The sequence below is a fragment of the Triticum urartu genome, chromosome 1, assembly GCF_003073215.2.
Source record: "Triticum urartu cultivar G1812 chromosome 1, Tu2.1, whole genome shotgun sequence".
Taxonomy (NCBI): domain Eukaryota; kingdom Viridiplantae; phylum Streptophyta; class Magnoliopsida; order Poales; family Poaceae; genus Triticum; species Triticum urartu.
In genome coordinates this window covers 216,223,336-216,295,424 of record NC_053022.1, presented here as the reverse complement: position 1 = coordinate 216,295,424, position 72,089 = coordinate 216,223,336, and the positions used below count along the sequence as shown (strand labels likewise).

Here is a 72,089-nt window from a genome sequence, read left to right as displayed (position 1 = left end):
GAGGAAACGGCTTTGTGTTCGACCGGCCACGTTCGAAACGGGATTCTGTTCATTGGGAGGGGTCTCGCGTACCGCAAAATGGAGGAAACGGACCACCTATGGTCAAAACGGGGTCCTGTTGATCGGGAGGGGTGTGGCGTACCGCAAAACGGAGGAAACAGACTTGTGTTGGAGCGCTACGGTCGAAACAGGGGTCCTGTTCATCGGGAGGGGTGTGGCGTACCGAAAACGGGACTCCACGGGATACTGTTCATCTCCACCGTCGACCCCCTCCAGCCTCCACGGGCTACTGTTCATCCACCGTCGACCTCCTCTAGCCTCCACCTGTGACTGTTCATCCACGGACTCCTGTTCATCCAGCCTCCACCACGCGCTACTCCACCGGCTACTGTTCAACCAGCCCTCTCCACGGGCTCGTGTTCAACCACCCCTCCATGGGGTCCTGTTCATCCAGCCCTCCATGGGGTCATCCTGTTCATCCAGCCCTCCATGGGGTCCTGTTCATCCAGCCCCAACCGGCTCGATCGATCAGGGTCATGTTCATCCAGAGGCAACACCACGGGGTCCTTTTCATCCACCCCACCAGGAACTGTTCATCCAACCCCCCCCTAGCAACGCTCACTGTTCATCTAGAGGCAGCATCGATCGGCTTCAGTTAGCAGCAGTAGCGAACAAATCGCTCGATCGGGTTCAGTTAACAGCCATCGATCGATCGCTCGGATTCAGTAACGCGTAGCCTGCAGTGCAATCGCTCGGGTTCAGTAGGTGAACGCCTCGCTTGGGTTCAGTTAGAGCCCAACACCTCGCACCCACGCGCGTGCGTGTACAAGAGAAACACGCAAACCTCCGTGCATCGCTCTGCCCCGACCACCCACCGTAACCGGGAACACCCTGATATTTTCCTCGCCCTCGCTTCTACCATGGTTTTTTCCGTCATGGACGGCCCAAAGAATGTCATGCAGCTGCTTCTCCGGCCTGCCCAGGACGAAAAACCCATTTTCTGTCATGATTTTTTGTCATAGAAGTAGGAGCCCACCACATCTATGATGATACCGGGTTTTGTCACAATTATCATCATAGAAGTGTCATAAGTATGACAGGAAAAAAATTCGTTCAGCCCAAAATGTCACGGATGTGTCTTTTTTTGTAGTGATTCACGGGGCAAAGAACTGCAAGGCAGTAGGCAGAAAGTATTCTCGGAACAATAGAGAGAATTTCAGGGTATCTTGTAATAACAAGATCAACTGGGAATAAAAGTAAGAACGACAAGTGTATGTATTTATCCATAGGGATATTTCGGTGGTAGGGAATTGCAAAAGACAAAGAGCACAAGGGTCTCGGGAAGCATCGAAGAGTATCTTCAAAATCTTCTGGTGAAGCAGTCGATCATCCGCGCTCTCCAGCAAGAAGTGGTTACGAGAACCTAGAGTTAGAATTATCAAAATCATTTAACCCGAATAGAAGAGAGATTAGAATCCCAGAGTATAGACGAGGAATAAAAGATCCTAATACCACCCAATGGCGAATGGGCCTGTAAGCCACACATCCATGTTAGTAAAAGTTTTGTAATGACTAGACTCGACTTCGGCCAAGGAGTTTGAAAGGGGATTCCTATAGGCAGTCGGCTCTGATACCAACTTGTGACACCCTCGATTTAATTGAACACTAATCAAACACGAAAATGTGTATGATCAAGATCAAGGACTCACAGGAAGATATCACAACACAACTCTAGACACAAATAAAATAATACAAGCTTTATATTACAAGCCAGGGGCCTCGAGGGCTCGAATACATAAGCTCGATTACACAAGAGTCAGCGGAAGCAATAATATCTGAGTACAGACATAAGTTAAACAAGTTTTCCTTAAGAAGGCTAGCACAAAAGTAGCAACGATCAAAAAGGCAAGGCCTCCTGCCTGGGACCTCCTAACTACTCCTTGAAGCCGAACTCCACGTAGAATCATCCTCGGCATCCTCTGGCTCCTGGACTTCATCATCTGGTTGCGACATCCGAGAAGAAAGGATAATGGGGAAAAGGGGGAGCAAAGCAACCGTGAGTACTCATCCAAAGTACTCGCAAGCAAGGATCTACACTACATATGCAATGATATCAATGAAATGGGTAGTATCTGTGGACTGAACTACAGAATGACAGAATAAGAGGGGGATAACTAGTCCTATCGAAGACTACGCTTCTGGCAACCTCCATCTTGAAGCATGAATAAGAGAGTAGCAAGTGCAGCATCAAGTAACATCGCATAGCATAATCCTACCCCCCGATCGTCGCCCTGTGAGAGAGCGATCACCGGGTTGTATCTGGCACTTGAAAGGGTGTGTTTTATTAAGTATCCGGTTATAGTTGTCATAAGGTCGAAATACAACTCCGGGTCGTCCTTTTACCGAGGGACACGGCTATTCGAATAGATAAACTTCCCTGTAGGGGTGCACCACATTACCCAACACGCTCGATCCCTTTGGCCGGACACACTTTCCTGGGTCATGTCCGGCCTCGGAAGATCAACACGTCGCAACCCTACCTAGGCACAACAGAAAGTCAGCACGCCGGTCTAAATCCTAAGCACGCAGGGGTCTGGGCCCATCGCCCATTGCACACATGCACGTTGCGAACACGGCCGGTGAGCAGACCTAGCAACCACCATTACAAAGGAAGTTGCGTTACACGGTCCAACCCGGCGCGCGCCGCTCAGTCGCTCATGTCACGAAGGCTTCAGCTGATACCATGACGTCGAGTGCCCATAACTGTTCCCACGTAGTTTGTTAGTGCGTATAGGCCAGTGGCCAGACTTGGATCAAATATCCAGATCTCATTAAGCGTGTTATTTGAAGTATCCACGGACGCCGACCTGGGACCAGGCCCACCTGTCTGCTAGGTGGTCGCAACCTGCCCTGTCGCTCCGCCACAAAGTAACCATCAGGGGGCTGCCGGGAACCCAGGCCCACCACTACCTTGGTGGAACCACCTGCCCCTTCAGCCCCCATCTCCGAACAGTAACATAAGTAATGTAATAGTATATAGTATATGTACCCGTGATCACCTCCCGAAATGATCACGGCCCAGTAGTATAGCATGGCAGACGGACAAGAGTGTAAGGCCACTGATGGTAAACTAGCAACCTATACTAAGCATTTAGGATTGCAGATAAAGGTATCAACAGTAGTAACAAGCACTGGTGCGCGTCGGTCCTAAACAAATGGTTTAGAACCCCTTTCCGCAATGGCATTTGAAACCGTCACTAAGTGAGTGTGGGCGATAGGGGGGTCCTTCCCACACGACCCAGAAACCGTCGGGGATATGCCCTCCTGGCACACACGTTCAGCAAAATGAGGTCGTGTGCGACTGGCGAGCACTCAAATACGGAAATACATACAGTAGAGCTAAAAAATACAATTATACAACGAAATTGTTTCCGATCGCAAGTACATCCCACACAGTCAGTCCCCGCTAAACGTTTCTGTTCGTATGCACATCCCACACAGTCGCTCCAAGGAAAATGCTTCCGTTCACAGGTACATCACACACAATTTTTCCCGTTAAATCATTTGCGTTATTGGATGTATCACACACGTCCGTAGAAGAAACTATGTGGCAAAGGTTGTCTATCACACATAGTTTTTATGTGGTAAACGTTTACGCAAGGTGGCCTAACGCAAACATTTTTCAAGAGAAAGTCGTGTGTGATTGTTCATTGATCCAACACGGTTTATTCCTAGAAACTGTGTGCGTTGCCTGAGGTCATCGCCCATGGTATTTTTTCAACAATTGTTTGCAATAGCAAAACACAATTAGCAGGCTAATTATCTGATCATTCATAATCCATTTATTAATCTAATTGACATTTCATAGTAAGCACACAATATATTTCATTTCCATATTAAGGAAGCAGAATTTCATAATTTAAATACATCAGAGTACAACATGATATAGCTTCAGCACTCAGCTACCCATGACACAACTGCACCAACAGCAAGTTCCACATGCAACATGTAGAACCTTTCGAAATTAGCATCATAGATGGTATATAGACAGATGCATCTCATCTGGAAAACTGCTGAAGCAGAAGGCGAATATTGAGCCTTCATTCATATTGAAGGTCTTTGCAACTTTAGGCCAGTGTCTGTCGATGATTGACCGTCCGTCCTTCGTCCTCTTCAGGAACACTTCAAGATTGAACCGTGGGTGTTGTATGAAAACCTTCCTCGCCTCCTGACCATAGAGGTGGTTTGAGAGGTAATCATTAGTGAACTGCTTTGGAAAGGCCTGAAAACAAGGATGTGCATAAATATCTTCTGTATATTGGAAATGGGGCAAAGGAATAAAAAAGGCAAGGTATAATAGTTAGTACCATCTTGTAGTGAACTGGTGTCTTCTTCATTGTGGAGACAAAGATCTTGTTGTTTTTTGTCACTAACTTCTTTATTCTAACAATCTTTCTAAGTTTCTTGATTTGATTAATATTCATGGACAACTCATTTGCCCATATGCAGAAAGGATCGAACAGTGGGTCAAAACCTCTGACAGCAGGACCTACATGTGCAAGACCAAATTGTTAAAAACCAAAATATTAGAATGGTTCATGGAATTGCACAATAATGTGCTATTAGACAACGGACCATGCACGTGCTAACCTCGATTGTAAACCTCGGTGCTTCCCATTGTTTCCCTGCAACGCATATAAGGTAGTTAGTCATCAGGTTAAGTAAGGGTTCGCATGCTATTAGTAAAATATGTTGATGAAAAATAATCACATTGCATATTCATCAGATTAATTGAAGCCACACGGAAAACCCATTTATCCAAACCAAGCATGATTAAGAACTAGGAAATATAGCACTTGTATATGTTTCTCATGTATTAAGTGCAGCTAAATTCGATTTATTCCTCACATGTATTAAGTTGCTATCCCCGAGGTAGATGTTGTTGCCGCCACCTGAGAAGCAACAGCGTCCGTTTGGGCTGCCTTTGCCGCCCGGTCGCAAATTGCGGCCGCGCTCATGCACCTTGTTAGCACATGCGTGGCGGCTGCGACCTCGCTCTCGCCGAAGTGGGCCACTGAAGTTGCCCTCATGACACGGGTCCACGTGCCCATCTTTCACCAGCAACGATTGAACAGTGAAATGATATTTGGGGAGCTAGCTAGTGTGCTTGAGACGCCGGTTGTGGACTATAGCTGACGCACCTTCTCGCGTAAGCCATAGGCGTACTATACACCGATGGTGCTCCAAGATATTTTGTACTACATCTGACACGGTTGCTGATAATAAACTGTGTGTGATCTACTTGATTTGAATTACATAATGGGGTCACAGCGGCAATGAACGGTGTTTGAATTGCTAGACCTTTTATCTGGAGTGAACATGCAACTATATGTGTGTCATAAAAGAATTGGAATTATTCAGGGTTCGTTTGAACATTTTATACATTAAATTGGTTTTCTAGCCATTTCAGGTGAACAATTCAAATTTGAACTACATGCACATGCTCCAGTGCATATAAATTGGTTGAAAAATCAAATATGTGTCCTGGGGTGCATGCTTAGGTCCCATGCAAGAAATGGTAATGAACTTCAAACACCAGGGCGCCATTGATTGCCGGCAAAACATTGAGATGCCTGGTCTTTAAATTCTAGTAAATCAAAAACTCGTCTAAAATTCATGAAACTTGGCATGCTATCATGGAGCGACATCAACATGTCGTGGTAAAAAATTTGTCCCATTTGGGGCAGGTTTGGGTATATGCTTCTCACAAATCGGAGCTTCTCACAACAAGCATGATTGTTTTCGTTAGGGAACGTCCCACCTTTGGGGACGAAACGATATCCATTGCCTCTTATTGTTTTCAAATTTTTTTCTCGTGTCAACATAGAACAACAGGAGTGTTGTGTGAATTTTTGTGACGTTTTGGGGTTCCTTTGGACATTTTTATGCATTAACTAAGTTTTCAATGCATTTTATGCGCATAATTCAAATTTGAACTACATGCACATGCTCCAGTGCATATAAATTGGTTGAAAAATCGAATATGCGTCCTTGGGTGCATGCTTAGGTCCCATGCAAGAAACGAAAATGAATTTCAAGCACCGGGGCACCGTTGATTGCCGGCAAAACATTGAGATGCCTAGCTTTTAAATTCTAGTAAATCAAAAACTCGTCTGAAATTCATGAAACTTGGCATGCTATCATGGAGCGGCATCAACATGCCATGGTAAAAAATTTGTCCCATTTGGGGCAGGTTTGGGTATATGCTTCTCACAAACCGGAGCTTCTCACAACAAGCATGATGGTTTTCGGTAGGGAAGGTTCCACCTTTGGGGATGAAACGATATCCATTGCCTCTTATTGCTTTCAATTTTTTTTCTCGTGTCAACATAGAACAACAGGAGTGTTGTGTGAATTTTTGTGATTTTTCAGGGTTCGTTTGGACATTTTTATGCATTAACTGAGTTTTCAATGCATTTTATGTGCATAATTCAAATTTGAACCACATGCACATGCTCCAGTGCATATAAATTGGTTGAAAAATCAAATCTATGTCCTCGGGTCCCATGCAAGAAATGGGAATGAATTTCAAACACGGAGACACCGTTGATTGCCGGCAAAACATTAAGATGCCTGATTTTTAAATTCTAGTAAATCCAAAGCTCGTCTGAAATTCATGAAACTTGGCATGCTATCATGGAGCGGCATCAACATGCCGTGGTACAAATTTTGTCATATTTGAGGCAGGTTTGGGTATATGCTCCTCACAAACAGGAGCTTCTCACAACAAGCATGATTGTTTTCGGTAGGGAACATCCCCCTTTGGGGACGAAACGATATCCATTGCCTCTTATTGCTTTCATTTTTTTTCTCGTGCCAACATAGGACGACAGGAGTGTTGTGTGAATTTTTGTGATTTTCGGGGTTCGTTTGGACATTTTTATGCGTTAACTGAGTTTTCAATGCATTTATGTGCATAATTCAAATTTGAACTACATGCACATGCTCCGGTGCATATAAATTGGTTGAAAAATCAAATGTGTGTCCTTGGGTGCATGCTTAGGTCCCATGTAAGAAATGAGAATGAATTTCAAACACTAGGGGCACCGTTGATTGCCGGCAAAACATTGAGATGCCTGGTTTTTAAATTCTAGTAAATTCAAAACTCATTTGAAATTCATGAAACTTGGCATGCTATCATAGAGCGGCATCAACATGCCGTGGTATAAATTTTGTCCCATTTGGGGTAGGTTTGGGTATATGCTTCTCACAAACCGAAGCTTCTCACAACAAGCATGATGGTTTTCAGTAGGGAACGTCCCTCCTTTGGGGACAAAACGATATCCATTGCCTCTTATTGCTTTCAATTTTTTTCTTGTGTCAACATAGAACAACAAGAGTGTTGTGTGAATTTTTGTGATTTTTCGGGGTTCGTTTGGTCATTTTTATGCATTAACTGAGTTTTCAATGCATTTATGTGCATAATTCAAATTTGAACTACATGCACATGCTCCAGTGCATACAAATTGGTTGAAAAATCAAATATGTGTCCTTGGGTGCATGCTTAGGTCTCATGCAAGAAATGGGAATGAATTTCAAACACTAGGGCACCGTTGATTGCCGGCAAAACATTGAGATGCCTGGTTTTTAAATTCTAGTAATCCAAAACTTGTCCGAAATTCATGAAACTTGGCATGCTATCATGGAGCGGCATCAACATGCCGTGATACAAATTTTGTCCCATTTGGTTCAGGTTTGGGTATATGCTTCTCACTGTAGAAGTGCATGCTCTAGCCAATGCAACCAAAAGACCGATATGAGAAAGAGGGCCGGACATTATACTCCAACACTCCCCCTCACGTCTATGCTCCTTTGGAGCTATATGACGTGGGCAGCAGAAGCGGGGGCAGGCTGCAATTATATATTGCGTTTACTGGGTTTTGAACCCTGAACCTGTTGGTTGTAAGTTTATGCACCTAACCAGTTCATCCATCAGACCGATCTGAGAGAGAGGGCCGGACATTATACGTCAACAATTAGGACAAGAACGCCTGGCACAGTGTGTGGCATAAGAGACTGGATGAACAACATGTCAAGTACGTGGCCATGGACGCGTACACAAGCTACGAGATGTACAGGCGGATCATGACATGAGGAATTGTCTTCTTCCTAACCCAGATGAGGGATCGAGCCACATAGCAGTGGCGTGAGCGTCACAAGAAGTAGATGGCTAGACGATCGTTTCTCCTACTTTAGAATGCCTGCAATTATTTATTAAGGTGTGTGCGAATGATCTGTATAGTCACTTATGTAATTGGATGCTTATTTCAATTATATATATATATATACATAAACACTATTCTGATCACGGGATCAGAATAATATTCTGATCACAACCTGACCTGCCCCACTAGTAGTATGTTGAACTTCCCTGTGAACTAGGTTGAACTTCCGCCAACATTGCCCAAATGGGGCTTGCGATATACCGTTGGAAAGCTATGGACACCAATATCATGACCCAACTTAAATTTTTGGCAAAATATAAGCGGTTTAAGAGCAGTTTTGAAAACCGTTTTTTCTTCGCATAAAAAACGTGAATCGTATTTTCGATCGCATTTCTAAACCGTTTATCGGAATGAGGCATATAATATGGTGTTGGAAAGCTGCTGCAAAACCGCTCCTTCCACATGTTGAAAGTTTTCTCTAATTCCTTATGGTTAAAGAGTAATTTGAAAAAACATAAAATTTTGTAAACCAAACAACTGAGTTCGTTTTTTGATGTCATTTCTAGACGGCTAATCCAATGGAGGCATATGATACGGCATTGGAAGGCTTATGAAAATGCGCTACTTTTTCATCTTGACAGTTTTTTTCTAATTTTGGATGGTTTAAGAGTAATTTAGAAAATGGTCCAAGTCCTACCGAGTTCGTATTTTTGAGCTAATTTTTTAACCGTGCGTCCGAATGCAGCAAATGATATGGCGTTGGAAAGCTTGAACAAATGCGAAACTTTTTGGTATGTATTGTTTCTCCCAATTCTTTACGGTTTTAAGTCAGTTTTGAAAATGGCGAAAAACGTATTTTCGCCGTAATTTCTACAAACTTTATCGGAATGGGGCAAATAATATACCGCTGAAAAGCTACGAAAAATGCGAAACTTTTTCATGTTGATGGTTTTCTCTGATTCCTAGCCGTTTTATAGTAATTTCGAAAATGGCGGGATCATGCGTTCTGCCTTTATCGCGAAACAGATTCTTCAAAAATGCACCGCGTGAAGAACCTGAACTTCTCGGCGCGTGTACCTGAACTTCACTCTGTTTTTCACGTGATTTTTTTTGCTCGTAGGTCTCCATCCACTGCTCGTAACTCTCCATGCACTCACCGGAATTGGGCAAGTGATATACCGATGGAAAGCTGTTGTAAACACGCAACTTTCCCGTGTTGATCATTTTTTCATACTCGTGACGATTTTAAAAGTTTTTTATCTGAAATTCATTCAACGTAGTAGTTGAACTTCCTGCTGTTTTCACGTTGAACGTTTGTGACGTATTTTTGTTTGTAATTTTCTCATCCATTCGTCGGTGTTACACAAATGATATTCCTTTTGTACAAACCTCTCTTAAAATAATTTTTCTAACTTTCTCCGACCGAGGACTTGAACTTATGACAACAACAAATTTGGACCTTGCCTTTTTATTCATTTTTCTCATATTAAACACACACCATGTAGTACATGAACTTTTTCCATTTTTATAATTTGAATTTTTTATTTTCTTTTTGAAATCAAATTGCTTCCAAATAATAACTGAACTTCTTTGTGGATTGAGATAATTATTTTAAAAAACAAAAAAATATTTTTTGTGTGTTTTCGAACATGGGAATATAAGGTGAACCTCTCTCGCAAGAATTTTTGAACTTCCCCGGACAGAGCACGTGAACTTCTTGCAACAAACCTTTTAAGCTTTTAGTTTTCTATTCTTATCTAAAATGCATTCCGTGTAGTAGTTGAACTTCCCGCTGTTTTCACCTTGAACTTCTGTCACGTATTTTTGTTCAACCTCTCTCACAACAATTTTTGAACTTTATCGGGCCGAGCGCTTGAACTTCTAAAAACAAAATCATTAGCCTTTGCTTTTTCATTCTTTTTTTCATACAAAAATGCACACCGTGTAGTACGTGAACTTCTGGCAGTTATCAATCTGAACTTCTCTCGGTTACATGAAAATATCTGAGTTTTTATGAATATTAATCTGAATTTCTTAATACTTTTTTATGAATTCTGAAGCGCTCTATTTTTAAAAGTTGAACTTCTTGTTATTTTATTTTTGAACTTCTTGTTTCCATTCTTTAATAATGAGGGAAATCCGAGTTTTATATAATCATTGAACTTCTCCATATTTTTAATATAGACTTCCTGGGTTTTTTTCTTAATCTTTTTTATGAATTTTGAAGCACTCTATTTTTAAAAGTTGAACTTCTTGTTATTTAATTTTTGAACTTCTTGTTTCCATTCTTTAATAACGAGGAAATCTGAGTTTCTATAATCATCGAACTTCTCCATCTTTTTAATATGAACTTCCAGTGTTGTAATAAACATTGAACTTCTCCTTCAATTAAATTTGAATCTCTAGCTTTTTGTAGAAATAGAGAAAATCCATTTTCTCACCAAATTTTAGCTCCTCTATTTTTCAAAATTGAACTTCTTCGTTTATTCTTTGGTAACGGAGAAAATCCTAACTCTGGAATATACGTCGAATCTCTTTGTTATATAAATTTGAAGTTCTAGTTTTCTTAAAAAAATTGGGATATTATATTTTAACTATGTTATTTATTATTCTTTAGTAGCGGTTAAAGTCGCTCCATTTTTTAATTTGAACTTGTTGTTTTTTGAAATTGAACTTCTTGATTTATTATTGAGAATGGTGAGATATCCGCTTGAAAGTCGCTCCATTTATTATTTGTGAGCCGCTATATTTTTTATTTAGAAACAGTGAAATATCCGCTTGAACAACTCCTTTTCTTTTTAAATTGAACTTCTAGGTTTATTATTTAGTAACAGGGAAAATATTTAGCTTTTTATTAAAGATATCAAACCATTTTGTTATTTTCATTTGAACTTCTAGATTTTTTTAAACACAGGAAATACTTTTTTTATAAGTTCTAACTACTCTCTAGTAATTGAACAACTCTATTTACTTAATTCAAAGTTATTGGTTTTGTAATACACATAAAACTTTTATGTTACTCAAATTTGAACTTCTAAGTTTTTATAGAAACGAGGAACCTTTTTTTGAAATTCTGAATTGTTCCTTCTTTCTAATTTGTACTTCTTTTTGGGTTTTTTGAATGGCATATTTTTTTTGATTTTGTGTATGTGTTCAAAAAACAAGATTTTTTTTACATGTGTTTCTGGGAGGTCAATACAAAGACATTTTTTACATTATGTTTTCATGAACTTTCAACTGATTTGTTTCTTTAAACTTCATTTCTTCCTCTTCTTCACTGTTTGAACTTCGCTAGAATTTACTTATGAAAACTTCTTGGAGTTTTACGTATTTTTTCTATGCACTTTTTTTCAAAGAGGGGTGTGCACTCCTCGAAACAAAACTATGAACTTAGCTTGTACCGCGTTGTTGAACAGTAAAAACAGTGACCAATACAATGCAGTGTATTCATAATGAACGACCTTGTACTGCATCGCTGAACGGCAGGAGGGAACGGCATGAGTGTTGCAGGTGTGGAGAGAAGCAAGAAATCAGGGGAAATGTGGAGAAATTGTGTGTATGTGTCCTTTTTTGCATGTGTAACATATGAGCTGGCATCTGTACTCTCGAAAACATATGAGCTGGCATCTGAATTCTTCTACCTCTCTGCATAATGAGTGAGTTTGTAAATATGGAAGGAGAAAAGAAAAATCTTCAAGACAACCAATCCCTCTTTTTGTCAGACTTCTCTCCATTTTTAAATAGAACTTCAGCGATCTGTCACTAGCTCCATCTGCAGATTTTGGGAGCACTGCCTGCTGTGGATTAGAATCAATTAGAGAGAGAGAGAGAAGTAGCACCACATGATAGACAAAACAAAATTGTGACAACGCACAATCAAGAGAAATTGCAGCATTAACGTGATTCCTTCCACTGTGAGATCCATCGAACTTCTACAAATTTTTCAGCGATCTCTGTTTTTCTTCAATACATAGAATTGAACTAATGCACCTAGTTAGGTTGAACTGAACTAAAGTGATGGCAGCAGGGCTCGTCACAGGTGAGCGGGATGGCAGCAGGAGGAGGTGCACTGCGCCGAGTGGCCGGACGGCGCTGTGCAGGGGAGGTACTCAGGAGAGGGGAGACGATGGGCTGCGGCGTCGGCCGGAGGGCGCTGGTCGCGTGGCATAGCTGGAGGAGGAAGCCATGATTGTGGCCTCCCTCCATGCTCCTCGTCCCGAGGCCCTCCATGGGTTGCTCACCGTGGCCAGACGGTCAAAGCGGGAGCTGGAGTTGGAGGAAGAGGTTGGGGACGACGGCGACAGTGCCGGTGGCAGTGGCAGTGGATCCGGGAGCTGGCGTCGTGGGTCGGGGGTCGTCGTGAGAGCAGGGTAGGTAGCCGGGCTACCGCAGGAGGCCGGCAGAGGGGCCGCGAGAGGAGACCAGTAGAGAGGCCACGGGAGGTGGAGGCGTGTCGGCGCTGAGATCCCTGGCGGCGGGCGGGGGAGGGGGTCCCCGCCGCGGCTGAAGCAGGGGTGGACGAGGACACAGCCGCGGTTGAAGCAGGAGAAGGACGGCGCGACGCGCGGGGAAGGCGGGGTGGGGCGGCGGCACACGGGGAAGGCGGGGTGGGGCAGCGGCGGCACGCCGAGAAGGCGAGGTGGGGCGGCTGACTCACGTCAGGATGGCCGGGTGTGGCGGAGGAATCTCATCGGTATGGCCGTGTGGGGCGGCTGGATCGGGGGAGGTTGAGGGGGACGTGGGGAGGGAGGGAGGTTGCGGGAGAGAGGATAGGATTTCATTTCTTTTGTTTTCTCGGGAGTTCGGGAACATCCCATCGTGCGTATATAGGGCAGACCATGATCCGAATAACTATTCTGATCCTAGGATCAGAATAGTGCTACTATATATATATATGTGTGTGTGTGTGTGTGTGTTATTCTACTATAGACAGAGCAATTCACACGGCTTATTAGCAGTAATCGTCTGTGTTATTATTGGTCTTCGCACACATTTTAGATTACGGACCTGTTTGCCGCGTATCACACACATCTTGTTCAGTTGAACTGTTTCCATTGTGTTGCCTAATCACACACAGTTCATCCGAGTGAACTGTATGCTGTGTATCACACACGCCTTCATCTGGATGCCCGTTTCTTTTGTGCCTCCTCATCCCAAACAGTTAATTGAGCTGAACCGTATGCCCTGCATCGCACACGCAACTAAATTTTGAACCGTGTTTGATGCATCTGTCATCGCAAACGTTTTGCACCTTTTTTGACGGGTTTTTTACACCACCGTTTGCGATTATGGCATCGCACACAGTTTCATTGAAGGGTATCTAATCGTAGTGTCGCGTTTGGACCATCCTGCAGTAGTGAAGGACATGCTATGCAGCAATGTGGGATCAAACCGATGAAACAGTAACACTACTCTAATGCAAGCAGTAGAAGGGAAGAGTAGGCGATATCGAGATGAATAAGGGGGGTTGGATTGCCTGGTTGCTCTGGCAAGGAGGGGTCGTCGTCGATGTAGTCGATCACGGGGGTATCGGCAGCGTCTCAGGGTCTACCGGAAAGAAGTAACGGAGGGGGAACACAATAAATAATAGAGCAATCAAAGCATCACAAAGCATAACATGACAATACGCGGTGCTATGGGTGACCTAACGCAGTACTAGGTGCTACTGCCGAAGGGGGAGAACATCCGGAAAATTATTCTCGATGTTTGACGTTGTTGAACAGATGAACCGAAGGTGGATTGTTGCATGTTCTCTATGCTAGGGCCGTGTGGCAGACGAACGGACTGCGTATTCGGATTTGTCTCGTCGTTCTGAGCAACTTTCATGTACAAACTATTTTCATCCGAGTTACGAATTATTTTATATGATTTTTCGAAGTTTTAAACATATTCTAAAATTATTTATTTATTTTAATTCGAAAATACAATAAACGCTATATGCTACGGGCACATAAAAGTGTACCCGAAGAAGTGCAAGTGAGACAGACAGTGGGGCCCAGCTACTGAGTCAGCATACACAGTCAACAAGTCAACAGTCAATGGTTGACCTGGTGAAAGTGTGAATAGTGGCCATGGGGCCTACTTGTCATTGACTGTTATTTTAACTTAAGTGCTAAAAAGATTTATTTAGTAAGGGGACCCACATGTCATTCACAGTAACTAATCCTGAGGTTAGTTGGTTGAACTAATTAGAGCGGGACCTAGCAGTCAACGTCTAGTTATAATAAACTAACTAATTAGATTAGCACCTAACCTAATCTAACTTAGCACTACAAGCCGGCCTCTTGGACAGAGTCAGCAACAACAACGGCGCATCAGGCAAAGCAAGCAACAGCGGCATCAGGCATAGCAAGCAGCGACAAGTTGCGCAACAGCAAGCAGCACTAGCAGCGGCAACCAGTAGCGGAGCAGCAGACATCAGCGTAATAGCGAGCAGTAGCAAGCCGAGGCAGCAGCGCGAGTCGTGGCCGGGCGAGAGCAGTAGAGACAGCGGCTGCAGGTGGCGTTGGCGCGGGCGTGGCCGGGTGCAGCGGCCACACGCGCAGGCGGGCGCGGGGCGATGCCCAGGGTGCGGCCGGCCGGAGCAGGGTGTGCGGGCGAGCGCGAGCTCACCACGAGCTATGGACGCGCCGGAGGCGGCGCCAAACGACGACGAGAAAGGGGGATGGGTGAGGAGCTCACCGCGCGACCTGACGAGCACCGGTGAGGTCGGGGGAAGTCGGAGTCGAGCGAATCGATAGCCGACAACGACGGTTGTCCGCGGAGGGGATTGACGGGAGCAACAGCACGGGGGCGTCCTAGCTCATGGCGCTCGACGTGGAAGAAGAGGACGACGGCGCACTTCTTCTGGGCTTCAACGGACGGCGAACGGTGGCCGGTGGCCACGGCAACAACGACGACGACGCAGTCACCGTGCGAGCTCTTGCGCTCGATTTCGAGCAGATGAGGAGGGGCACGATGGGGAAAAAGAGGGGATCGGGCGAGCTCGATCTAGGGTTCCCAGAGGACGTGCTTATAGGGATGGGGAGGCTCTACGGCATGCGTGGCGGCAATCGAGCTACGACGGCAACGGATGAACGACACGCACCGGTCTATGTAGGTAAGGTTGAAGAGGAGGGAGAGATGGGCTGGATTGAGTACAATTCAGGGTGGGCCAAAGTGCACTGTGCAAATAGAGCCCACTAGCACGATAGTAGTTAGGCATTTTCCCTTTTCTATTTTATTTACAGTTTTGTAGTTTCTCCAATGTTTTGCATTTACCTTTTGCTGTCGGATGATTTTTTTAATTGTGACACTTAGCACATAAATACTAGGCTATCTTACAGGGTTGTACAAAAAAGGTTTGAGGCCAATTGGGATTGTCCAAATTTATATTTGAATTAAAATGTATTTATTTAATCCCGTTGATCCACTAAAAATTCCCAGGGGCAATTTAAAGATCCATTTAATGTTGGTTCCTATATTTTAATTATTTAGTGAATATTTTCGACCCATTGAACATTTTTATTTGTCAATTTGAAGAAATGTTTTCTCACTTGCAATTTATATTGGATTTTTGGAGTTCATTTGAAATAGGTGGCAATTAGCATAGTAATCATGATGACATGGCATCATTAGCATGAGATCACTGTAGCATGATATTGGAGGTGTTACATGTGTGCAGAACTCGAAGGTGACGTACGTTCGGTGCTTGATCGGTCGGAACGAGAAGAAGTTCGACTACATCAATCATGTTATCAAACACTTTCGCTTTCGGTGTACGAGAGTACGTGGGCACACTCCCCCCCCTCTCGTTGCTATGAATCTCCTAGATAGATCTTGCGTGAGCGTAGAATTTTTTTTAAAATTGCATGCTGCGTTCCCCAACAAATTTGTAACTGGTCAAATCAAATACTAGGCATTATTTAATACTCCCACAAAAATTTTGGAGGCAAGATGATTTCATTTGAATTTTACTTAAATACAAATGGATTAAATAAGCTGTTTTGGGCACTCTTTTAAATAGGTTAGGGGCAATTTAATATTTCAAATAATATTGGTTTCTCCATGACAACTACTTGGTGATTATTTGCAATCCAACGAACATTTCTGTTGGATAGTTCGAAGTAATAGAAATTTGACTTTTAGTTTTAATTTAAATTTGAGTTTGATTTTGAGCAAGTGGCACTTAAGCTTGAAAAACATGATGACTTGGCAAGATTAGAGGGGAGATTACTATAGTATGATTCTCAGGGTGTTACAGGTTTGACACTAATAGAGGCGAGGGTCTTGATCTTTCGATGAGATGATAACTATTGATTTGGTGGAGTCGATTTTGACGATCCGACTACAAACGTGCACAACGTTGCGCCTTAGCAATCGCTAAACCAATCTCCTGAGGTTACTGACGATGCTGGAAGCTCGATCAGCCTGACCACGAAGGTCTATTCCTGCACGCAATCAAAGAACAAGCAAGAATATGATAATACAATATGAATATTGCGAATATAGATGAAGTATTAATAAAGGTGGGGATCCGAAAGAGGTCTTGGTCTGATCGTTGGACACAAACAAAGTACACGAAGTTGCGTTGGCTAACTTTTAACTAAACAAATCTCCAGGAAAAAGCTACTAGATGATCTACTTATATAGGAGCAAGGGGTGGCGGCCAAGGAGGTAGGAGGGTGTCCCAAGGCAGCCTAAAACTAACCCTAGGTCGTACAAGGCTCATGGGCCCAAGTGGAGGTGATGCAACACCTTTGGACTTGTTGTTTGACTCGGATTCTGCTGCAATGTCAGATTGTTTCGTCGATATCTCAATGCTCCAGATGAATTTGAAGGTGAATCCAATTGGGTTGGAAAGAGCACGAAATCTAGTTTCCAACAAAAAAAGAATCACCCAATTCAGAGTCCGTATGAAAAAGTTGTTGGCATTTTGAGTCAGGTATGTCTGTGCAGTCCGAATCTGAAATCTAGTTTCCAACAAAAAAAAGAATCACCCAATTCAGAGTCCGTATGAAAAAGTTGTTGGCGTTTTGAGTCAGGTATGTCTGTGCAGTCCGAATCTGAATCCAAAACGTGAGAGACTTGGACTCTATCTTCTCTTGGACCAAAAGTGATGTGAGAGAACTTTTTGAACAACAAGTAAACATCTCTTTCTCCCTTATCTTCATATGTGGATTGTAGAAATGTCCCACACACCTGCAATTAGACAAAACACAAAAGTGTGTGAAGTATTTTTGTTTTGGATAACATAAATAGATTATTGAATAGTTTGCACTAGAAATCACCTGACAAATATGCATGTATACAATATTTTTGGTCGTATCCAAGGTAGTCATGTCCTCATCATCCTCCCCTTCTTGAAAACAAAGCCGTCCTCGACGTTGCTTAATCTGAAATGTGGCTAACAAAAGAGACAAGGTGTACATGTTGTATATGTATATGTCATCCATTTTTACTTCCCTTAATTTTTGCACATATGACACATGTACACATGACTAACTTTCATAGTTCATAAAATGTATAGGCAAAATATTATCACAATTATCATAAGGCATGAAAATGTTGCAACTGAATTTGCACATATAAGTGAAGCCCTTATTCGTATCAAAAGATTGACAATGTTCATCATTAAACCATCCCAACATTGTGGAATAAACCTTATTTGCATCAAATTTACATGCTACCACATGCTTAAATAAGCAAACATGCAATAAGTCATTTGAAACAGAATCATCACCAAGATTAGAGGTCATATCAAAATGATTAAACATGGGTTCTTTTGCATCAACAGTTAATTCACTGGGTGCACTCGACATTACTGATATTGCATTTGTTTGATCACATGCCAAAGTCAAATCATCAACATAGTCCTCTAAAATAGGTGGTGTGATCAAAGTAGTGTGTAGGTCATCACATGGTGAACTGAAATTGACAAGGTATTCATCATACTCATGAGGAGGTGGAAGATCAGTACCTTTGTCATTACCTTTTATGATCAACTCAGATGATGTAGGCACTCCCGGTGGTGATGTGTCACATGGTGGAGGAGATGTAGTCCGCATAACAACGGATGTGGTTGTCATAGTATGCCTAGTAGTTGAAGGAACAATCGTATCAACTATTGGAATGTGCACCATGCGCTTGTTCTCCTTGTGGGAAACACATCGTTTTATTTTCTGTTCAGCTTTGCAAGCAAGACGAAACAAATGGTCCATGGGATAACACTCTTCATGAATTAGTATCTCTTGAATATCACAGTTTAATCCTCCCCAAAATCTATCCATAAATCATCTTCACTTTCTTCTAAAGAGGAATGCAACAAGGTAGTTTGTAAATCATCATAATATTTCGTTACAGTGTCACTACCTTGTTTTAAATGTTGCAACTTTTTAATCATGTCACGAGTATAATAAGCGGGAACGAAAGTACGTCGCATGGCAAGTTTCAAATCATCCCAAGTAGTAGGTATATAATCAGGGTGTAACCGACAATATTCACTCCACCAAACCAAAGCATAACCAGTGAAAGAACCAACTGCAACCTTAACCTTTTTATGTTCATCAAAATTATGGGAAGCAAATATATTTTTTATGTTGAACTCCCATTCAATATATAAAGCAGGTCTAAAATGGCCATTAAATGGTGGTATAGATACATTAACCTGGTCTTGTGCATTTGGATGTTTGTGCACCTCTTGTGACAGTTGTGGTATTTGCAAAGGTGGTGGCACGTCTCCCACAATCGACAAAGCCCATGAATTGACTTTGGATCCTGTCATGATTAGTAGAAACAAGAAACAGAATCCAAAAAAAATGTTCCTATGAACTACTTGAAAGTGGTGGTAAAACGCGCACAGTATAGCAAATCTCAATATCTTACAAGTTCTTACCATGCAGCAGGTGGTGATCGGCAACCAGCGGTGTCAAATAACTCTGAAGATTGAGTAAAGCGATTGCCAAGGGAACGTACGTATACACGGTGTAGAAATATGTGGAGCTGGGTTGGCTATATATGGTAGCAAAAGATTAGCAATAATCAATTCAAAGATGCAATGTTGAATAAACGCTCAACGACGATACTGTGCTGGTCCTAGGCTAGACCAAACTAGAGACGTGAGCCTAGAACACTAATGAGGTCACGCCGTAGCACAACTAGCATCAATAAAGGATATGAAGTAGCTCTGGACAGCAAGATATAAGTGAAGATCACAATAGCAGTAAAGATAATGATATGAAACAACAGCCAAGTAGGATATATCAACAACTTTCTCTCCAACTTTTTCTTTGGAAAATTTTGTGCCAATTTTTCTCAAGAATAGCACTGACTCAAGCTTTCAAACGCAAAAAGAATCACTCAATTCCGAGTTGATATGAGGAGTCAAAAAATTCTAAAACTGGCTTGAAAAACTGGAATAAGCTGTGTTCATAAATTTCGGAGGACAAAAAGACCTATTTAGAAGCCGATTTTGAGGTGCCAAATATTGAACTAGCTTCTGCAACTATTTAGATGCGGCTCGTCTCTATCTTTAATTTGAGTACTCGCGAAGCCAAAACGGACTTCGTATGAGGAAGTTATGCATATTTTACTGAACAGTGCACAAAACAAATTCCAACCGAATTCAGCTACGAGATTGAGTCTAGATAGATTCAAATTTTGTTTTTTTTTTCTCTCTTTTTTTTCCTCACACTTTTTTCTCTTTCTTTCTTTTTTTTCTCTGACTTTTTTTTTCTTTTTTTCTCTCTCCCTCTTTTCAAAACAAACTAGATAAGATGTAGATTGGATCAAGCGAAGATGGGAACGATCTCAACTATGATTATGACAATGAACGGTGGGTAGCACGTGGAAGAAATTGATGGATGGGTGGTGGACAGCGGAAGGGATAACGATGCAGTGGCGGCGTGACTAATGTGAACAGAACTCGAAACTCTAAACGAACTAGACACTAAGACCATCAACTCGACACGATGATGCAACCGATAATTCAACTATGCAAGCAATGAAAAGAAAATTGCAAAGGCTCAGACTGGCTTGGACAAAGGATGAATAGATCTAACTTTTTTGTGGCTTTCTCTTGGACAATAGGTAAGAAAATAAATCTAATATAGTAAAAACTGGAAATTTTCACCGAGCAACCTGAAAAATGATACCACTTGATAGAGGCGAGGGTCCCGATCTTTCGATGAGATGATAACTATCGATTTGGTGGAGTCGACTTTGACGATCCGACTACAAACGTGCACGGCGTTGCGCCTTAGCAATCGCTAAACCAATCTCCCGAGGTTACTGACGATGCTGGAAGCTCGATCAGCCTGACCACGAAGGTCTATTCCTGCACGCAATCGAAAAACAAGCAAGAATATGATAATGCAATCTGAATATTGCGAATATAGATGAAGTATTAATAAAGGTGGGGATCCGAAAGCGGTCTTGGTCTGGTCGTTGGACACAAACGAAGTACACGAAGTTGTGTTGGCTAACTTTTAACTAAACAAATCCCCCAGAAAAAAGCTACTAGATGGATCTACTTATATAGGAGCAAGGGGTGGCGGCCAAGGAGGTGGGAGGACGTCCCAAGGCAGCCTAAAACTAACCCTAGGTCGTACAAGGATCATGGGCCCAAGTGGAGGTGATGCAACACCTTTGGACTTGTTGTTTGACTCGGATTCTGCTGCAATGTCAGATTGTTTCATCGATATCTCAATGCTCCGGATGAATTTGAAGGTGAATCCAATTGGGTTGGAAAGAGCACGAAATCTAGTTTCCAACAAAAAAAGAATCACCCAATTCAGAGTCCGTATGAAAAAGTTGTTGGCATTTTGAGTCAGGTATGTCTGTGCAGTTCGAATCTAAATTCAGAACGTGAGAGACTTGGACTCTATCTACTCTTGGGCCGAAAGTGACGTGAGAGAACTTTTTGAATAGCAAGTAAACATCTCTTTCTCCCTTATCTTCATATGTGGATTGTAGAAATGTCCCACACACCTGCAATTAGACAAAACACAAAAGTGTGTGAAGTATTTTTGTTCTGGATAACATAAATAGACTATTGAATAGTTTGCACTAAAAATCACCTGACAAATATGCATGTATGCAATATTTTTAGTCGTATCCAAGGTAGTCATGTCCTCATCAGACACCTGAGGTGCACTCCTACCATCCCCTAAAATGGTTCGCTCATCAACGTGAAGGGAGACATGCGAAATGCACTCATCAGTCTCCATAGCTTCGACCGGGGGAGCGGAGTTTCCTTGTATGGCCCTATGCCCCTTAGGTAGCACATGCACGTGCATCACATGTGTGCCATGGAGTGGCGACGCAGGATGTCCGATAGGCGATGCCTTGGTTTGCAGCGCAAGTGCCTCGATGTCCCCACTAGGGTTACCCAGAGCAGCAGTGGCGGGGCTATGGCTGGGCCAAACCAAGCTATGGCCCGCCCAGCCCAATGAAAATTCAATGAAGAGTAGAGCTAAATTTGGGCCTAAGAACAAAATTCCAAGGTATTTCTTGTACTGGCCCGCCTAGAGTTGTGCCTGTAGCTCGGCCACTACAGGGCAGGTGGATGGTGATGAAGCTATGTACCTAGGGTAGGGTCACGGACCTGTCCTAACTGCCCTACCCAAGGACGCCTCTAGAATAAAACACCTTTCAATCGACTTGGAGGTGTTCCACTCGACAGACTCGAAGGCATTCGACCAAGAAGCAATTACTCGACCAAGATCCAACCACTCGACGGCCAGGAAACCTAAAGTCACTCCGCACGCTAACGGTCGGTCATTAAGTAGCTTTTATGGTCATCATAGCACTTTATTACTAGCGTTATCAGTAACGCCCTACCTTAATGTACATTGAACCCTTCGTAACGGGGGCTGGCCGGGGTCCTGGCGCACTCTATATAAGCCACCCCCTCCTCCGAGACAAGGGTTCGCACCTCTGTAACTCATACACACATAATCCAGTCGACCGCCTCCGGGCTCCGAGACGTAGGGCTTTTACTTCCTCCGAGAAGGGCCTGAACTCGTAAACCTTGCGTCCTTAAAACCTCTCCATAGCTAAGACCTCGCCTCTCCATACTTACCCCCCTACATCACTGTCAGAGTTAGAACCACGACAGTTGGCGCCCACCTTGGGGCTAGGAGTCTTAGCGCCTAGTTTGAGAAGTTGCGATTTTTTCCGATCTCCTTGATCATGGTTTCGAGCGGAGCTTTGGTGGAGGGCCGCGAGATCCGTCTCGGCGCGCTCACGTTCATCACCGACGACTTCGCTTGGCTTCAGGAGGCTCCACTCGACGTCGACGCGCTCCCCGTCCGCGAGGCGACGCACTTTCGCACATGCGTCCGTGGTGTCCTCCTGCGGCAGCCGTCGACCCAGTATCGGTCGGCTCCCGTGGCATCTCCCCGCCCTGTTTCACGCCGGCGCAAGCGCTTCGGTCGATCGAGGCTTCAGAGGTGGGTGAGGCATGCGGTGGCCCGCCAGTCGGCCACCCCACAAGTCGCGGCAATCGAGCCCGACGAATCCCTCTATGGCCTGTTCGACCTGTTGACTGGCTCCGCAGAGACCGCATCCGAATGCGACAGCAGTGACCCAGCTGCAGAGGTTCTGGTGATCGATGGGCCACACAGTCCTCCCGGTTTCCCTCGCGCTGACGGAGGCGCGGATGGGGGCGACCCGTCGCGTCCTCACGAGGAGTATCTCCCCGAGCCTCTCACGTCATTGCAGCGGGAGGAACTTCACCGCCGGAACATGGATGCACTCCACACTCCTATCGTTGGAGAAACCCCCGAGGCCCGAGCCTTGGAGGACGCGCGCTTGGCTAACTTGGCCGAGCACACTCGACTGGAGAATCTCCAGCGAATACTCGACGGGCGAGCGCGTCAACGGGCTCCAGAATCCAGTCGACGTCAACTATTTCCGCCCCCCAGGTATATCGTACTCCGATTCAGAATTTGGCGGCTGCGGCCCGTATAGCAGAGTCCATTCAGCCCTCCCAGTTAGAGGCTGGCAGAGGCTTGTTGCAAATCAGAGCGTTGCTCCGGGCAGCAGGAGACCAGAATTCCACTGTTTCTCAGTCACAGAACAGGATCCACAGTCGATCCGTTGCAGCGGATACAGTCCAGTCGGCTCACAGCCCAAGATCGCCTCCGAGGCGTGAGGGCGTGGAGACCGGCGTGATCGGTACAGAAGGAATGAGCAGTATGATCACCGATTCGATCGTGATGATTGATGTCGGTGCCAACCCCTCCCCCGAGGAGTGGATCTTATGTGCCTCGACAGCAGGTGGACAGACGCCCTCATAGTGTTGGGCGGAGAATTCCAGTCGACCCCAGGGAACCAGGCTTTGATGCGAGATCCATTCTCGTTCAAGGTTTGGTCGACAGGAATAGAGCTCACCGAGAAGGCCACGACAGAGATGCGCCTACCAGTAGCAGAGTACATGTTTCAGGGCCGGAGTGTTTCAGTCGAGCCATCAGAGCCGCTGTAATTCCTACCAACTTTAGGTTGGCGACTGGAGTTAATAAGTTCACCGGTGAGTCCAAGCCCGATACTTGGCTCGAAGATTACCGAGTGGCTGTCCAGATTGGCGGTGGGAACGACGAGGTAGCCATGAAACACCTGCCTCTCATGTTAGAAGGCTCGGCCAGAGCGTGGCTGAATCAGTTAGCACCCAGCAGCATTTACACTTGGGAGGATCTCTCCCGAGTGTTTGTCACCACATTTGAAGGAACATGCAAGCGACCTGCAGGCCTTACGGAATTGCGGTCTTGCGTGCAGAAACCGAATGAAACTCTGAGGGATTACATCCAGAGGTGGATCACATTGCATCACACAGTTGAAAATGTCTAGATCATCAAGCAGTTTGTGCCTTTAAAGAAGGCGTTAAGTACAGAGAATTGAATCTGAAGTTCGGTCGAACCGGAGAGATGTCTCTGAATCGGATGATGAAGATTTCCACCAAGTACGCTAATGGTGAAGATGAGGATCGACTCCGGAGTAGCAAGCATAAAGCAGTCGCCCAGGAAACCGAAGGAAATTCCAGTCAGAAACAGAAGCGGAAAGCCGAGCCAGCCGCTCCTGGGGAGGCCCTGGCCGTAACCCAGGGAAAATTTAAGGGAAAACCCAAAGGACCTTGGAACCCCAAGAAAGTTAAAGACCAAGATGGAAATGATGTTTTGGATCTACCGTGTCACATCCACACCAAGAAAGATGAAGAGGGTAAACTCATTTACCCAAAGCATACCACTTGACAGTGTCGGCTTCTGATCCAGCAGTTTCAGGGCAAGCAGTCCAAAGATAAGGAAAAGGAGTCGAACAAAGTTAAGGACAAGGAAGATAGTGACGATGGGTACCCCCAGGTCAATTCCACCCTGATGATTTTTGCTGATGTTGAGAGCAAAAGTCGACCGAAGGTTATTAACTGTGAGGTAAATATGGTTGCTCCGGCAACACCCAATTATCTGAAGTGGTCCCAGACTGCCATCACATTCGACCAGTCTGATCACCCTACGCACATTGCCACCCCTGGGAGGCAAGCTCTGGTGGTCGACCCAGTTGTCGAAGGCACTCGACTGACCAAAGTCCTGATGGATGGAGGCAGCGGTTTGAACATACTGTATGCAGAAACATTGAAAGGGATGGGCATTCCGATGTCCAGGCTCAGCACCAGTAACATGAGTTTCCATGGAGTCATTCCTGGGAAGAAAGCCGAGTCACTCGGCCAAATTGCTCTTGATGTGGTTTTCGGTGATTCCAAGAATTACCGCAAGGAAAAGTTGACATTCGAAGTTGTGGATTTCCAAAGTGCTTATCACGCTATTTTGGGCAGGCCAGCTTATGCACGCTTCATGGCTCGACCATGTTATGTGTATCTCAAATTGAAGATGCCTGGTCCCAAAGGTGTGATCACTGTTACAGGCAATCGGAAGAAAGCAGAAGAGTGTTTTTAGAAAGGCTCAAAGATTGCTGACGCTCAGATGGCGGTGGTCGAGCTGCAAGAGTATCAGAAGACTGCAGATCCGAGTGAGTTGCTACGAGCTAAGAAGCCTGCTTCAGAATCAGCTTTTCAGTCGTCCGGTGGAACGAAGGCAGTTCACATTCACCCGACCGATCCAAACGCTGCTCCGACTCACATCTCAACGACGGTCGACTCCAAATAGGAAGAAGCGCTCATCCAGTTCCTCCGTGAGAACTGGGACATCTTCGCATGGAAGCCTGCTGACATGCCTGGAGTTCCCAGGGGGCTGGCTGAGCACCGTCTACGAGTCTACCCAAAATTTAAACCTGTAAAAGAACATCTTCGACGGTCCGCCGTCCAAAAGAGGAAGGCCATTGGCGAGGAGGTGGCTCGGCTCTTAGCAGTGGAGTTCATCCGAGAAATTTACCACTCCGAGTGGCTCGCCAATGTTGTCATGGTCCCCAAGAAGGACAAGTCACTTCGCATGTGCATTGGTTTCAAGCATGTCAATCGGGCCTGCCCGAAAGATCATTTTCCTCTCCCCCGCATCGACCAGATAGTCGACTCGATTGTGGGATGTGAGCGTTTGTCTTTCCTAGACGCCTATTCCGGGTACCATCAGATCCGTCTGTACGGGCCCGACGAGATCAGAACAGCTTTCATCACTCCATTCGGGTGCTTCTGTTATGTCACCATGCCGTTCGGCCTCAAGAATGCCGGAGCCACGTTCATAAGGATGATTCAGAAGTGTTTGCTCACTCAAATCAGTCGGAATGTGGAGGCATACATGGATGATATTGTGGTCAAGTCACGGAAGGGTTCCGACCTACTGACTGACCTTGCTGAAACCTTTGCCAACCTCAGGAGGTATGATATCAAGCTCAATCCGTCAAAGTGCACGTTCGGAGTTCCAGGTGGGAAGTTACTCGGTTTTCTCGTTTCCGAACGGGGAATCGACGCCAATCCTGAAAAAATTGGTACTATACTCCGGATGAAACGTCCTGTGCGTGTGCATGACGTCCAGAAGCTTACAGGATGCTTGGCCGCTTTAAGTCGATTCATCTCTCGCCTCGGTGAAAAGGCATTGCCTCTTTACCGACTAATGAAGAAGTCCGACAAGTTCGAGTGGACTCCAGAAGCTGATGCAGCATTTACAGAGCTCAAAGCTCTGCTCTCCACCCAGCCGGTGCTTGCTGCCCCAATCAGCAAGGAGCCTTTGCTGATTTACATTGCAGCCACAGGAAAAGTTGTCAGTACAGTACTTACGGTCGAGCGGGAAGAAGAAGGAAAGGCCTTCAAAGTTCAGCGCCCAGTATATTATGTTTCTAAAGTTCTGACTCCTTCAAAGCAAAGATATCCTCATTACCAGAAGCTTGTATATGGGATTTATATGACCACGAAGAAGGTTGCACATTACTTCTCTGATCATTCCATTACAGTCGTCAGCGACGCTCCACTATCAGAGATTTTGCACAACAGAGATGCAACTGGTCAAGTGGCCAAATGGGCGATTGAACTTCTTCCCCTAGATATCAAGTTTGAGGCAAAGAAAGCTATCAAGTCCCAAGCAATTGTAGATTTCAACGCCGAGTGGATCGAACAGCAACTTCCGACTCAAGTTCACTCGGAGCACTGGACCATGTTCTTCGATGGATCTAAGATGCTAAATGGTTCCGGTGCTGGGGTAGTATTGGTTTCCCCCCGAGGAGATAAGCTCAGATATGTTCTCCAAATTCACTTTGATTCCTCCAATAGCGAAGCAGAATATGAAGCACTTTTGTATGGGTTGCGCATGGCCATTTCACTCGGCGTCCGTCGCCTCATGGTCTATGGCGACTCAGATTTGGTGGTTAATCAGGTGATGAAAGAATGGGACGTCAGAAGTCCAGCTATGACTGGTTATTGCAATGCAGTGAGAAAGTTAGAGAAGAAATTCGAGGGGTTAGAGCTTCATCACATCCCCCGACTGAAAAATCAAGCGGCTGATGATTTGGCAAAGATAGGCTCCAAGAGAGAAGCCATCCCCAGCAATGTGTTTTTGGAACACATCCACTCGCCATCAGTCCAAGAAGATCCTTTTACAGATGAAGCCCCGTAGCCAAAGAGTGCCACAGATCCGACTGAAGTTGAAATTCCGGCAGTGGTCGACCTAATCATGGAAGTTTTGGCAATCACCCCTGACTGGACGATACCGTACATTGCGTATATCCTGAGAAAGGAACTCCCGGAGGACGAAGAAGAGGCCCGACAGATCGTCCGTCGATCCAAGGCCTTTACAGCCATAAAGGGACAGTTGTATAGAGAAAGAGCGACTGGAGTCGGTCAGAAGTGTATAACACCAGAAGAAGGTCAGATAATCCTTGATGATATCCACTCGGGGACCTGTGGTCATCATGCGTCCTCTCGGACCATTGTGGCTAAAGCATACCGAGCGGGATTTTACTAGCCAAGAGCGAATGAAATGGCAAAAGAGATAGTCCACAAGTGTGAAGGGTGCCAGTTCTACTCCAACATGTCGCACAAGCCTGCATCAGCCCTGAAGACCATTCCACTCGTCTGGCCCTTCGCTGTTTGGGGACTGGACATGGTTGGCCCATTGAGAACAGGCAGGAGCGGTTTCACACATGTGCTTGTGGCAGTCGACAAGTTTACCAAATGGATTGAAGCTAAGCCTATCAAGAATCTTGATGCTTGCACTGCTATCAGTTTCGTTAGAGAGTTAACATTCAGATATGGAGTCCCGCATAGCATCATCACCGACAATGGGTCAAACTTTGATTCAGACAAGTTCAGAGCTTTTTGCGCCTCTCAAGGCACACGAGTCGACTACGCATCGGTCGCCCACCCCCAGTCGAATGGACAAGCAGAAAGGGCAAATGGTCTGATTCTCAAAGGACTAAAGCCTCGGCTGATGCGTGATCTCAAGCACGCAGCAGGCGCTTGGGTCGACGAGCTTCCGTCGGTTCTGTGGGGATTGAGGACTACCCCGAATCGGTCGACTGGAAGAACTCCATTCTTTCTAGTTTACGAAGCGGAAGCAGTCCTGCCGAGTGATCTACTTCACAATGCACCCCGAGTCGAGCTTTATACCGAAGATGAAGCAGAACAAGCCCGGCAAGACGCAGTCGACCTCCTGGAAGAAGAAAGAGAAACGGCTATGATCTAATCGACCATTTATCAGCAAGACTTGCGTCGATTCTATGCCAAAAATGTGAAGAGTCGAGCCTTCCAAGAAGGAGATTTGGTCCTCCGAGTGGATCAACAGAAACCACACAAGCTCGCTCCTACTTGGGAAGGTCCCTTCATCGTCACCAGAGTCCTCCACAATGGAGTGTATCACCTTTACAATGTCGATCGCCAGATCGATGAGCCACGAGCTTGGAATGCAGAACTGCTCCGCCCCTTTCACACTTGAATTCTCACTCGGATGAGATGTAATAAGAAAAACTTCTGTAGTCTATTTATCAAAGACAAGAGTGTTACAAATTTTCCTATAATTGTTGTTGCTTTTGTTTGCATGTGAAATCCCCCAGTGGGTGGCTTAGCTGCGAATCCGTTTTGCCTAAGTTTGTAAAAAAAATCCTACCGAGTGGTGAGCCAGACTCCCACTCGGAGGCTTAGCTGCAGCCCAGTGCTCGCTTAAGTGTTTAAAAATCCTACCGAGTGGTGAGCCAGACACCCACTCGGAGGCTTAGCTGCAGCCCAGTGCTCGCCTAAGTGTTTAAAAATCCTACCGAGTGGTGAGCCAGACTCCCACTCGGAGGCTTAGCTGCAGCTCAGTGCTCGCCTAAGTGTTTAAAAATCCTACCGAGTGGAAAGCCAGACTCCCACTCGGAGGCTTAGCTGCAGCCCAGTGCTCGCCTAAGTGTTTAAAAATCCTACCGAGTGGCGAGCCAGACTCCCACTCGGAGGCTTAGCTGCAGCCCAGTGCTCGCCTAAGTGTTTAAAAATCCTATCGAGTGGAGAGCAAACCTCCCACTCGGAGGCTTAGCTGCAGTCCAGTACTCGCCTAAGTTTGAAAAAATCCTACCGAGTGGAGAGCAGACCTCCCACTCGGGGGCTTAGCCACAGTCCAGTACTCGCCTAAGTTTGAAAAATCCTACCAAGTGGAGAGCAGACCTCCCACTCGGGGGCTTAGCCACAGTCCAGTACTCGCCTAAGTTTGAAAAAATCCTACCAAGTGGAGAGCAAACCTCCCACTCGGGGGCTTAGCTGTAGTCCAGTACTCGCCTAAGTTTTTAAAATCCTACCGAGTGGAGAGCAGACCTTCCACTCGGAGGCTTAGCTGCAGCCCAGTGCTCGCCTAAGTACGGAACACATCCCAATCCGCAAGGACGACGAGGTGCAAATCGACTGCTACCTTCTCCTTCGGAGCTACACCACAAATACAAAGTTATTTCGAGTGAAGAACAAGTTCCACTCGACAGATAATTCATGAAGATATTCAACGATAAATCAAGTTCAGATAAGATCCAAAGGTTCTAGACCGCAGATCAAAGTACTCGAGCCTCCAGCTCGACAAAGTTTAACGGTTACAAAAACCACTCGGCATTCCGAGGCAAATTTAAGGTGGGACATAAGAGTTTGTTCACTCCACGGGAGGAGGGCTGGCAGGCTCGACGAACTCATCCAGGTCGACGTCGTCGGCTATCCGAGTGGCTGCAGCGATGAAAGTCTCCATAAAGGTTCGGAAGTCATGCTTCTGGGTGTTGGCGACCTTAATTGCTGCCAGCTTGTCTTGTCGCACCTCCTTGCAGTGGACACGAACCAAGGACAGAGCCACATCAGCGCCACACCGAGCAGAAGACTTCTTCCACTCCTGCACTCAGTCAAGGATTCCGTTAAGTCGAGTCATCAGAGACTCAAGATCGTTTCGGAGCGTAGCCTCTGGCCAAAGTGCCGGGTCGATCCGTGACATGGCGACCTTCAGTCGAGCCAAGTAGTCCACGGCACCGTCGATGCGAGATTCCAGTCGGAGCAGATTCATGGCAGTTTCATCTTTCACGGGAGAGTTGATTGGATCCAAACCTGGTTCGATCCGCCCAGTCTCCTCTTCAAAGTTCTGGCAAAACTCTGCATTCACGATCCAAGGATAAGTCAATTTTCATACACTGAGTCGACACAAAAAGCCACCAGTCGGAACTGAATGTGCACCTTCAAGCTTGATGTACAACTTCTTGGCGAGGCTCCTCAAGTAGCTCTCCAGATCGTCCCTCCTGCGAGCGATGCCTTCCATCTTTTCGTTCAGGTTGAGGTTATCCTTCTTCCAACGTGTACACTCCCTGTTGGCTTCATTCAGAGCGGTCTTCAGCCTAGTATTCTCTTCTTCTAACTAGCCAACCGAAGCCAACTTCTGTTCGGCCAGAGCGGTCTTGTCGTCAGCCTCCTTACGGGCAGCAGCCAAGTCCTGATCCTTCTTCGCCAGAGCTTCTCTCAGTTTTTCTGCAAAGAAATGATGGTTGATTCGGAAATAGCAGAAGGGTACTCAAGCCTAAAAACTAACCAGTCGACAAAATCGTCTTACCTGCGGCGCCGTCTCTGACCTTTTGCAGCTCTGTCCTGGCCAGCTCCAGATCAAGGTTCAGTTGAATCTGCTGCTTCTCCAAGTCAGCAAAGCGAGCTCCAAGATCGCAAGATTTCTGAAATCAAAGGGGAGAAGTTATCGTTACAGTAAAAAAACAAAGGCAATAAATACTAAGACTACGGTCGACTGCCAGCAGTCCACCATAGTCTCGGGGACTACACCCAGTGGGTGCACTTAGCGTGCCCCCACCGGTTCTGATCCCACTCGACCGGCCCGCCGAAGTCGAGTGGAAGAGACAAACTACCAGTTTGGTTTATACATTCGGCAAAATACAAAGACTACAGTCGACTGCCAGCAGTCCACCGTAGTCTCCACTAGTCCAAAACTTCATTCGACGCACCCAATGGGTGTACAGACGCAAAGATTTTCGGAAAGAATCTTCAGATAGCCGACTGACCTGAACGTTGCTCTGGAGAGCCGAGCTAGCATCATAGGCGGCTTGGCTGGCGTCCCGCACCATCTTCATCTTCTCCATCATAATGCCCGCCTGGCGTATGGCTTCCCTAGCAGCATTCACCTCATCCTCTGGGACATGATGGGTCGCAAAAACTGAAGGTGGGTCGACAGGGGCCTGAGGAGTCGAAGAAGAAGGCAAGGCACTCGGCAGGGGCTCCGCGAAGGTAACAGAACCCCGATTGACGTCACCAGTGTCCTGAACGACTGGTTCCGCCCTCGGCATCGACTGTAGCGCCTCACTTGCAGGAGCTCGCCTACTCTTCCTCGTCAAAGACCTCTCGGGCTCTTCATCATCATCAGGGAGGTCAATAATGTTGGGAGCTGTGCAAAGTTCAAATTACCAAAATCACGTCACCCAGTGATGCACGATGTAGTTGAACCGACCAAAGAAAGATAGTATGGCGGAAATCATACCTGGATTAGAAGTGACCGCATCCTCCATCTGTTGGGGAATGTTGCAGAAAACAAAAAATTTCCTACGGTTTCACCAAGATCCATCTATGAGTTCATCTAGCAACGAGTGATCGGATGCATCTACATACCTTTGTAGATCGTGAGCGGAAGCGTTCAAAGAATGGGGATGAGGGAGTCATACTCGACGTGATCCAAATCACCAGAGATCCTAGCGCCGAACGGACGGCACCTCCGCGTTCAACACACGTACGGTCAGCGTAACGTCTCCTTCTTCTTGATCCAGCAAGGGGAAAGGAGAGGTTGAGGAAGATGGCTCCAACAGCAGCACGACGGCGTGGTGGTGGTGGAGCTGCAGTACTCCGGCAGGGCTTCGCCAAGCACTATGGAGGAGGAGGATGTGTTGGAGAGGGAAAGGAAGGCACCAAAGGCGTGGTGTGAGAGGCCCTCCTTCCCCCACTATATATAGGGAGCCTAGGGGGGCACCGGCCCTAGGAGATCCAATCTCCTAGGGGGGCGGCGGCCAAGGGAGGAATCCCTCCTCCCCAAGGCACCTAGGAGGTGCCTTCCCCCTTTGGGACTCTTCCCTTCCTTATCTCTTGGCGCATGGGCCTCTTGGGGCTAGTGCCCTTGGCCCATATGGGCCAAGGTGCACCCCCTACAGCCCATGTGGCCCCCCGGGGCAGGTGGCCCCACCCGGTGGACCCCCGGGACCCTTCCGGTGGTCCCGGTACAATACCGGTGACCCGGAAACTTGTTCCGATGGCCGAAATGGCACTTCCTATATATAATTCTTTACCTCCGGACCATTCTGGAACTCCTCGTGATGTCCTGGATCTCATCCGGGACTCCGAACAACATTCGGGCTACTGCATATACATATCCCTACAACACTAGCGTCACCGAACCTTAAGTGTGTAGACCCTACGGGTTCGGGAGACATGTAGACATGACCGAGATCGCTCTCCGGTCAATAACCAACAGCGGGATCTGGATACCCATGTTGTCTCCCACATGCTCCTCGATGATCTCATCGGATGAACCACGATGTCGAGGATTCAAGCAACCCCGTATACAATTCCCTTTGTCAATTGGTATGTTACTTGCCCGAGATCCGATCGTCGGTATCCCAATACCTCGTTTAATCTCGTTACCGGCAAGTCACTTTACTCGTACCGTAATGCATGATCCCGTGACCAGACACTTGGTCACTTTGAGCTCATTATGATGATGCATTATCGAGTGGGCCCAGTGATACCTCTCCGTCATACGGAGTGACAAATCCCAGTCTTGATCCGTGTCAACCCAACAGACACTTTCGGAGATACCCGTAGTATACCTTTATAGTCACCCAGTTACGTTGTGACGTTTGGTACACCCAAAGCACTCCTACGGTATCCGGGAGTTACACGATCTCATGGTCTAAGGAAAAGATACTTTACATTGGAAAACTCTAGCAGACGAACTATACGATCTTGTGCTATGTTTAGGATTGGGTCTTGTCCATCACATCATTCTCCTAATGATGTGATCTCGTTATCAATGACATCCAATGTCCATAGTCAGGAAACCATGACTATCTGTTGATCAACAAGCTAGTCAACTAGAGGCTTACTGGGGACATGTTGGTGTCTATTATTCACACATGTATTACGATTTCCGGATAACACAATTATAGCATGAATAAAAGATAATTATCATGAACAAGGAAATATAATAATAATGCTTTTATTATTGCCTCTAGGGCATATTTCCAACAGTCTCCCACTTGCACTAGAGTCAATAATCTAGTTACATTGTGATGAATCGAACACCCATGGAATTCTGGTGTTGATCATGTTTTGCTCTAGGGAGAGGTTTAGTCAACGGATCTGCTACATTCAGGTCCGTATGTACTTTACAAATATCTATGTCTCCATCTTGAACATTTTCACGAATGGAGTTGAAGCGACGCTTGATGTGCCTTGTCTTCTTGTGAAACCTGGGCTCCTTGGCAAGTGCAATAGCTCCAGTGTTGTCACAGAAGAGTTTGATTGGCCCCGACGCATTGGGTATGAATCCTAGGTCGGTGATGAACTCCTTCACCCAAATTGCTTCATGCGCTGCCTCCGAGGCTGCCATGTACTCCGCTTCACATGTAGATCCCGCCACGACGCTCTGCTTGCAACTACACCAGCTTACTGCCCCACCATTCAAAATATACACGTATCCGGTTTGTGACTTAGAGTCATCCAGATCTGTGTCGAAGCTAGCGTCGACGTAACCTTTTACGACGAGCTCTTCGTCACCTCCATAAACGAGAAACATTTCCTTAGTCCTTTTCAGGTACTTCAGGATATTCTTGACCGCTATCCAGTGTTCCTTGCCAGGATTACTTTGGTACCTTCCTACCAAACTTACGGCAAGGTTTACATCAGGTCTGGTACACAGCATGGCATACATAATAGAACCTATGGCTGATGCATAGGGGATGACACTCATCTCTTCTATATCTTCTGTCGTGGTCGGACATTGAGCTGAGCTCAATTTCACACCTTGCAACACAGGCAAGAACCCCTTCTTAGACTGATCCATATTAAACTTCTTCAATATCTTATCAAGGTATGTGCTTTGTGAAAGACCTATGAGGCGTCTTGATCTATCTCTATAGATCTTGATGCCTAATATATAAGCAGCTTCTCCAAGGTCCTTCATTGAAAAACTCTTATTCAAGTAGGCCTTAATGCTGTCCAAGAGTTCTATATCATTTCCCATCAAAAGTATGTCATCTACATATAATATGAGAAATGCTACAGAGCTCCCACTCACTTTCTTGTAAACGCAGGCTTCTCCATAAGTCTGCGTAAACCCAAACGCTTTGATCATCTCATCAAAGCGAATGTTCCAACTCCGAGATGCTTGCACCAGCCCATAAATCGAGCGTTGGAGCTTGCACACCTTGTCAGCATTCTTAGGATCGACAAAACCTTCCGGCTGCATCATATACAATTCTTCCTTAAGGAAACCATTAAGGAATGCCGTTTTGATGTCCATTTGCCATATCTCATAATCATAGAATGCGGCAATTGCTAACATGATTCAGACGGACTTTAGCTTCGCTACCGGTGAGAAAGTTTCATCGTAGTCAACCCCTTGAACTTGTCGATAACCCTTAGCGACAAGCCGAGCTTTATAGATGGTCACATTACCATCCGCGTCTGTCTTCTTCTTAAAGATCCATTTATTTTCTATGGCTCGCCGCTCAACGGGCAAGTCAGTCAAAGTCCATACTTTGTTTTCATACATGGATCCTATCTCGGATTTCATGGCTTCTAGCCATTTGTCGGAATCCGGGCCCGCCATCGCTTCTTCATAGTTCGAAGGTTCACCGTTGTCTAACAACATGATTTCCAAGACAGGGTTGCCGTACCACTCTAGTGCGGAACGTGTCCTTGTGGACCTACGAAGTTCAGCAGCAACTTGATCTGAAGTTTCATGATCATCATCATTAACTTCCTCTCCAGTCGGTGCAGGCACCTCAGGAACATTTTCTTGAGTTGCGCCATTTTCCGGTTCAAGAGGTAATACTTCATCAAGTTCTACTTTCCTCCCACCTACTTCTTTCGAGAGAAACTCTTTCTCTAGAAAGGATCCATTCTTGGCAACAAAGATCTTGCCTTCGGATCTGAGGTAGAAGGTATACCCAATAGTTTTTTTAGGGTATCCTATGAAGACGCATTTTTCCGACTTGGGTTCGAGCTTTTCAGGTTGAAGTTTCTTGACATAAGCATCGCATCCCCAAACTTTTAGAAATGACAGCTTAGGTTTCTTCCCAAACCATAATTCATACGGTGTCGTCTCAACGGATTTCGACGGAGCCCTATTTAAAGTGAATGCGGCAGTCTCTAAAGCATAGCCCCAAAAAGATACCGGTAAATCGGTAAGAGACATCATAGATCGACCATATCTAAGAGAGTGCGATTATGACGTTCGGACACACCATTACGCTGAGGTGTTCTAGGCGGCGTGAGTTGTGAAACTATTCCACATTTTCTTAAGTGTGTGCCAAACTCGTGACTCAAGTATTCTCCTCCACGATCTGATCGCAGGAACTTGATTTTCCTGTCACGTTGATTCTCAACCTCACTCTGAAATTCCTTGAACTTTTCGAAGGTCTCAGACTTGTGTTTCATTAAGTAGACATACCCATATCTACTCAAGTCATCAGTGAGGGTGAGAACATAACGATAGCCACCGCGAGCCTCAACACTCATTGGACCGCACACATCAATATGTATGATTTCCAATAAGTTGGTTGCTCGCTCCATTGTTCCTGAGAACGGAGTCTTGGTCATTTTACCCATGAGGCATGGTTCGCACGTGTCAAATGATTCGTAATCAAGAGACTCTAAAAGTCCATCAGCATGGAGCTTCTTCATGCGTTTGACACCTATGTGACCAAGGCGGCAGTGCCACAAGTATGTGGGACTATCATTATCAATCTTACATCTTTTGGTATTCACACTATGAATATGTGTAGCATTACGCTCGAGATTCATTAAGAACAAACCATTCACCATCGGAGCATGACCATAAAACATATCTCTCATATAAATAGAACAACCATTATTCTCGGATTTAAATGAGTAGCCCTCTCGTATTAAACGAGATCCTGATACAATGTTCATGCTCAAACTTGGCACTAAATAACAATTATTGAGGTTCAAAACTAATCCCGTAGGTAAATGTAGAGGTAGCGTGCCGACAGCGATCACATCGACCTTGGAACCATTCCCGACGTGCATCGTCACCTCGTCCTTCGCCAGTCTCCGCTTATTCTGCAGCTCCTGCTTTGAGTTACAAATGTGAGCAACTGCACCGGTATCAAATACCCATGAGCTACTACGAGTACTGGTAAGGTACACATCAATTACATGTATATCACATATACCTTTCGTTTTGCCGGCCTTCTTGTCCGCTAAGTATTTGGGGCAGTTCCACTTCCAGTGACCACTTTCCTTGCAATAAAAGCACTCAGTCTCGGGCTTGGGTCCATTCTTTGGCTTCTTCCCGGCAGCTTGCTTGCCGGGCACGGCAACTCCCTTGCCGTCCTTCTTGAAGGCTTTCTTACCCTTGCCCTTCTTGAATTTAGTGGTTTTATTCACCATCAACACTTGATGTTCCTTTTTGACTTCTACCTCTGCTGATTTCAGCATTGCAAATACTTCAGGAATGGTCTTTTCCATCCCCTGCATATTGAAGTTCATCACAAAGCTCTTGTAGCTCGGTGGAAGCGACTGAAGGATTCTGTCAATGACCGCGTCATCCGAGAGATTAACTCCTAGCCGAGTCAAGCGGTTATGCAACCCAGACATAGTGAGTATGCGCTCACTGACAGAACTGTTTTCCTCCATCTTACAGCTGAAGAACTTGTCGGAGACTTCATATCTCTCGACCCGGGCATGAGCTTGGAAAACCATTTTCAGCTCTTCAAACATCTCATATGCTCCGTGTCTCTCAAAACGTTTTTGGAGCCCCGGCTCTAAGCTGTAAAGCATGCCGCACTGAATGAGGGAGTAGTCATTGGTACGTGCCTGCCAAGCGTTCATAACGTCTTGTTCTGCAGGGAGAACAGGTGCGTCACCCAGCGGTGCTTGTAGGACATAATCTTTCTTGGCACCTATGAGGATGATCCTCAGGTTCCGGACCCAGTCCGTGTAGTTGCTGCCATCGTCTTTCAGCTTGGTTTTCTCTAGGAACGCGTTGAAGTTGAGGACTACGTTGGCCATTTGATCTACAAGACATATTGTAAATATTTTAGACTAAGTTCATGGTAATTAAGTTCATCTAATCAAATTACAATGAACTCCCACTCAGATAGACACCCCTCCAGTCATCTAAGTATAACATGATCCGAGTTAACTAGGCCGTGTCCGATCATCACGTGAGACGGACTAGTCAACGTCGGTGAACATCTTCATGTTGATCGTATCTTCTATACGACTCATGCTCGACCTTTTGGTCTTCTGTGTTCCGAGGCCATGTCTGTACATGCTAGGCTCGTCAATTCAACCTAAGTGTTTGCATGTGTAAATCTGTCTTACACCCGTTGTATGTGAACGTTAGAATCTATCACACCCGATCATCACGTGGTGCTTCGAAACAACGAACTGTCGCAACGGTGCACAGTTAGGGGGAACACTTTCTTGAAATTATTATGAGGGATCATCTTATTTACTACCGTCGTTCTAAGTAAACAAGATGCAAAAAACATGATAAACATCACATGCAATCAAATAATAATAGTGACATGATATGGCCAATATCACATAGCTCCTTTGATCTCCATCTTGGGGCTCCATGATCATCTTGTCACCGGCATGACACCATGATCTCCATCATCATGATCTCCATCATCGTGTCTCCATGAAGTTGCTCGCCAACTATTACTTCTACTACTATGGCTAACACGTTTAGCAATAAAGTAAAGTAATTTACATGGCGTTTCTCAATGACACGCAGGTCATACAAAAAATAAAGACAACTCCTATGGCTCCTGCCGGTTGTCATACTCATCGACATGCAAGTCGTGATTCCTATTACAATAGCATGAACATCTCATACATCACATATATATCATTCATCATTCATCACAACTTTGGCCATATCATATCACAAAGCACTTGCTGCAAAAACAAGTTAGACGTCCTCTAATTGTTGTTGCAAGTTTTACGTGGCTGAAGTAGGGTTCTAGCAAGAACGTTTTCTTACCTACGTGAAAGCCACAACGTGATTTGTCAACTTCTATTTACCCTTCATAAGGACCCTTTTCATCGAATCCGCTCCAACTAAAGTGGGAGAGACAGACACCCGCCAGCCACCTTATGCAACTAGTGCATGTCAGTCGGTGGAACCGGTCTCACATAAGCGTATGTGTAAGGTTGGTCCGGGCCGCTTCATCCCACAATACCGTTGAAGCAAGATAATACTAGTAGCGGCAAGAAAGTTGACAACATCAACACCCACAACAAATTGTGTTCTACTCGTGCAAAGAGAACTACGCATAGACCTAGCTCATGATGCCACTGTTGGGGAACGTTGCAGAAAACAAAAATTTTCCTACGGTTTCACCAAGATCCATCTATGAGTTCATCTAGCAACGAGTGATCGGATGCATCTACATACCTTTGTAGATCGCAAGCGGAAGCGTTCAAAGAACGGGGATGAGGGAGTCGTACTCGACGTGATCCAAATCACCGGAGATCCTAGCGCCGAACGGACGGCACCTCCACGTTCAACACACGTACGGTCAGCGTAACGTCTCCTTCTTCTTGATCCAGCAAGGGGAGAGGAGAGGTTGAGGAAGATGGCTCCAACAGCAACACGACGGCGTGGTGGTGGTGGAGCTACAGTACTCCGGCAGGGCTTCGCCAAGCACTATGGAGGAGGAGGATGTGTTGGAGAGGGAGAGGGAGGCACCAAAGGCGTGGTGTGAGAGGCCCTCCTTCCCCCACTATATATAGGGAGCCTAGGGGGGGCGCCGGCCCTAGGAGATCCAATCTCCTAGGGGGGCGGCGGCCAAGGGAGGAATCCCTCCTCCCCAAGGCACCTAGGAGGTGCCTTTCCCCTTTGGGACTCTTCCCTTCCTTATCTCTTGGCGCATGGGCCTCTTGGGGCTGGTGCCCTTGGCCCATATGGGCCAAGGCGCACCCCCTACAGCCCATGTGGCCCCCCGGGGCAGGTGGCCCCACCCGGTGGACCCCCGGGACCCTTCCGGTGGTCCCGGTACAATACCGGTGACCCCGAAACTTGTCCCGATGGCCGAAATGGCACTTCCTATATATAATTCTTTACCTCCAGACCATTCCGGAACTCCTCGTGACGTCCTGGATCTCATCCGGGACTCCGAACAACATTCGGGTTACTGCATATACATATCCCTACAACCCTAGCGTCACCGAACCTTAAGTGTGTAGACCCTACGGGTTCGGGAGACATGTAGACATGACCGAGATCGCTCTCCGGTCAATAACCAACAGCGGGATCTGGATACCCATGTTGGCTCCCACATGCTCCTCGATGATCTCATCGGATGAACCACGATGTCGAGGATTCAAGCAACCCCGTATACAATTCCCTTTGTCAATCGGTATGTTACTTGCCCGAGATCTGATCGTCGGTATCCCAATACCTCGTTCAATCTCGTTACCGGCAAGTCACTTTACTCGTACCGTAATGCATGATCCCGTGACCAGACACTTGGTCACTTTGAGCTCATTATGATGATGCATTACCGAGTGGGCCCAGTGATACCTCTCCGTCATATGGAGTGACAAATCCCAGTCTTGATCCGTGTCAACCCAACAGACACTTTCGGAGATACCCGTAGTATACCTTTATAGTCACCCAGTTACATTGTGAAGTTTGGTACACCCAAAGCACTCCTACGGTATCCGGGAGTTACACGATCTCATAGTCTAAGGAAAAGATACTTGACATTGGAAAACTCTAGCAGACGAACTATACGATCTTGTGCTATGTTTAGGATTGGGTCTTGTCCATCACATCATTCTCCTAATGATGTGATCTCGTTATCAATGACATCCAATGTCCATAGTCAGGAAACCATGACTATCTGTTGATCAACGAGCTAGTCAACTAGAGGCTTACTAGGGACATGTTGGTGTCTATTATTCACACATGTATTACGATTTCCGGATAACACAATTATAGCATGAATAAAAGACAATTATCATGAACAAGGAAATATAATAATAATGCTTTTATTATTGCCTCTAGGGCATATTTCCAACACCATCACCTCATCATCATCCCTGTAAGCTGAGGTCCCGGAAGTGGCAGCGCTAACAATTCCAAAGTTCATCCAGTTAAAACAAGAAAAACAAACAGCGCAGAGCGTCGAGTGAATACAAGGAGAGACACTCACGCGGAGGCGACAGGGATATCGATCTTGATCTTTGGCAGCGCCTTCCGAGTCTTCGGCTCTGCAACTTTGGGGTGTTTTGGCGTCTTCTCAGTCGGGGTTGGTGAAGAGACCCGAGGACGCTTCGAAGACCGGCCAGCCTGAGCAGTTGCCTTGTCGCGGGCACTCGGCCGTTCTTGGTCAAGCTTGGATCGTCTCTCTATGCGAGGAGGCGACTCGACTTCTTCCCCATCACTTGAGTCGTCACTTCCACCATCCCCTTCACCATCAGAAGTCCACTCGCCACTTTCGCCATCACTCGCCTCGCCTTCCAGAGCTTGCTCTTGCTCCCCGTTGGGCATCGAATACATTTCAGTAATGGCCTAAAAGAAAGCAGGGAGAACAAAGTCAGTCGACGCAATACAGACAGCTGCGCGAGTGAATTCGGATTACAAGCAAAAACTCAGAATCAGACCTGCTCTGGTGCACGCGACTGGTCGAATGGGAGAACTCTCCTGGCTCCTCTGGGATTGTCCTTGTTCCCGGTAATGCTCGACAGCCACTTCTCCAGCGTGTCGTCATCGACCTCCTCCGAGTAGATCCGATTGGAGTCTTTTAGACCCGAATACATCCACATCGGGTGGTCTCGGGCTTGAAGAGGCTGGATGCGCCGCTGAAGGAAGACCTCCAAGAGATCCATACCAGTGATCCCGTCACGAATGAGCTGGACCACTCGGTTGACCAACACCTTCACTTGCGCCTTCTCCTCCGGGAGCACCTTCAAAGGGGAGGGTTTTTCCACTCGGTCCATGGTAAAGGGAGGGAGGCCAGTCGATTGCCCTGGCGTCGACTGGTCCTTGCAGTAGAACCAGGTCGACTGCCATCCGTGAACTAAATCGGGAAGAATCATGGCCGGAAAGGAGCTTTTTCCCCTCGTCTGGATGCCAAGACCCCCACACATCTGGATCACTTGGGTCCTCTCGTCACTCGGATTAGCCTTTTTCACTGTCTAGGAGCGACAAGTGAAAATATGCTTGAAAAGACCCCAGTGAGGTCGACAACCCAAGAAGTTCTCACACAAGGAAATGAACGCGGCAAGATAAACGATTGAGTTGGGGGTAAAATGGTGGAGTTGAGCCCCAAAGAAGTTCAGAAACCCTCGGAAGAAAGGATGAGGAGGCAAGGAAAACCCACGGTCGACGTGGGTGGCAAGAAGAACACGCTCACCCTCCCGGAGTTGCGGCTCGGATTCCTTCCCCGGAAGCCGCACCGAGTTGTAGGGGATCAGCCCTCCCTCGGCCAGGTCGTCGAGGTCTTCTTGGGAGATCCTCGAGTGGATCCAGTCGCCCTGGATCCAACCCTTCGGCAGGCCAGTCCGCGAGGAAGATCCGCCCCGGCTCGTCGCCTTCCCCTTTGACCTCGCCGTCGCCTTCTTTGCCCGCTCCAGAGCCGCTGTCTTCTCCTTCACCATTGTCGCCGACGAGACGCGTGTGGCGCGGTGGCGCTGGAGCGAGAGCGAGCGCAGAGAAGAGGCGTGAGGAGGAAAAGAGATAATGGGGCGCACTGTTCGGGAGACTCCGGTCCAACGCCTTATATGAGGCCGCTTCCGAGTGGCTGACAGGTAGGCCTAGATGGCTTTGTCAAAACCCGTAACGACCGCACGAGTGATACGTGGCGAAAAAGGTGGCGCGGGGATCGGGGCGGCTCCGCTCTATCTCGTCCGATTACTGCGGCCTCCCCCGTCCCCCGCGCTTCCCAAAATTCGGATCCCACTAAATCTGCGGGCAGCAAATAACTTGTCAGACCAAAGATCTCCTCCGCACCGTCACTCGGAGCCTTACAAGTAAAGAAACTCACTCGGCGAAGAATTAAGAATGGATCAAGGCGACTGAAAAGGGAGTTGCTGTCATCACTCAGGTCCGTTGATCCGAAACAAGATATGCTCACGGCATAAAAAACGAGTCGGAGAAGTCCTCAACTCCTTCCCACTCAAACCTCGATCCATTCGGGGGCTAATGATGAAGCTATGTACCTAGGGTAGGGTCACGGACCTGTCTTAACTGCCCTACCCAAGGACGCCTCTAGAATAAATCACCTTTCAATCGACTTGGAGGTGTTCCACTCGACAGACTCAAAGACATTCGACCAAGAAGCAATTACTCGACCAAGATCCAACCACTCGACGGCCAGGAAACCTAAAGTCACTCCGCACGCTAACGGTCGGTCATTAAGTAGCTTTTATGGTCATCATAGCACTTTATTACTAGCGTTATCAGTAACGCCCTACCTTAATGTACATTGAACCCTTCGTAACGGGGGCTGGCCGGGGTCCTGGCGCACTCTATATAAGCCACCCCCTCCTCCGAGACAAGGGTTCGCACCTCTGTAACTCATACACACATAATCCAGTCGACCGCCTCCGGGCTCCGAGACGTAGGGCTTTTACTTCCTCCGAGAAGGGCCTGAACTTGTAAACCTTGCGTCCTTACAACCTCTTCATAGCTAAGACCTCGCCTCTCCATACTTACCCCCCTACATCACTGTCAGAGTTAGAACCATGACAGATGAGGCAACAACACCTCTTCGACCGACACATCATCTAGAGCGTCAGTGAATAGGCACCGTCCAACACCAGCAGGGTGCGGCGGCGAGCATGCTTGCCAGAAGAAATGCCTTACACTATATCTTTCGGAGAACATCCTATGTCAGAATCAAAAAGAACAGTAATCGGAACAAAAATGATCAACCTGCCTTGGGAAGAGAGCTTTATTGTTTTATCGTAAGAGCATGGTTAATAGTACAACCCACAATGGGATATGTGAAGTTAATAGCCCGCTAATACAATAGTGAGTCATATTTGTATGCTATGTCATTAATACATGGTCCACCTTTTTCTCTGACAAAAGTTGTTAAAACACATGCTACAACCAGGTGTAAGTTTATAGTCTGCTTTTTTCTCTTTCTTTCAACCAGGTAAAAAAAATCTAATATAGCATTTCTTATGGTCAGTTTATATATACTTGCTTTGAGAGAAAATTGCTTTTGGAGGTCGAGCTCCCTCGAGGCATCCCTTGTAAAATTCAAAATTCGTCAAAACTCATATTCTTTACATTTTTTTTTGAAAAATACAGATATACATAGAGGCATAACGTACATGTGTGCAAATTTTTAGGAGAAAATACGTTGAAATGAGAGTTGTGAAAAAAATATAGGGCTTTTCAACACATGATACTATTCATCCTCAAAGCCCAGAAATTTGTCTTTTTTGCACAGGTCGCATTTCAAAATATTTCATCTTGCATTTTTACACACTTATACATTTAATCCTTTTATATTGCATAATTGTTTTCAGAATCTTTTTTTAATTAGAAAGTTTGAATTTCAAAATTTTAAAAGATAAAGGGCTCCATGCATAGTTTAAAAAACCGGAGCGGACCGGCGGTCGAATCGGAAAAAACCGAGACCGGCGGCCTCAACGATTGTTTAAGCTAATAAGACCGTTCTGCAATCAGATCGGAGAAAACCGATGAAAAAACCAGGCCATTGAACCGGGAAAAAACAGGATTTTTTAATAGAAATTGGGAGAAGTGGAATTCAATCCCAGAACGTGTGAGCAGTACGCAGGAATGCCCATGGCCCAATAACCAACTCGGTTATGTTACTTTGTTGTCCACTACATGAAAATAATTTTATTTGACCATTGTTTCACACTATATTAGTACATATATTACTCAACATATATTATTTTATTGCTTAAAAACCGACAATCGAACCGGTGAACCGGCGGTCCGACCGGTAAAAACCTGAACCGACAACCTTTCTGGTTCAATTTCCGGTTTGGTTTTTTAAACTATGGCTCCATAGAGCCCCGTCACCCAAATGCCCTACTCTGCTCTGAGGATACTTTTCTCCATGCCACGAAAAGAAACGCGAGAAGTTTTACTACCTCCGCACTGGTTTCTTAGTTTTCTTCGTTTTTTGTGCCAAAATTTGATCATAGATTTAATTGACAAAATGTTAATGCATGTCATAAAAATTATATCGTTGGATTCGTATATGAACATAGTTTTTAATGATACTATTTTTTGCGACCCGCAAAAAACATTTTGTTAATTAAATCTATAGTTAAAATTTGACACAAAATACTAAGAAAACCAATAAAGGAGAAAGAACGTGACATGCACGCACGCCACACGTTGGTGGTGCCCTCGTACTCGTGGCCGGCGACTCAGCAGCTGCAAATGCTAGGAGAAAGACCCAAATTGAACAAAACCCAACTCCAAAGTCCAAAGTGAGTCCAAACACGAGGAGTAGCCAGTGAACCAGAGAAACCTCCGACCCCACCGCCTTCTTCTCCAGTCTTCCCCCTCACCTCACACCCGGAAGTTCGGATCAGCACCGAGCAGCAGCACGCTGGCAGTGAGTGGGAGCCTTCCAGTGGAAGGAGTCTTCCAATGGCGGCCACCTCCTCCTCTTTCTTCGCCCCGCCCCCCGCGGCTCTGCTTCGCCACGGCGCTTCTCCCCGTCTTACCGCCGCGGCCTCCCCCTCCTCCTCCTTCCGCTGCCACGGCCGACTCCAGCGCCCGTCTGTTCGAGTCCCCCGCCGCCGCCCAGCGATCCCAGCGGCCGCCCGACCCGTGAGCATCGCCTCTCCCCCTCCTATTCGCTTGGAACGCGTCATCAGAGCTTCTTAGTCATCTTGTTGCTCTCCGTCTACTTGGACAGCCGATTCACGACTCGGGTCAACCCTAGCTGTTCGCCGCGTTCGAGATTGATGCGATCGGTGCCTCATCGCAGTTTTTCCTTTATGGACTTCATTCATATCTCATGATATTTTCCTGCGGGAGGTGCTGAACTGCTGATTTCCTGTTCTGTGCGCTGTGTGCTTCGTAGGTGAGGTTTTGCGTCAATGGTGTCTATGGGTGGCCGGCGGTACTCAGGGGTTGGACTAAAAGGGGGTCGAGAAAGTGTTTATGCGCCGCTGGGGCACATGACGACGCTGTGAATCAAGTTGGCGAGGATGCCGACCACGACGACGACGGAGTCCGTGTTTCCAATGAGGCCCTCCGCGCCACCATCCGGAAGAGCAGAGAGGTGCTGGCGATGCACAGAGATCTACTTGATCAGGTATCCTTTGCACGTTTCGTTTCTCGAATCAAATGCATTTCTTCTTCATGCTCTCATCTGGTGGGTCACTTTAAAAAATGTTAGTATTCATTTTTTCAAAATATTGTTACCCAACATTTCTGTCTGAAGCTCTAATCCAGCTCATGGCACGGCTACAACGATTAGTGAGACTAAACTGCCTAGTGGATTTTGTTAAGGACATAGCATTATCACATCGCATGACCTTCCTTCATATATAAATGTCTTTTAGGTACATGTACGGGAGCACTTTTGTTAAAATGATAAATGCGGATATGAACGTCCTAAACTATGTCTTACTTTTAGTCCGTGGATCACCCATTAAGCTCCTCAATTACACTGAAAAATGCTAGACCTCCAAGTGAAGTCAAAATGGCATACCCTTGCCGTCCGCCGTGCCTCCCGGAAGTTGAACTAGTAACTCTTTTTAGCCTGAATTTTGAACGCTAGACTGAACCGCATGTGCATTCTAAGCAACGGTTTGTGCACAACTGGAATGGTTACAGTTCTGAGGAACATGGTTGTCAGGGGTAGCTGGTGGTAACAGCCTAACAGGGTCTGTGTTACCAGTGAGTAATTTGCACCACCACCTTTAGAAGGAAACAAGAAAGGCTGACACACAGAATCTACTGCGTAAGGTGTCAATTTAACACTCTTGCTGGAATCGGAAATGTGTCTGAATACATATTGGTTACAGATTGGAATGCACAATATCTTTGTGAATAACCTTGCGGTGTACTTTTTAACTATCCATGCTCATCATTAGCCCATTTCTGGAATTATTAGTGCTCTTACATTTATGTTTGCATGAATGATATGGAATTCACATTACATTATGTATGTGTTACTGTTTATCTACTTGAATTAAAACCATACTATGTGGAGCTCATTCATCTATGGTGTAATTTATAATTTGTGGAACCATCATGGATTGAATTGTAATACACTGCCAGCTTATTCAGATATCAGAAAAGAAGAAGCTCATCTCTGTTATTGAGGCCAGCTCCATTCATAATGGGCAAGAGCCATTCAGTGGTAGTCCCTTTTCACGCTCGGATGCAGTTTCAGAGGGTGAAGAGATTGGCTATGATCTTCAGATGTACCTTGACAGGCGTTCACAGAAATCCGAAATCCGTTCAACTCATGGAGAATCTATTAGTGTCCAGCATGAATACTATGGAAGTTTAGAAGACAAACTTTCCTACACTGATGTTAATGGATCATATAGCAAGGTCAGCTATGTTCACTATCTGTACAAAACTTTCTCTAGTGCTGCTACTAACGTATATGAACCACAATCTGTTAATGGTATGGAGCAGGATTATGAAAAGGGACACTCAGTTACTGAGGAAATAAATGACAATTCATCTTCTTCGGCCGCTGTAGATGTTATGAATATCATATTGGTAGCTGCAGAATGTGCTCCTTGGTCGAAAACAGGCAAGAACGATTTAATAAAGCTTCGTTTTTTCAAGCTTTTCTATTTGTAAAATTCCAGATTCAAACTTAGCACCTCTAGGATGGAGAACCGGAGAATGTGGCCCGAAAATAATACCCCTTTTGGTTATATTCCCGGTGCTAATTAAGTATTTCTCAGGGGTGTATAATTTCCTTTTTGGTGCAAAATGTTCTGGTTTACATATTGGAGGATATGTATTTTATGCTCTAGTTTCTCACCTTAATATTTCCACGAGTGTTACCTATTCAAGTTATATGTGTGTTCACATCTGTAGTTACTGGTAACAGCTATAATTGAGGAAGAATAGGAGAAACACGGAGGGTATGTGTGCATGCATACTAAGTTATCCTATTGCTCATCAAGACAACTGCAGTGATACCTGAAGGAACAAGAAGAACACACACACGCGCACACCCCCACACCTACTAGCTACTGGCCTACTACTATTTTAAATAGCACATCATAGCGGAAAAGGGGCCGTCGACTCATTGCCACTATTTAATGGCTGCTGTAGTCTTGATAATGTTTTGCCGTCGGAGCAGCATCACCTGAGACCTATTCGAATGGATCACTATAGAATCTTTTATTCTTGTCAGGGCCTTCCCTACAGTTTCTCTTCTAAACTACAAAATTGGAAGCAAGCTTGGCTACTTTCTGGCTGGCTCTGTCATCTTAGAAAAAATTGCGCTAGTAGCTTGTAGGTACTCCTCGCTTAGTACACCAAGTATTAGGACATGGATTTAACCATAGGAATGAATTTATTTATCATCACGTAATGTTTAGAAGAGTCACGGTTTCTACAAAACTTTTTCCTTCATAACTAGACGAATTAGATATTTGTTCTTGTCAGGCTGTCGCCCGGAGCATTGGCTTGCACTGTCCTCGTAGTCAAGTCAGACACGAAAAAAACAAAGTTTCTCAGTCATTGAGTAGGTGTTCACAGAAAGCAAGGCACGACGGATTTTGTTTGGATGTGATCTACGTGGATGCCCAGCAAATCCTTATATCTGGATAGTCTTTTCCTCTTGGTAAAAGGAGCATGCATGCTATACCTTGGAATTGGATATTCAGAAAAGCATCCGACATGTCCGATTGAAATCAACTCCTAAACCATTAACATCACAGGCCCATGTTGCTTGCACTTAAGTAGAACTACATTTCAGTTTTCCATCTAAAGAGGATTTTTTTCAGTTATTCGATAGCCCCTTCCACCCCCTCCAAAAAAAAGTTAAAGGAGCTTCACCAAATGATACCGTACTCCCAAGTGGTGCCTCATTCTTGAGTTTGGCGCCCATCCTGAGCCATAAGTTCCCGATTCATCTCTTGAGCTCCTATGCATGTTTACTTCTCCTACAAGATAAATTCAGAAGTATTTAACAAGTTAAATGGTCCATCCATGCCTTTTGTTGAAATCTATAGCTGTCCATGTTTCTCTACTTCATTGAAACCGACTCTGTAAAGGCTTATGAGGTTTTAACATGAATATCTTAAAGGGATTTCTTTGCAAGAAAAAAAGGGTTAGCTTCTGCTAATTGTTAGTACACATTGTTTTGTTTCTATTTTTGGAGGTCGTAAGAAATCTGTGCAGATGTTATCATTAAGCTGAAAATCAGTTTGGTAATCAGAAGAGTGAGCACAAATTCATTGCTCTATAGTCTATAATATACTCCCTCCGTCCCATAATATAAGATGTTATTACAACCAATATATGAGTGTATTGGTTGTAGTAACATCTTACATTATGAGACGGAGGGAGTAATAAGTATGCATAGCTGCACATGATTTCAAACCTGAAGACACTGCTAATTTTCGTTTCTAATGGCTTGCTAAGGGAGCTGTGTTAGAATAAATCCGAGGCATACCGTCGATCATCCGAGGACCAAGCAACCAGACGAGCACGACACCGAGATTTGTTAACGAGGTTCACCGATATGGCTATATCCCCGGGGCCTGACTACGGGCGCTCCTCCCCGTGACACCGTCACAATACCGCACACCGGCCACCCGGGCGCCGGCACACGCCGCCGGCTCCCCCTGCGTACCTGTGCTATTATGTTGGCATAGGTTACATCGTGTGTCTACCCTCACTATATATGAGAGGCCTAGGATACAAGTGTCCTACTTGGACACGACACCATATCCTATCTAAACACAATACAACTACAAGTCCAACTGTAACCTACCTTATACACAATATTCGACACAACTCTAACAAACTCCACCTTGGCGAATATTCTCCACCACCTTGAGTTCGTCAATGCATCAAACTTCCATGTACATTGGACTTGAGCTTATCCCATGAGCACCGCTGCTACTCCAAAGACTCCATATGACTCCACCTGCAACTTGTAGTCCCTTCTTTTCTTGACCACAGCCAATGCTCGAGCAAAATTAAGTTCCTCTTTACTCTAGTCTGTGCTCCCAACTTCCAAAGTATCCGTCCAACGCCATCACACACTGATCACTGACCTGCGTGAAAGTGAACAACTCACATATTGGGTGTCACACGTAAGAGTTACCTGAACTCAACATCACCGCTCCTTTCTTGACCGCCTGTCTGAAACTTGAAGGAATTTCACCGTTGCTTATAGTCATCCCGAGTCAAATTCGCAGTTGTCTCACCACATGTATGACCATCAGAGCCCTGGCCCGTCTCCATGCCCCGTGCATACCGCACGCCTCGCCGCTATTACCGCGTCGAGCCTCCGCTGTCCCGGTCGACTCTCAAGGGTCGCGAAACCACACCACTCAACCCCCACTGCAGAGTACCATCGATCATCACCGACCGATGACGCGTTTCACGCTTCCATCAGACCACCGGGTTCCAGTCCGAACTGCGTGTCACTCGCTTTTCCCCACTGAATAGGCTTCGATTCTTTGGTTCCTTACACCGTAGCCCCTCAATCCAGCTCCACCTTCAACATGACTCCATGGTAGATGATCGGTCCACCCTCGTGCCCCGTCGACTTCAAGCTCTCATGTGCACCGTCTTGAATCAACCCCGCGCCATAGTCTTGTCGAAACCACACAAGCCTCGGGCATGTGCACCACGTGTTTCCACGCCCAGAAGTCGGTCACCATCAGCATCACGCTCTTATGGCATCGTCGCCGATTCCACCACCGTCTTCTGTACCAACCAACATCCAAGTCGATCCGTCAGACTATCTAGTCTGACCCAGCCGAACTTGTCCGACTGCAACCATGCTCCACCCTGCATCGTGTCCGTCCGCACATCTCTACGCATTGCTTGACGCCCTGTGTTTGCATGATCCTGCCACGGCGCACTCCAGGCTCCTCCAAGCCTTATGCGTGTGCTGTCGTCCTTAACGTACACGCACCAAGCACTCTTAGCAAACATGACCCACAAGAGAAATTTCCATGCAAACCTGACCAAGTGATCCCTCCACACAATTCCTTCTCTTGTCTTGGTCCACTAATAGCTCCTCCATGCACGCACAAGAACTGCACTTTTTTTTTTCTCAAACAAATCTCACGGTATCCTTGGCTTTGCACATTCTGCAGCTTCCTGCATGCACTCGTCCACAGCTTCCTGCACGCATGCCACACACGCCGGCCTCACCAGCCGTCCCAGCCGCGTGCGCCGTGGCCTATTCCGTCGCTCGCCTTGCATCCTGCGCAGCCACACCAGCCACCTTGGGCCGCCTTAGCCACACGCCTGCAGGCCCCTCCTGGGCCTTAGCGTGCCTTGCACAAGCCAGCCCCGCCTGGCAACTTGCCGATGCCACTCGTCGCCACGGGATTCCTGCCACTGCACAGCTGATCCGCGTGTACCACGCGCCGACCGATTCGATCGAACCGATCTCGCCGAGTCCTCTCGAACATGCCGCCACCGCTTCAATCGACTGAACCGATCTAGCCGCCCGCTGATGCAACTCACCAATGCTGCCTGATGCTTATCCTGATCTCGTCGATAGCGCACCCAACGACCACCGTGGAACATCTTCCGCACATCGTCTTTGTACCGAAACTTGACGACGATCCATCCTCTAGATCAATGATCCGCGACCTCCTTGAACCTTGCTCACTTGTTAGAATAAATCCGAGGCACACCGTCGATCATCCGAGGACCAAGCAACCAGACGAGCACGACACCGAGATTTGTTAACGAGGTTCACCGATATGGCTATATCCCCGGGGCCTGACTACGGGCGCTCCTCCCCGTGACACCGTCACAATACCGCACACCGGCCACCCGGGCGCCGGCACACGCCGCCGGCTCCCCCTGCGTACCTGTGCTATTATGTTGGCATAGGTTACATCATGTGTCTACCCTCACTATATATGAGAGGCCTAGGATACAAGTGTCCTACTTGGACACGACACCATATCCTATCTAAACACAATACAACTACAAGTCCAACTGTAACCTACCTTATACACAATATTCGACACAACTCTAACAAGCTGTAACCATGTTTTTAATCTCCTGCAGGTGGACTTGGGGATGTTGCCGGAGCTTTGCCTAAGGCTTTGTCAAAGAGAGGTCATCGTGTCATGGTATGTTTCTAGAAGCCGTCTTATGATGATATTGTAAATAGAGACTCAACTAAGCTGCTGACAGTTGGTAAATGCCGCAAGTCAACATGGAAGATAAGCAGATGCTGCTTAATGTTCATGAAGTAGCATATTAATCCAGTAGATGACCTAAAATTCAAAAATTATGTCGCCAAATGACCTAGGTATCATGATGTTTGTGCCTAGTAAAATTTGAATGAATAAATATTTCATGAGTATAATCAATTGTGGCAATCATTTGATTTGGTCTTCAATGTAAAATGAGCCATTAACATAAGAGTAAATTCCATATTTTACCCCTAAGTTGCAGGTTTGTGACAGATTTTACCCCATTTAAGAGAAAGTATTCCATTTAACCAAACTCCTGCCAGTTTTTACCCTTCTAAATCTTCTAGCGCTTTCACAAGTCGGACATACATATCATTGTTTATATGGCGCGCCACGAAGATGATATATATAATATAGTTCACCGCATCTTAAATGGGGTAAATTCTGTCAAAAATATCAAACTTAGGCGTAAAAAATGGAATTAACTCTTAACAAAAAGAATGATGTATTCAGATAATTATGGTACATCTAGCATCACTTGTACACTATACCCTTCCCCACTGAGGCATGGATTAGCTTGAAGCACTAGCAAGCTGCACAACACAACTTGTTGGCATATGTCAAAATGTACTGCAGCTTAGATGACCTAAATGCTGAGCCAGTACAGAGTGGCTGTTTCAGTTGCACTGAAAAGAGATCATGTAAATCAACAGTGGGTAGCAGGTAAGGAATTAACTCAAATAGGGTAATGTAATTGGAATACATCCCTCTTTGTGTGACCTGGGGTTTATTCCTAATACATTTATTGTGGTTATGGGGTAACATAACCAAACAATTGGTCATGTATCCCCTTCACAGTAAGCAAGCATGGTACGAAATAAAGACCTTTCAACCAAACACCACCTAATTTTACATTTTCTGAGCGTCTCGATCTCCTTATAAACTACTGTCCTGTCAATTACATTTGAAGTACGTTAATACTCTTTTTCTTGGACATGCGTGGAAACCATTTCATTGGACATGAGATGGATACAAGGCCTCTTGGGTCGGGCTGCACGCAGGCAGGGGCCGGATGTCCGGGCTCAGGCCGGACTGTCTGGGGTGCAAGCCGGACATCCGGGTGCTGAAGCAGGTGCGAGGTCGGGCTGGCTGGGTGAAGGGCACGCTCCAGGTGCCGGATGTCCGGATAGCAAGGCAGACGTCCGAGTTGACGGCCGAGGCTTCTGATGCCAAGCCAGTCGTCCGGGCTGAGGCTGGACGGCTATCCAGGTGATCCTTTCGTCCGGGCTTAGCCCGGACATCGGGGTAGCAGTCCGGTCGTCCGGCTGCAAAGCAGGGGCAGCATTCTCTTCTTTTTTTTTTGCTCCTCTTCCGCCATGGCTTGGCCTTGTTCCCTTGCTTCTCCATGGTCGCGTCCTTGGTACATAGGGTCTCCGGTTGAGGTAGTAGCCATGTCTCATATGAATGTAAAGGTAGTTCAAAGAGGAGCGAGAGTTCACCTCGGTTTCAATGGCACGTGCGCGTGCTCTAGTCATCGGTCCACTTGGCACTTGGGGTGTTTGTGTAGGGTCCATGGTGATGTCCATGGGTTGCTCTGCACCAACACGCTCATGCGTTCGGTGCCGGTACTGTGCCATGTCGTGCGCCTTGAGGGGCCCACACGTGCCATGCGCCACATGCTCGCACCCCTAACCCACACATGCTTGTGTAACCATGATGGTCGTCTCTGATACCATTTTGTAACACCACCCTTTGGCTGGTAGTCATTACTCCCGGCTATCATTAGGCTCAGGATTAGCCCCACGGACCAACACGAGTCTTGCCGGCACATTTTTTCCTCACTCGTGCGCGCCCCGGGAAACTTCCAAGTCGGTCATCCATCCCCATATTGCTCTCAGCCAAGCACGCTTAACCAGAAGGTTCTTAGGAGATGAGCTTCGAGAAAAGAAGATGCATCCTTGTTACAAGAGGGCTCTTGTCTCATGCCGCCACATTGGAGGGCTCCATGGGCTACCACAACGGCGCCTCCAAGGAGAACGACGCTGTGGCGCCGCCGTCGCCGCTCAGTTTCGCTAGCCATCATCAACAATGGTTGTGGCTGGGCAAGGATTTCACCCTGGCTCTTGATCGCTGACCACAAAAGACCACCAACGCCACCATGTCCATCGGGGAGGGAGCAGGTGAGCGGGTCAGGGCAGAGACAGGGAAGCAGCTTGCTGAAGTTGTCCACCGTCGTAGACAAGGGATTAGCACACAATCACGTCTAAGGGGAGGGGAGTCACCTGCAGCACCACCAACTGGCCTGCTGCTGCCTGCCGCCTCCAGCTAGCTGCCTGCGGCTGTCAGGCCGAAGAGGTGCCCGGCAGCATGGGGGCAAGACGCCGGCCAGATCTGATGGAGCAGCGGCCACACAGATCTGGGCCACCTGTTGATCCTCGCTGGATGCTCCGCCGGGCAGCCCCGCTGGCACAGTCGACCACCCACCAAGGAGACGCAGGAGAGGACCATAGTGACACGACACAGCCAGGATACGGTGACCAAAGGATGTGGGGAAAGGCCCTGCTACGGGCTGGTACCGTCTCGCAAGTCACATTCGGCGGCTGAGCCGCTTGATCGCGGGGTGGAAGTACTTGAATGCTAAATAGACTACCTTTCAGTTGCACCTTTGGTAACTTGTTTACATGTATACATTTACAGGCGATAGTACCAATGTATGGGAACTATGAAGAACCTCGCCAAATAGGAGAACCAAAGAGGTACCAGGTCGCAGGGCAGGTGCTTTCCCCTCTTGTTCGTAATAGCTTTATCTTGTGATAGTAATAATTCCTTTTGAAAACACGTTCTTTGTACAGGATATGGAGGTAAAATATCATCATGCATACATAGATGGCGTGGATTTTGTGTTTATCCACAATCCTATCTTCCACAATGTTGAGAGTGAAATTTATGGTGGAGACCGAACAGTAAGTAATGTAATATTCTGCTTATATACTAAATTGCATATTTGCAAAAGCTGAGATGATATTTATGTTGTAGCAGCCAGTTGTCTTCTCTTTGCCTTTTGGGGTTGCTTATTATTGAGACGAGTAGGTCAATTTTTTTCTGCAGGATATCTTGAAACGAATGATCTTATTGTGCAAAGCAGCTGTAGAGGTAAATTCTCTTGCGGCTAAGCCATTTCTCTCTCCAGGCACGGACAATCCATAAGAACATGTACATTTATTTCATGGAAATAAGTACACAAACACTTAACATGTACATTAACATTGTTTTGCTCTGCTTTTTCTATGATTGGCATCTTTCTTCCTCAATATGCTAATAGAAAACGTAATGACCTTGATCTAGGCTCCATGGTGTGTTCCATGTGGTGGTTTTTGCTACGGCGATGGAAATCTTGTATTCATAGCAAATGACTGGCACACTGCATTACTGCCTGTTTATTTGAAGGCTTATTATCGTGACAATGGTTTCATGATATATGCCCGCTCTGTCCTTGTGATACACAATATAGCACATCAGGTAACGTTTCTTCCCCTTAATCTCACCTTTTATCTGATATGTATTTTAGTATTTGTCCCACACTTTTGCTATGTATTCCGTGGATTTTACATGGAAATGAGCATTCCGTGGATGTCATCAAGATGGACATGGTTTCTGGAATGCTGTTACGAGCTTTAATTTTGCCAATTCACAAACAATATATACATAGTTATTCAATAATGGAGAAATTTAAAAAATAGTCACTCATATAGCAAAACATGTAATACATCCTATCCTCACAAGGATCCAGAAAAGACGTCTTTTACTGGAGAGCACAACATATCAGTTAGTGTACATTGTCTTCATAAAAGTAGTTCCTTACAGTCACAGTTACAGATGACAACAACAGTATCAGTTACCTTATGTTGTCATTATAATTTCTTCTGTTTCCACTTTCCAGCCTTGGGTAGTTCTATAGTGTAAATTTGTAATCCTAGTCTGTTTGTTGCTTTGGTGTAACAATTGTTCTCTATCAAACATATGATCCATCAAGATGAGTTAACTTTAATTTCTGTTCCAGGGCCGTGGCCCCTTGGACGATTTCAGTTACCTGGATTTGCCCAGTAACTACTTGGACCTTTTCAAACATCACGACCCATTTGGAGGTGATCATCTAAACATATTTGCTGCTGGAATTAAAGCTGCGGACCGTTTACTTACTGTTAGCCATGGTTATGCATGGGAGCTCAAAACGCCTGAAGGTGGTTGGGGCCTTCATGGGATCATTAATGAAAGTGATTGGAAATTCCAAGGCATTGTAAATGGTATCGATACCACTGATTGGAATCCTAGGTGTGATGTCCACCTGAAATCAGATGGATACAGCAACTATTCTCTGGTAACTGTTGAAACAGGTAAAGCACAGTGTAAAGCGGCATTGCAGAAAGAGCTTGGTCTCCCGGTTCGTGGGGATGTTCCTGTGATTGCTTTCATCGGACGGCTAGACAATCAAAAAGGCGTAGACCTGATAGCAGAAGCAATGCCATGGATAGCTGGTCAAGATGTACAGGTAATACTGCTGGGTACCGGGAGGCAAGACCTTGAAGACACACTGAGGAGGCTTGAAAGCCAGCACTACGACCGTGTTAGGGGTTGGGTTGGTTTCTCTGTCAGGTTGGCTCATCGTATGACCGCAGGAACTGATATACTGTTGATGCCGTCAAGGTTCGAGCCTTGCGGGTTGAACCAGCTCTATGCAATGATGTATGGGACCGTGCCGGTGGTGCATGCGGTGGGTGGCCTTCGAGACACCGTCCAGCACTACAATCCATATGAGGAGGCTGGGCTTGGTTGGACTTTTGAAAATGCGGAAGCAAACAGGATGATCGATGCGCTGGGGCACTGCCTGAACACGTACAGGAACTACAAGTCTAGCTGGGAGGGACTCCGGAGGAGAGGGATGATGCAGGACCTAAGCTGGGACACTGCTGCTAAACGCTATGAGGAGGTTCTTGTTGCTGCCAAGTATCAGTGGTGACTGGGGAGTGGATCCACGAGCCTACTGATGGTTGTCATTCACAGACTGGAAGACACTCTTGTTGTGTGTTTGCCCAGTGTCTCAAGTTGAGCATGTTGGTTGAAACTGGAAGACGAAATCTTTCCTGTCAGAGCAACTGTTCTTTTTAGGGGCAACAATGCAACTGTTAGCCTACTTCCTAGGCGAAAGCTGCTGAAGAGGTGCTTCTTTGGAGGAGGTTTAAGCGGCACATAGAAGATTCAGCGGACAGCGGCAAACATCCTCCCTTTTGAAGGATGCATTTCTGAAGCAGCCTCTGTTTCCACAGGATGAGCTCAGTTAGATGCTTTATTTAGCTCAGTAGAGTACCTACCAGCTAGCTCGGGAATCATTGCTTGGTTTATTTGATTGATTAGCTGGGTTGTACATCCCGTCTAGGAGTTTGCTGTTGGGTTGGTCATTTCTTAGAGCAAAGTCATGTAGATAGACAGTTGTAGCATGAGGTTACCTGGTTTTGAGCGTTCCATGTAATTAGTACGTACTCCCTCCGTCCCACAATAAGTGACTCAACTTTGTACTAATTTTCTACTAAAACTATTACAAAGTTGAGTCACTTATTTTTTGGGCGGAGGGAGTACTATTTTAGTTTTTCGTTTATTCACCCTTCCCGGTGGTCTGGGTTTTGTGATGCTGCTTTATACCATGCTTGAGTCTGTAATGTTGGTCAGGGTCAGGGTCAGCCGGTGGCTTGCGTCCCGGGACATGCATGCTTCAGTTGAGGGATGTCCGTCCAATCGTCACATGCAGCGATCGTGCGTGTTGGCAAGCCCATGGGAGATGCGATGCGGGAGAAGAAGTGGTCCAGAACAGGATACAAGGTATCACCACCTGACAAGTTCCTTCTCTACTGTGAAGGGAAAGGGTTTCTAACTCCCCCGCCTCTAGGACACGCCAGCTCAAGTGTCCAACCATATAAATGTATAGGCACGTAGCCTCTGCAACCAAGCAGTGCATACTCGCCAGCTACATTCCTCAGCGACCCAACACGTTATTCAACAGGAATCAGTGATGGCCGCCCCCGCTGCCGCCCCCGGCCGCGCGTACGAGGACTTCGTGCCGCCGCACAACATGGTCACCGAGCCGGCGACCCACACCCTCTCCGTCGATCTCACCGCCGCAGGCACGCACCGCACCCCCCTACATATTAGTACCATCGCATGAGTTGTATATGCCGGGATCAGCTTGTGTTGATTTAGTTACGAGGTGCCGATTGCAGGGTACAAGAAGGAGCACATCAGGGTGCAGCTGGTCCGCAGCCACGGGCTAGTGGTCGTGCGCGGCGAGCGCGCCGTCGCGGGCAACCGCTGGAGCCGCTTCCGGCTGGAGTTCCGCGTGCCCGACGGCTGCGACCTCAAGGGCATCCACGCGAGGTTCGAGGGCGGCGTCGTGCGGGTCACCATGCCCGGGCTAAGGACGGGGCCTGCGGCCGCGGTCGGCGACGTCTCCGGCAAGCAGGTGCCCCCGGCGGCCAAGGCCGATGCTTCCGGCGTTCGAGCAGGAGACAAGGAAGATGAGAACGTGCAGAAACAGCCGGTGGAGGAGCGCGGGGCCGACGCGGTGAAAGATAGTGGCCGCCTTGATCAAGGACAAGGTACCCCTGCCGACGGCGTCCAAGGAGTGGAGGCACCGGCGCCGGCGTCAGGCCGCGGATACAGCTACCTCCCTGAACGGAGAAAGCTTGTGACCAGCGTGGTTGGCGCGGTGCTCGTCCTGTTTAGCCTTGGCATCTACGTCAGGTACAGCTTCGGCCCATGAGCTGAGGCAAGAGGTGTTAACTACTCGACGTCATTCTCTCTCTCAAAAAAAAAAAAACTACTCGACGTCAGATGAGCGATGAGCCTAAACGATTTGCCGCCAAAACATGTGCAAGTGCGATAGTGCTAAAAGCGATGCTCGGGTTGACTCAATTGTATCCTAAACCTGAACTACAGCTGCTTAAGATTCATGAATCATGACGGCTTCGTTAATCTGGTACCAACATGTACAACTTTTATTTCATTCTCTCTCTCTATATATAAGCACGCCTACAACAAATCCTCTGCTCTTGTATAAATAAGAATCAGAAGCATTCCTCCTTGTTGGCTACTTACAAATTTACACCATCCCAAATCACTATATCATAATTCTGCTTTGAGGTTCAAACTTCAAAGTAGAGTTCATAAGCAAACACCTGAACAATTTATCTGTCAGAATAAACCTAATGGCAACACGGGCGGCCCATTTCTTTCGATGATTCTGGCACTCGCAGTAACGAAAGCCCGCATTTCTTCTTGTGACGCGATGGCGTTCCCGCGCTTCCGCCCTCCGCCGGTGCAGGCTATCCCCGCCGTCGGCGGCGGCGGTTTCTCCGTGCCGCCCCGCCTCAGCCGCCTCGAGATCTCGCGCAGGTAGCTGCCTACACCGCCGCCCTTCGTCTCCTCCTGCTCCCCGGCGAGCGCGCGCGGGCATTGCTGGTATTGGAGCCCCGCGGCAGCTTGCGGCTGATGAGACGTTCTGAACCCGAGCCGATCCCCGACAGAGGAGGAGGCAGTTGAGGAAGCGGGGCTGGAGGAGCCCGACACGGATGCATCGCCGGCTGGCGGCGACCGCCGGTTCTTTCGCTGTCGGTGCCCCTTCCGGTTCTCGGTGGACGGCGATGCCGGAACCACGTCGCCCTTCGGCACGGCCTCCTTCTTCTTCTTGCCGCCGAGCGCGCCGAAGCACTTGGGCGAGGCAGACCAGCTGCGCTGAAGAGGCACCGTCTGCAACCCGACCCCGTCGCCGAGCGAGGAGGTCGATGAGGACGCGGATGGGAAGGATCCTGCCGACGACGACACGGCCGCCGCCTGGCCGCCCACGCTCGACGCCCGCGGCGACGACGAGTTTTCGTGCTTGTGACCGACGGCCGCCGACGCGTCGAGCGCCATCGTCACGGCGCAGGGGAGCAACCACGCTACGGTGATCTGGAACGTGGTGATGTAGCCACTGTGCATGGGTGTCACAGCCCTAGCTTAGTCTTGCCTGTCATTGCATAATCTCCATGCATCATGTTTACTTTCCCTCAAAAAGTTAAAATAGAGATGAGAGAACTCCCAGCATCCACTTAATCCAACTAGAGTTACTAAAATACTTTTTCAATGAACTTGAAATGCCTTTCAAAAATGTTCATCATCTTTGCTTTGGTCTAGAACCTCCGACAAAAATAGTTCATATTTTTCAAGGACAACATTGGGTCACTGAATTAAATCATATACTATTTACATTTGGGCATTTAAATGCTATATAATATTTTAAATATTCAAATATTCATGAACTAAAATGTTTACTGTTGAAAATATTTCAAACAATAGCCTTAAGCAGTTTCATAAATTTTAAGATTGTTTTGGTATTTTTAATAAAGCCCTAAAGTTACAGAATAAAAGAAAACAGAAATTAAAAGAAAGGGAGAGAGAGAAAGGACCTAGCCCACTTACCTGGCGCAGCCCACCTGGCAGCCCATTGGCCGGCCCAGCACTGTGCTGGCCCGTGCCAGTCATCGCCTACCTCTGCCAGTAGGCAGAGGAGGGACAACGCACGGCGTGCGCGGGCGCCACGCCACCAGGCTGCCTGCCTGCGTCGCCTGGCCAGCACGACGCCTCACGTCTTCTCCTCGGCGTCGCCTGGACGCCTCACTTCCCTCCTGGCTCTCTCCCTCGCCTCTCCCCGCCATGGCCGACGCAGCCGCGAGCTCGCTGCCGCAATAGCCGCGCCCACCGTGCTCCCCTCGTCTCCCCGTGCTGCCCACGATCTCCGCCGTCGCCTGCCACTTCGCCTCGACCGAGCCCCGAGCGCTCGCACGCCCCGGAGATGCCTCACCGAGCTCATCCCCGACCGCCATCGTCGGAGATCCCTCTCGACGCCCCGAGTGCCTCAGCCCCTCCCCGAGCTCGCCATTCACTCCACGACGATCCCTGTGAGCTGCCGCCCGTCCTCCACCTCTCCGTTCCCCCTTCATCTTACCCTATGCTTGAATCTCAAGACGAGATTCTTGTTTAGTGGGGGTGAGTTGTCACAGCCCTAGCTTAGTCTTGCCTGTCATTGCATAATCTCCATGCATCATGTTTACTTTCCCTCAGAAACTTGAAATGGGGACGACAGAACCCCCAGCACCCACTTAATCCAACTAGGGTTACTAAAATACTTTTTCAATGAACCTGAAATGTCCTTCAAAAATGTTCATCATCTTTGCCATGGTCTAGAACCTCTGACAAAAATGGTTCACATTTTTCTAGGACAACATTGGGTCACTGAATTAAATCATATGCTATTTGCATTTGGGCATTTAAATGCTATATAATATTTTAAATGTCCAAATATTCATGAACTAAATTTTTTACTGTTGGAAATATTCCAAACAGTAGCCTTGAGCAGTTTCATGATTTTTGAGATTGTTTTGGTATTTTTAATAAAGCCCTAAAGTTACAGAATAAAAGAAAACATAAATTAAAAGAAAGGGAGAGGAAAAAGGACCCAGCCCACTTACCTGGCGTAGCCCACCTGGCAGCCCACTGGCCGGCCCAGCACTATGCTGGCCCGTGCCAGTCATCGCCTACCTCCGCCAGTAGGCAGAGGAGGGACAACGCACGGCACGCGTGCGTGCGCCATGCCACCAGGCTGCCTGCCTGTGTCGCCTGGCCAGCGCGACGCCTCGCGTCTTCTCCTCGGTATCGCCTCGACCGCCTGTACACCTCACTTCCCCCTGGCTCTCTCCCTCTCCTCTCCCCGCCATGGCCGACGCAGCCGCGAGCTCACTGCCGCAATAGCCGCGTCCACCGTGCTCCCCTCGCCTCCCCGTGCTGCCCACGATCTCCGCCGTCGTCTGCCACTTCGCCTCGACCAAGCCCCGAGCGCTCGCACGCCCCGGAGATGCCTCACCGAGCTCATCCCCGATCGCCGTCGCCGGAGATCCCTCTCGACGCCCCGAGTGCCTCAGCCCCTCCCCGAGCTCGCCATCCACTCCACGACGATCACTGTGAGCTGCTGCCCGTCCTCCCCCTCTTCGTTCTCTTCCTCGTGCACTGTACGCACCGCACCGAGTTCACCCGCACGAGTCGCCGCCTGTGCCCGCCGCCGACGTGACTTCGGCCATGCAACGGCCTGGCCGTCATGTCCATCTTGCTCGCCGCACCGCGTAGAGCACGTAGGTGCTAACCCCGCGCCTCCAAGCTCGTCGTAGCGACGACTCCGAGCTCACCCAAGCTCCGGGAGCCGCCAACGTCGTCGCCGAGTCCAACCACCACTGGATGCGGCTCATCCCCAGCTTCACGTAGATGGCCTCCGCCGCCCATTTGGTTGTTGGAGCGCGAAATCCGCGCCACACCGCTGTGTTCGGTCGTAGCTGACGTCTAAACGCCGGTGGTTAGCCCCGGTTTGACCAGGGGTTTGACCTCCCCTGGGTCGCTGACAAGTGGGCCCCGGCCCCAGCTAATCCTAGTTTAGTTTTTAATTAAGTTTAATTAACTCCACTGACATTTTTAGTTAGTAGTAGTTTAACACTAATTAACTTAGATTAGTTAGTTAGTCACTGACGTGTGGATCCCACACGTCAGGTTTGACCTGGACCAGCCCTATTGACCGCTGACATCATAGTGATGTCATGCTGACGTAGTAATTTTTTTCTGAAATTTAAATAAATCTTAAATGGTTTATTTATTTCAGAAAATGTTATAAACTTCTAAAAATCATATAAAATCAACCGTAACTCCAAATGAGATAATTTATATATGAAAAATGATTAGAAAAATCCAATCTTTCCATATGTAGTGGTTTCATGCTTGTTTAAGCAACTTAACCTTGCTGTTTGGTGCAAAACATGATAAGGCACTATTTAAATTCATAAGTTGAGTTTGGGATTGAACCTTTGGTTCAAAATGACTCAAACCCAGCTGGTTGTAGTTGCATTAGCCCAACACACTCATTTTTCCATGTCTTGAACATGCATCATATTGAGCATTGCATTGATTGTGTTCTTCCTTGTTTGCCGGTAATTGTCCCCTCTGAGTAGACGACGTCCCGACGATGAGAGATGACACCGATGAAGAGCTATTACTATCTTCAGAAGTGCCAGGCAAGCAAAACCCCCTTGTTCATTCCGATACAATCCCACTTTCTCGCTCCTGCTCTCTTTTACTGCATTAGGACAACAACGATTCAACTCTTACATGCTGCGGTAGTTGAACCCCTTTTCCTCTGCATGACCTGTCATTGCCACAGTAAATGGATGAAACCCACTAGCATGAGTAGGAGTTGTTTGAGCCCTGATGTGCCTACTCATTCATGCTTGTCGTCGTGCCTGCTACTGCTTAGAGTTGAGTCAGGTCTGATTCATCGAGGATGAATTGGAATAGTGTTTGCTACCTCTTGAGCACTACGTTGGTTTTCCCCGAAGAGGAAGGGATGATGCAGCAAAGTAGCGTAAGTATTTCCCTCAGTTTTTGAGAACCAAGGTATCAATCTAGTAGGAGGCTACGCGCGAGTCCCTCGCACCCGCACAAAACAAATAAATCCTCGCAACCAACGCAAATAGGGGTTGTCAATCCCTATAAGGCCACTTACGGGAGTGAGATCTGATAGATATGATAAGATAATATTTTTGGTATTTTTATGATAAAAGATGCAAAGTAAAATAAAGGCAAAGTAAATAGCAAAGGAAATAACTAAGTATTAGGAGATCAATATGATAAAAATAAGACCCGGGGGCCATAGGTTTCACTAGTGGCTTCTCTCGAGAGCATAAGTATTCTACGGTGGGTGAACAAATTACTATTGAGCAATTGACAGAATTGAGCATAGTTATGAGAATATCTAGGTATGATCATGTATATAGGCATCATGTCCGAGACAAGTAGACCGACTCTTGCCTGCATCTACTACTATTACTCCACTCATCGACCGCTATCCAGCATGCATCTAGAGTATTAAGTTAAAAACAGAGTAACGCCTTAAGCAAGATGACATGATGTAGAGGGATAGACTCATGCAATATGAAGAAAACCCCATCTTGTTATCCTCGATGGCAACAATACAATACGTGCCTTGCTGCCCTTACTGTCACCGGGAAAGGACACCCCAAGATTGAACCCAAAGCTAAGCACTTCTCCCATTGCAAGAAAGATCAATCTAGTAGGCCAAACCAAACTGATAATTCGAAGAGACTTGCAAAGATAACCAATCATACATAAAAAATTCAGAGAAGATTCAAATATTATTCATAGATAGACTTGATCATAAACCCACAATTCATCGGTCTCAACAAACACACCGCAAAAAGAATATTACATCGAATAGTTCTCCACAAGAGAGGGGGAGAACGTTGTATTGAGATCCAAAAAGAGAGAAGAAGCCATCTAGCTACTAACTATGGACCTGTAGGTCTGAGGTAAACTACTCACACTTCATCGGAGAGGCTATGGTGTTGATGTAGAAGCCCTCCGTGATCGATGCCCCCTCCGGCGGAGCTTCGGAACAGGCCCCAAGATGGGATCTCGTGGATACAGAAAGTTGCGGCGGTGGAATTAGGGTTTTGGCTCCGTATCTAATTGTTTGGGGGTACATGGATATGTATAGGAGGAAGGAATACGTCGGTGGAGCAACAGGGGGCCCATGAGGGTGGAGGGCGCGCTTGGTGGGGGGTGGGCGCGCCCCCCTACCTCGTGGCCTCCTGTTTCTTTTCTTGACGTAGGGTCCAAGTCTCTTTGGTCTTATTCATTGAGAAAATCACGTTCCCGAAGGTTTCATTCCGTTTGGACTCCGTTTGATATTCCTTTTCTTCGAAACCCTAAAACAGGCAAAAAAACAACAATTCTGGGCTGGGCTTCCGGTTAATAGGTTAGTCCCAAAAATAATATAAAAGTGGATAATAAAGCCCAATGATGTCCAAAATAGTAGATAATATAGCATGGAGCAATAAAAAATTATAGATACGTTGGAGACGTATCAGTGTTGAACATGTCCTACTGTGTGTGAGCTAAGGGTGTGAATACGTTTTGGTAAAGGTAGCGGTGAGAGGCCATGTAGGAGTACATGGTGGGTTGTCTCATTGAAGCCGCCCTCAGGAACTGAGTTCTGTGTTTGTGATCCATGAACAGCTACTACCACACATTGGGATCCTTAATTGACTCTCTTGACTTATTAACCGCCCCTGTCCTTTGTCCAGGAGTTGCAAGTAGTTTCTGGTGTTTGTAGTTGCTGGAGGCCGTGCGCTGTGCTGACCCGAGGGGTGGGCTGTGATGTGGTAGGCACGTGGCCGGGTATGCCGGGCGCCTGTTTGGTGTCGCGGAACCCTGTACACATCGTTCGGGGCCGTATGTGAAAACGTCGGCCGGACTCCCTATGGATGGAACCTGAATAGGCGATAAACCTGGACTAGGGACTTGTGTGGTTAGTCAGGTCGTGGCCAACACCCTCGCCAGGCTTCCGCTTGGCTGAGATACATGACGTGTACATGGCGGTAAGTGGCGAGAGTGTGTGTGAAGAAGTACACCCCTGCAGGGTTAACATCATCTATTCGAATAGCCGCATCTGCGGTAAAGGACCTCAGGGTTGCCTGTACAGTTCATAGACAAGTGAAAGTGGATACTCTAAAATGCGCAAGATAAGCGTGAGTACTATGGATGGCGTTCTTGTAGGGAGACGGGAGCGGATCCATAGTGGTGTATTGATATGGTGAATATGTGGACTCGTGTGCGTCACCTCAAAGAGTTACTTGCAGGCGTAGTTCAGGATAGCCACTGAGTCAAAGCTGGCTTGCTGTAGAAACTCCACCACCCCTTTGTTGATACTGATGCATATGTAGATAGTTCTGATGTAAGTCTTGCTGGGTACATTTGTACTCACGTTTGCTTAATTTATGTTTTTGCAGAGAGACTTCAGTCTCACTAGTAGTTCCATGTGGACTTCGACGTTTAGCTTGTGTAACACCCACGATGCGGCTATATCTTCCACGTGTCGGAGCATGACTTAGAGGCATAACCGCATTGTAGGCATGTCGCAAGAGGGGTAATCTTTACACATCCCATGTACTGAATAATAAAGGGATAAAGAGTTGGCTTACAATCGCCACGTCACACAATACATAAATATAGCATTACAACATCCAGAATACAATCATGGTCCAACTACGGAACCAAAATAAAAGAAGACCACCCCTAATGCTAGATCCCCGATCGCCCCGACTGGGCTCCACTACTGATCAACTGGAAACGAAACAACATAACAAACACGATCTTCATCGAGCTCCTCCTTGAGCTCGGTTGCGTCACCTGCACGGTTATCATCGGCACTTGCAACTGTTTGAAGTAATCTGTGAGTCACGGGGACTCAGCAATCTCACACCCTCGCGATCAAGACTATTTAAGCTTATGGGTAGGAAAAAGGTAGTGAGGTAGACCTGCAGCAAGCGCTAGCATATATGGTGGCTAACTTACAAAAATGAGAGCGAGAAGAGAAGCAAAGCACGGTCGTGAACTAGAAGTGATCCTGAAACTACTTACATTCAAGCATAACTCCAAAAACCGTGTTCACTTCCCGGACACCGCCGGAAAGAGACCATCATGGCTACACACGCGGTTGATGTATTTAATTTAAGTTAAGTGTCAAGTTCTCTACAACCGGACATTAACAAATTCCCATGTGCCCATAACCGCGGGCACGACTTTCGAAAGTTCAAAACCCTGCAGGGGTGTCCCAACTTAGCCCATCACAAGCTCTCACGGTCAACGAAGGATATTACTTCTCCCAGGAAGACCCGACTCAGACTCGAATCCTTTACAAGACATTGATAGAGGCAAAGGTGTCCCGATGTTTCGATGAGATGGTGGCTATCGTTTTCTGTGGGAGTCGACCTTGACGATCCGACTACGAACGTGCGAGACGTCGCGCCTTAGCAATCGCTAAACCAACTTCCGAGGGGTTATTGACCACGCCGGAGCACGATCAACCTGACCACGAGGGCCTGTTTCCTGCGAGCAAACGAAGAACAAGCAAGAAACTGAGATTGCAATCTGGATATTGCGAATATAAGATGAAAGCTTTATTGATCAAGGTGGGGTTCTGTGACGTCTTGGTCTGGTCGTTGGACACAAACGAAGTACGCGAAGTTGCAGCTATGGCGAACTTTTAATCTAAACAAAACCCAAAGTCTAAACGACGCCCTAAGGGCTGTATATATGGAGGAAGAGAGGGGAATTTCGTGGCCCTTGAGGGTGGGGTCCGAAACCAACCCTAACTCTTGTTTCCCCCACACATACGGACTCTAAAAATAGCCTATACTTAAGTATTTCGAAATTACATGGGCCTGGCCCATTAATAAGGTGACGCAGCACCTAGAATAGCCTATGGACGAATATTATGAAGTGGCATCTTGTATATTTCGTCCATGGCTTCATGCACTCCTTATGGCGGCTTCAAAGTCCTGAAATCATCACTTGTAACTCCGTTCTTGATCCCCTTGCGCATGCCATCAACTTCATGCGTGTTCTTGCTCCAATGTTCATCCTTCTCCAAGCTAGGCCCTTCATTTGAAAGACAAAACAAATGTATCCAATTTAGGCAGCATCATAATCTCATGAACATTAGAATCATTACCAAGAAACGAAAGTACCTGGTAATTTAATTGGCGTGCGCGAGCTCTAGTAATTGGTCCAGTATATGTAACAGTAGGGGCTGTGGGTGTAACAATGGTATTGATGTCCTCATCATCCTCCCCTTCTTGAAATGAAGTCGTCCTCGACGGAAGCTCATCTTCCTCACCCAAATAAGGCTTCAAATCTGCAATATTAAAAGTGGGACTAACCCCAAAATCTGCAGGTAGCTCAAGTTTATATGCATTATCATTTATTTTCTCTAAAACCTTAAAAGGACCATCAGCACGTGGCATTAGCTTTGATTTGCGCAGATTAGGAAATCTATCTTTACGCAAATGTAACCAAACAAGATCTCCAGGTGCAAACACAACATGTTTTCTACCCTTATCTCCAGCAAGTTTATATTTAGCATTCATACGCTCAATGTTTTCCTTAGTTAACTCATGCATTAAAATCAATTCAGAACGTTCTTTAGCATCAAAATTAACCTTCTCCGAAGATGGAAGAGGCAACAAATCAATAGGTGCACGAGGTAGGAAACCATACACAATTTCAAAAGGGCACATCTTAGTAGTAGAATGCAATGAACGATTATAAGCAAATTCAATATGAGGCAAGCATTCTTCCCACATTTTCTTGTTATTCTTCAAAACAGCCCTAAGCATAGTAGACAATGTTCTATTGACTACTTCAGTTTGTCCATCAGTTTGGGGGTGACAAGTAGTACTAAAAAGCAGCTTAGTCCCCAACTTAGCCCATAAACATCTCCAAAAGTGGCTAAGAAATTTAGTATCACGATCTGAAACAATAGTATTTGGCACACCATGTAAGCGAATAATTTCACGAAAGAACAAATCAGCAACATTAACAGCATCATCGCTTTTATGACATGGTATAAAGTGTGCCATTTTCGAGAACCTATCCACGACAACAAATATGCTATCCCTCCCCTTCTTTGTTCTAGGTAAACCTAAAACAAAGTCCATAGATATATCCTCCCAAGGAACACTAGGTACAGGCAAAGGCATATATAAACCATGAGGATTGAGTCGTGACTTAGCTCTTTGACATGTAGTGCAGCGAGCAACAAAACGCTCAACATCCCGTCTCATCTTTGGCCAAAAGAAATGTGTAGCAAGTATATCCTCCGTCTTCTTGACGCCAAAGTGTCCCATTAATCCTCCTCCATGCGCCTCCTGCAACAACAAAAGACGAACGGAGCTAGCTGGAATGCATAGCTTGTTAGCACGAAACACAAATCCATTGTTAAGAACGAACTTGTTCCAAGTTCTCCCTTCCTTACAATTCTGCAATACATCTTTAAATTCAGCATCATTAACATATTGATCCTTGATGGTCTCCAAACCAAATATTTTAAAGTCAAGTTGTGAAAGCATAGTATAACGACGAGACAAGGCATCAGCAATAACATTTTCTTTACCCTTCTTGTGTTTAATCACATAAGGGAAAGTCTCAATGAATTCAACCCATTTAGCATGTCGACGGTTCAGTTTTGCTTGACTTTTAATGTGTTTCAAAGATTCATGATCAGAATGTATAACAAATTCCTTGGGCCATAAATAATGTTGCCATGTTTCTAAGGTCCGAACAAGAGCATATAATTCTTTATCATAAGTAGAATAGTTCAGACTAGGCCCACTCAATTTTTCAGAAAAGTATGCAACAGGTTTTCCATCTTGTAATAACACACCTCCTAATCCAATTCCACTAGCATCACATTCAAGCTCAAAAGTCTTATTGAAATTAGGAAGTTGGAGTAAAGGAGCATGTGTCAACTTATCTTTCAATACCGTGAAGGCTTCTTCCTGTGCGGTACCCCAAACAAAAGGTACATCCTTCTTTGTAAGCTCGTTGAGAGGTGCAGCAATGGTGCTGAAATCTCTCACAAAACGCCTATAGAAACCAGCGAGGCCAAGGAAACTCCTCACTTGTGTGACCGTTTTGGGCTGCGGCCAACTCTCAATAGCTTCAATCTTGGCTTTATCAACTTCAATTCCCTGTGGAGTAACAACATAGCCAAGAAAAGATACTCGGTCGGTGCAAAAGGTGCACTTTCCAAGGTTACCAAACAAACGTGCATCACGTAGAGCAATAAAAACAGCACGTAAATGTTCCAAATGTTCCTCCAAAGATTTGCTATAAATCAATATGTCATCAAAGTAAACTACCACAAATCGTCCAATGAAAGCACGTAAAACTTCGTTCATTAACCTCATGAAAGTACTAGGTGCATTAGTTAACCCAAAAGGCATGACTAACCACTCATATAATCCAAACTTAGTTTTAAATGCTGTTTTCCATTCATCTCCCAATTTCATACGAATTTGATGGTAACCACTACGCAAATCAACTTTGGAGAATATTGTAGAGCCACTCAATTCATCAAGCATATCATCTAGCCTAGGAATAGGATGACGATAACGAATAGTAATATTATTAATGCCTCTACAATCAACGCACATACGCGACGTACCATCCTTTTTCGGCACTAAAATGATAGGAACAGCACAAGGACTAAGGGATTCGCGTATATAACCTTTGTCGAGCAGTTCTTGTACTTGACGCATAATCTCCTTCGTCTCCTCTGGATTGGTACGGTATGGTGCCCGGTTGGGTAATGATGCACCGGGAATTAAGTCAATTTGATGCTCAATCCCGCGAATAGGTGGTAATCCCGGTGGCACGTCTTGTGGAAAGACGTCGGCGAACTCCTGCAAAATGTTAGTGACAGCAGGAGGCAAAGAGGAAGGCACGTCCTCGAATGAAAATAATGCCTCTTTGCACACAAAAGCATAGCAAACAGATTTGCTAAAATCTAGATCATCAATATCAGATTTGGTGGCAAGTAAACATGCACTTTTCAATTTAATTTCAGAAGCAACACTAGATTGTTTATTATTATTAGGCTGCATTTGTTGCTCAAATTCTTTTGCCACAATCTGATTTTCACTCTTAGTTTTCTCCTGTTTTGCTTTATTAGCTCTATTAATATCATCTTTCAAAATGGAATCAGGAGTCATAGGAAGCAAAGTAATATTTTTATCCTTATGAACAAGAGTATACTGATTGTTTCTACCATGGTGAATAGAATTTTTATCAAATTGCCATGGTCTACCAAGTAATAAGGAACATGCTTGCATAGGTACCACATCACAATCAACATAATCAGCATATGTAGAGATACTAAAATGCACACGAACAGTACGTGTTACCTTAACCTTGCCGCTGTTGTTGAACCATTGGATGTAGTAAGGATGTGGATGTGGTCTTGTGGTGAGAGATAGCTTCTCCACCATCTCGATGCTAGCCAAGTTGTTGCAACTCCCTCCATCTATGATCACGCGAACAGAACGTTCCTTCACAACTCCCTTTGTATGGAACAAATTATGCCTCTGATTTTGCTCAGCTTGTGTAACCTGCACACTCAAAACACGTTGAGCAACTAAACATTCATACCTGTCAGCATCTTCAGGAGCCATGTATTGCGTCTCATGATCAGAATCGTCTCCACCGTGTTCGTCACGTGTAATAAGAGCCAAAGTCTCCTCATCATAGTCACTAGCGGACTCATACCCACCATCCTCAGTAACAATCATCACACGCTTAGATGGGCATTCTCTCGCATAATGACCTCCACCCTTGCAACGTCGACAAATAATATCATGTGTTTGCCCTGTTGATGCCATGGATGAAGAAGAGCTCTTTGCAGGCCCAGAAGGTGTGCTCTTGGCAGATAGTGGTGATTGTGCCTGCTTTATTGTATCACGGTTGGAGGTGGCAGCCGACGGAGGCGCCGGTGTAGCAGAACGTGTGGAAGTAGATGATGCACGTGGTGTCCATGAAGAAGGTCGACCTGCAGAAAAGTTAGTCCGCGCCAATGCCTGTCGATCCTGCACTTCACGTTCAGCTTTACAAGCAAGATGGAATAAACGAGTGATATTAGTATACTCCTTATACTCTAGAATCGTCTGAATCTCTCTATTTAATCCACCCATAAAACGTGCAAGCATAGCTTCATTCTCCTCAACAATACCACATCTAATCATGCCAGTTTGTAATTCCTGATAATATTCTTCTACAGAATTTTTTCCCTGTCTTAAGCGCTGCAATTTTTGAAGTAATTCACGTTGATAATATGGTGGAACCCAACGAGTACGCATAGCAGTTTTCAAAGCAGCCCAAGTAGCAGGAATGGGATATAATCTACAATGCTCAGACCACCAAACACATGCAAAACTAGTGAATGCACAAACAGCAGCAGGAACACGTCTCTCCTCGGGATATTGTAAACATGTAAATCGTTGTTCAGTTTCTAACTCCCAAGTAAGATATATATCAGGAACATATCTACCCTCAAATGGTGGAATATTCAATTTTAGTTTAGGGAGATGGTCATGATCTCGTACCTGAGGGTGAGCCCTACCATTGCCATTATTTGCATGTGGACGACCTGATGGTTGCTGTGCTGGTGGTGGCACGTAGTTCTGATTTTGATCAACCTCATCCTCGTAATCGCCAGCAAAATCATCCTCCTCCGCATCAGCAGCAGGAGCCACAGAAGTAGCAACAGCAGCACCAACAGTTTGGCCAGGTGCAAGAGGGAGACGGCTCGCTCGGCGGAGGGCTGTTTCACGATGTGTAGGTAGTCGTCGTTGTTGTTGTTGTAGAGGTGCGTTAGGTGCAGCCGGTGGTGGTGGTGGAAGACGCGCGAG

At 46.4% G+C, this 72,089-nt stretch overlaps 2 protein-coding genes across 8 annotated transcripts; both read left to right on the top strand.

Moving 5' to 3' along the window:
- The first annotated feature begins 44,793 nt into the window (after positions 1-44,793).
- LOC125554451 (soluble starch synthase 2-1, chloroplastic/amyloplastic-like) lies at positions 44,794-57,210 on the top strand. Of its 4 annotated transcripts, none has more exons than XM_048718016.1 (10): positions 44,794-45,148; positions 45,405-45,638; positions 46,610-46,888; positions 46,976-47,096; positions 51,569-51,633; positions 54,397-54,474; positions 54,552-54,671; positions 54,808-54,852; positions 55,045-55,218; positions 55,760-57,210. In XM_048718016.1, exons 1-10 carry the CDS (start codon positions 44,966-44,968, stop codon positions 56,714-56,716), a joined length of 2,256 nt encoding a protein of 751 aa, XP_048573973.1. In that variant the 5' UTR covers positions 44,794-44,965; the 3' UTR covers positions 56,717-57,210. The 4 variants fall into 4 exon arrangements, with proteins under 4 accessions (XP_048573973.1, XP_048573967.1, XP_048573976.1 ...); XM_048718019.1 differs by having other exon boundaries at positions 44,796-45,148; positions 46,619-46,888; positions 54,552-54,662; XM_048718024.1 differs by adding an exon at positions 45,237-45,294 and having other exon boundaries at positions 45,014-45,148; positions 46,619-47,096; positions 54,552-54,662.
- A 117-nt stretch (positions 57,211-57,327) lies between these two features.
- On the top strand, positions 57,328-58,729 carry LOC125554481 (inactive protein RESTRICTED TEV MOVEMENT 2-like). Of its 4 annotated transcripts, XM_048718035.1 has the most exons (4): positions 57,328-57,573; positions 57,755-57,875; positions 57,972-58,530; positions 58,568-58,729. In XM_048718035.1, exons 1-3 carry the CDS (start codon positions 57,478-57,480, stop codon positions 58,508-58,510), a joined length of 756 nt encoding a protein of 251 aa, XP_048573992.1. In that variant the 5' UTR covers positions 57,328-57,477; the 3' UTR covers positions 58,511-58,530; positions 58,568-58,729. The 4 variants fall into 4 exon arrangements, with proteins under 4 accessions (XP_048573992.1, XP_048573987.1, XP_048574001.1 ...); XM_048718030.1 differs by having other exon boundaries at positions 57,331-57,573; positions 57,972-58,729; XM_048718044.1 differs by having other exon boundaries at positions 57,363-57,573; positions 57,651-57,875; positions 57,972-58,729.
- Positions 58,730-72,089: the final 13,360 nt, after the last annotated feature.

Coding starts and splice junctions, on each gene's coding strand:
- LOC125554451 (XM_048718010.1), top strand. CDS start 44,966: ATGGCGGCCACCTCCTCCTCTTTCTTCGCCCCGCCCCCCGCGGCTCTG. Junction 45,639..46,618: donor ACAGAGATCTACTTGATCAG/GTATCCTTTGCA, acceptor CAGCTTATTCAG/ATATCAGAAAAGAAGAAGCT. Junction 54,853..55,044: donor TGTGCAAAGCAGCTGTAGAG/GTAAATTCTCTT, acceptor ACCTTGATCTAG/GCTCCATGGTGTGTTCCATG.
- LOC125554481 (XM_048718035.1), top strand. CDS start 57,478: ATGTCCGTCCAATCGTCACATGCAGCGATCGTGCGTGTTGGCAAGCCC. Junction 57,574..57,754: donor GGTCCAGAACAGGATACAAG/GTATCACCACCT, acceptor GTTATTCAACAG/GAATCAGTGATGGCCGCCCC. Junction 57,876..57,971: donor CGTCGATCTCACCGCCGCAG/GCACGCACCGCA, acceptor TGCCGATTGCAG/GGTACAAGAAGGAGCACATC.